Here is a 72,089-nt window from a genome sequence, read left to right on the forward strand (position 1 = left end):
GGGAGATCTTACCTAGGTACACTGACGAGATACATGAGACATGGGAGATCTTACCTAGGTACACTGGCGAGATACATGAGACATGGGAGATCTTAACTAGGTACACTGGTGAGATACATGAGACGTGGGAGATCTTACCTAGGTACACTGGCGAGATACATGAGACATGGGAGATCTTACCTAGGTACACTGGCGAGATACATGAGACATGGGAGATCTTACCTAGGTACACTGGCGAGATACGTCATGAGACGCCGGAGATCCTCATACTTCAACCTCTCTGGGTGAGTGTGTGAGGGGAACGTCAGAATGGGGCCACCTCTTTTGTCCCGCCCACCTGCAACAGGGCAACCAAGTCAATCATGGACTGCTAAATACAAAACTCAATCATTGGTTAAACACATCCACTATTCATCAGTATCAAACTTTGGCATTGTGGCATTCACTTAAAAAAAAACATTCCGTATCTGTTACACGTCTCCAGGCCTGACAAAAACAGTCTTATGGTTCCCACTACACATAATTTCAAAACGGGATAGACAGTTCAACGTTCTGTTTCTTGTTTCCTTTAATAAACTGCAACTATGATGGAGAATTACTGTTAACACATGTCTGTGTGTAGTATATATATTTTCTTTGTCAAGATTTGTCAAGAACAGTGAGTACCACTGACAGCACAAAAACAGCATGAAGTCAATTCTTATAAATAAATATGTCAACAATAATCACTTCACAGACTTCTTAATCACGAACAAAAAAAGACTTTGAAAGGCACTTAGAAGTGATACACATAAGGAAGAGAATTTATGGATAACTTCTTTATTATTATAAGATGACATCCATAAATTCTCTTCCTTAAAAAAGGACACAACACACAATAACACGGAATCCGACATCATTCAGCGCAATAATGAAACACAAACCCCATCCATTCATTCTATTATCAGACAATCAGCAAACAGTAGTTAGTTAGTGGCTATGGCCTAATTCTGTCCTAAATGCTTGGTTAGCCAATCAAATACCCTGGAAGTGATTAATTCAGTTGTACAAGGTTGGGGTGAAGTGATACAAATGTGCACCGGTGCATCGTGAGCTTTCAAGTGACGATACTATACACAATACTTGTTTCTTGCACTTGCTAAAATACATTATTTCCTACTCGTTTTAATGACCCCCCAGTGATTTTATCAGTCAAATATTGAAAAATTAGAGTTTCAAGTTCACTAATAAAAAATAGCCACAGCAAACATGTGTCTACAGTTACCTTTTCCGTTCTGCTCCAAAATGTTACAAGTAAAGAAGTTTCCAAGCTATTGGATATAATTATGCATATCGCAATAGGTGTCATATCATGATCTATGTATCGTGATACGTATCATATCATGACCTTGCTGTATTGTTTCACCCCTAGTACAAGGTTGCTCAGGCGACTATGCTTGTCGTAAGAGGCGATGAACGGGATCGGGTGGTCAGGCTCGCTGACTTGGTTGATGCATGTCATTGCATGATTGTATCCCAACTGCGTGGATTGATGCTCATGTCAATCACTGGATTGTCTGGTCCATAGTCAATTATTTACAGACTGCTGTCATATAACGGGAATATTGCTGAGTGAGGCGTTAAACAAACAAACAAGGTTGCTCATGCATGATGTCCAGATCTGCTGACCTTGACCTCGGATCTCTCTCAATCTTTGGTATTGTTGAGAACATCCCTTTTCAGGTTTTACCATGGTTGAAACAAACATCAATTCTAAAGTTTGATCAGCAGTTCTCATCTGACACACTAGCCAAAGCCATGGATATAAATCTTTTGCGAACAATATTCACATTTGATATCAGGAGAGATTCTGTCTTTGAAACACAGGGTCCTGTATCTGTGTGAGACACAGGGTTCAGTATCTGTCTGTGTGAGACACAGTGTCCAGTATCTGTCTTTGAAACACAGGGTCCTGTATCTGTGTGAGACACAGGGTCCAGTGACTGTCTGTGTGAGACACAGGGTCCAGTATCTGTCTGTGTGAGACACAGTGTCCAGTGTCTGTCTGAGTGAGACACAGGGTTCCATGTCTGTCTGTGTGAGACACAGGGTCCTGTATCTGTCTGAGTGAGACACAGGGTTCCATGTCTGTCTGTGTGAGACACAGGGTCCTGTATCTGTCTGAGTGAGACACAGGGTTCCATGTCTGTCTGTGTGAGACACAGGGTCCTGTATCTGTCTGAGTGAGACACAGGGTTCCATGTCTGTCTGTGTGAGACACAGGATCCAGTGTCTGTCTGAGTGAGACACAGTGTCCAGTGTCTGTCTGTGTGAGACACAGGGTCCATTATCTTTGTGTGTTTTGTTTATTTGTTGTTTAACCCCGCACTCAGCAATATTCCAGCTATATGATGGAGGTCTGTAAACAACTGAGTCTGGACCAGACAATCCTGTCAGGGTCCAGTGACTGTCTGTGTGAGACACAGGGTCCAGTGACTGTCTGTGTGAGACACAGTGTTCAGTATCTGTCTGTGTGAGACACAGGGTCCAGTATCTGTCTGTGTGAGACACAGGGTCCAGTGACTGTCTGTGTGAGACACAGGGTTCAATATCCGTGTGAGACACAGGGTCCAGTATCAGTCCTTTGATGAAAACACTCAGTCAGCCACTAGTGTGACACACTTGTTATATAATTGAAAACAGGTGATACAATCTTATCTGGAAACAAAATACGACTTCTCAATGACTTCCACCTGACTTGCCCACAAGAGAGTGTGGCTGTAACACAACTGAAAGTATTTACCCCATTTCAATTTGCCACTTGGTTAACATGGGAACAATGCAGCAGCCCGACAGCCTGTCCCAGCACGTGCTGCCACCGTGTGGGGCCCCACACACAAACTCTGGGACTGGAGCTCACCTGGGCCCACTTGCACAAAGATCTTAGCGCTACGACCATTGTAAGCCTATGTTAAAGTATGGGAGTTAAGATCATCTTAGCTCTAAGATCGCTTTGTGCAAGTGGGCTCTGGCCTACCAGGTCTTACAATTACGTCTCTCATTTGGATTTTCAAAACATCGCTTTGAAGCTTACCTTACCAAAATTTGTAGGTTCTCTTAGTAAGTCCTTAGCAATAACAAAAATAGTACGACGGCACTGTAGCTCACCTCGATATGTTGTCAGGAGTATAAATGTTACCAAAGACAGAAATCTTTCTCACTGAAGTAGCTGTCAGCATTGCTTTGAACAAAGTATGCTGTCATCATAACATAAAACATACATGCCAAAATTCAGCTTCCTAAGTCAAGTTCAGAGAAGGTGATTACAAAGCCAAAAATGCATTGTGCTTGAATTTAAGAATATTACATTTTGAGCAGAGGCCACAAAGAGGAATTTCAATAAAACTGCCATCAGATTCAAACCTCTTGTGCTAGTTCAGGTATCATGATTGGTGGGTGCAAGCACGTGAAACTCCAGCTACTTCGGTCACGTGCTTTCTGAGGAGATGATGTTTACAACTAAAGGCAATGCATTTTGAGAAAATTTAACAGCATGTTTCAAAGTGCAAAGGTCAAAATTTGAAATATCACATAAAAACAGAGCCCCACTACAAACTACACACACACCAAATTTTGAATAAATATGGCTGAATGATATCCAGAAATAGTTGTTTAACTATGGCTAAGTCGTGGCGATCATGTTAAAAAACCTGTTTCAAACCTGTGGAACAAAATGAGGTGTCATCATTGGTGAGAACAAGCATGTGGAGTTTCAGCTGCATTGGACCTGTGGTTTCTGAGGAGAAAAGGGGGTCATAAGCTCACTTGACTTTTAGTCAGGTGAGCTAGCTCAAATCTTCTCTAACAGGCCAGCTGGACGTCACTACTGTTTGACAGAAAGCAACGGGATGGGGGTGTAGCAAGTATGAGAACATCACTTACCTGACAGGTAGGCCACTCTCTCCCGTAGGATGGGTACGATGTCGGCTGCCTTCAAGCCATCGTTTCTTCTTCCTCCTGCAACACAGAGGCACACTGTTACCTCCCATCACTCGACATGCAGTTGGGATCATCTAAGGTTATATACAGACTGAGCACAGTCTAGTTACAGGGATCATCTATGGTAGATATGGGACAGTCTAGATACACGGAATATGTTTGTTGATTAATGCCGCACTTAGCAATATTCCTTCTAAATAATGGCAGCCAGTAAATGATCAAGTCTGGACCAGACAATCCAGAGATTGATGCTGTGACTTGTTATCAACAAGTCATCGAGCCTGACCAACCACTGCCAAACAAGACCAGCATTGGTTGTGGGGGACCAATTCTAACCCAGAATCCTAAAAAGGTACAAGAAAATGTGACATATAAACTGGGTACAGTTCTCCGGGGGGGGGGGTTGGGTGTGATATAAAGACTGAGAAGAGTCTACATGGTCTAGTCATAGGTATCAAAATGTAGAGACTGGGTACTCCAATGTGCTTTAATCATATCATCACCAACAATGGACATCTCGTTTGCCCTCTAGTTTAAATTAATGCCATAAATAGACTTGGTACAGTCTAGTCACAGGTATATTGATATATATATACAGACTGGGTAAAGGCTAGTCACCAGGATTGTGATATATATATACAGACTGGGTACAGTCTATAGTCACCTGCATTGTGATATATGCAGACTGGGTACAGTCTAGTCACCAGGATTGTGATATATATACAGACTGGATACAGGCTAGTCAGTCAGGTTCTATTACAGGAGACAAGATAAACGGGGTGTTATTTTCCACTAAAATATTGGTTCGCTCTTGATCATGTTGATGCTCTGCTGCTGCATGTCTACACTGGCGGCCTCGCTGCTCAGCCCGATTACAGCAAGCATCATTACAGGATATAATAGTGTTATCCACTGCTGTTATCATATGGTCATACTTCCCGGGAATCAATCTGCCCAGTGATTCCCCTCGGGAACCAGTCAGCTTCTGGCAATGTACATACTTCCAGTTCTAGATACGTCTGATGAGGGTACAACAAAATAGCACAAAGATGTTTATGGAACATAATGTAACAATAATCTCCCAAATTACAATAAGCAAAACATGCTGGATCAATTTGGACCATCATTTCCATCAGTATTAGAATGACGGCAACTTGACATTCATCCACACAGGGGATGAGGAATCTGACTATATCTACTTACATATACATGTACATGCAAATACCTGAACATACAGTGACAAACTCAAGTCATAAAAAATTAGTCTATTCAGTACAGGTAACACATCAGCGTACCCAATATGCTGAAGTTATTGTAGGGAAGTGTGATCAACTTTCAATGGTACATAAAGTGATATGGCTGTGATGGGTGTGATATGGCTGTGATGGGTGTGATATGGCTGTGATGGGTGTGATATGGCTGTGATATGGCTGTGATGGGTGTGATTTAGCTGTGATGGGTGTGATATGGCTGTGATGGGTGTGATATGGCTGTGATCGGTGTGATATGGCTGTGATGGGTGTGATTTAGCTGTGATGGGTGTGATATGGCTGTGATCGGTGTGATATGGCTGTGATGGGTGTGATATGGCTGTGATGGGTGTGATATGGCTGTGATCGGTGTGATATGGCTGTGATGGGTGTGATTTAGCTGTGATGGGTGTGATATGGCTGTGATGGGTGTGATATGGCTGTGATCGGTGTGATATGGCTGTGATGGGTGTGATTTGGCTGTGATTGGTGTGACATGGCTGTGGTCGGTGTGACTTGGCTGTGATGGGTGTGATGTGGCTGTGATCGGTGTTATATGACTGTGTTTGGTGTGACATGACTGTGATCGGTGTGACATGGCTGTGATCGGTGTGATATGGCTGTGATCGGTGTGATATGGCTGTGATCGGTGTGACATGGCTGAGATTGGTGTGATATGACTGTGATCGGTGTGATATGATTTTGATCTTTTTGATATGGCTGTGATGAGTGTGACACGGCTGTGATCGGTGTGATATGACTGTGATCGGTGTGACTTGGCTGTGATGAGTGTGATATGGATGTGATTGGTGTGACATGGCTGTTATCTGTGTGACATGGCTGTGATCTGTGTGATATGGCTGTGATCAGTGTGACATGGTTGCGATCGGTGTGATATGACTATGATTGGTGTGATATGACTGTGATGGGTGTGACTTGGCTGTGATGGGTGTGACTTGGCTGTGATAATATGGCTGTGATTGGTGTGATATGGCTGTGATTGATTTGACTTGGCTGTGATGGGTGTGACATGGCTGTGATTGGTGTGACATGGCTGTGAGTGGAGTGACAAGGCTGTGATCAGTGTGATATGGCTGTGATCGGTGTGATATGGCTGTGATCGTTGTTACATGGCTGAGATTGGTGTGATATGGCTGTGATCGGTGTGATATGGCTGTGATCGGTGTTACATGGCTGTGATCAGTGTGATATGACTGTAATCGGTGTGATATGATTTTGATCTTTGTGATATGGCTGTGATGAGTGTCACATGGCTGTGATCGGTGTGATATGACTGTGATCGGTGTGACTTGGCTGTGATGAGTGTGACTTGGCTGTGATGAGTGTGATATGGCTGTGATGAGTGTGATATGGCTGTGATCAGTGTGACATGGCTGTGATCTGTGTGACATGGCTGTGATCTGTGTGATATGGCTCTGATCAGTGTGACATGGTTGTGATCGGTGTGATATGACTATGATTGGTGTGATATGACTGTGATCGGTGTGACGTGGCTGTGATCGGTGTGATATGGCTGTGATTGATGTGACTTGGCTGTGATGAGTGTGACAAGGCTGCGATCGGTGTGATATGGCTGTGATCGGTGTGACATGGCCATGATTGGTGTGATATGGCTGTGATCAGTGTGATATGACTGTGATTGGTGTGATATGGCTGTGATTGGTTTGACGTGGCTGTAATTAGTGTGATATGGCTGTGATCAGTGTGATATGACTGTGATTGGTGTGATATGGCTGTGATCGGTGTGACATGGCCGTGATTGGTGTGATATGGCTGTGATCAGTGTGATATGACTGTGATTGGCGTGATATGGCTGTGATTGGCATGATATGGCTGTGATTGGTGTGACATGGCTGTAATTGGTGTGATATGGCTGTGATCAGTGTGATATCAGCTGTGATGAGTGTGATATGGTTGTGATTGGTGTGATATGGCTGTGATGGGTGTGACTTGGCTGTGATGGGTGTGACTTGGCTGTGATGGGTGTGATATGGCTGTGATTGGTGTGATATGGCTGTGATCGGTGTGACATGGCTGTGATTGGTGTGACATGGCTGTGGTGTGATATGGCTGTGATCGGTGTGACATGGCTGTGATTGGTGTGACATGGCTGTGATTGGTGTGACAAGGCTGTGATCAGTGTGATATGGCTGTGATCGGTGTGACATGGCTGTGATGGGCACCAAGTGGTGCTAGTGTATAGGCATCTGCTGATATGTAAGCGAATATGGCCCAGCCAGAAGTCAACAACAGATTGCAACAATTCATTGCAACATTGCAACAATACATTGCATCATTGCAACAACAAATTGCAACAATGCATTGCAACAATACATTGCACAAACACATTGCACCAACACATTGCAAACACACTTTGCAACAACACATTGCAACAATACATTGTAACACTGCAACAACACATTGCAAACACACTTTGCAACAACACATTGCAACATTGAAACAACACATTGCAACATTGCAACAATACATTGCAATAATACATTGCAACATTCCAACAACACATTGCAACATTTAAACAACACATTGCAGCAACACATTCAACAATACATTGCAACAACACATTGCAACAACACATTGCAACAATACAGAAGTGGACACGTCATCCCACATTGTCAGACGACCTACCAAACCACAATGTCTTCAGGTCATTCGCGCGACAGTGTTGGCACCTCAGGAGGAGAGATGGTGAATGTAGTATTGTTGGAACAGAAGGTGAATCACACTGACGGCTACTCCCACAACAAACAGGACACAAGACGACCTGCAATACCTGACCCTAATGTGTTACAAGTGTCAGCATGTTCCTGGAGATTATCCTACACTGAAGTCCCCAGCAGGTGAACATCCTGCCCACACCACACACACGTACCTCAGTGACTTTAGACATCAAACATATCAATACAAGTCAACACACACCACACACACTTACCTCAGTGACTTTAGACATCAAATATATCAATACAAGTCGACACACACCACACACACGTACCTCAGTGACTTTAGACATCAAATATATCAATACAAGTCCACACAAGTCTAAAACTAACTCGGAGGCTTGCTGAGGTCACTCAGCTTTCAAACTTTTATCAATCAGTCTTTATATAATTCATATCAAAACACACGAAGGTAAGTTTCTTTTTATCATCCAAATTAATTATTGCCACTTTTTGAGTTTGTATAAAAGAGTAATAAAGCCGTTAGATCCTAGAGGTTTGTTTACCACATTCAATGTAGGTGGTAGGAAGGAAACATAAACACTTTCACCTTCAAGATTACTACTGCTTCTTATGAATGAAAAACAAGTTTCAGTATTGATTTGATACCCATTGATTTGGATTATTGTTAAAATAAAGATTTTTGTATATATTATCCACCATTTCTTATCAACAGCTGTGATAAAATCGTGTTTATTTCACCTGAAAAAGAGTTGAACAAAAGAATTTTTTGTCTTTTTTTTCCTGCTTTCTACTTTCAGGGTTGTTTTGTCAGTTAGTCTTGAAAACCAATGTGCTGTACAGGTAGTTTTAGTTTCAATACATATTGTTACCATAGCAAGATGTAACAATATCATATACACGGTACAATAATAGTTTCAGGATTTTTCTACTGACTAAGATCAATATCAGCCGAGTTGTTGAGGATTGAATTAGAGCTGAGTATCGCCTGGTATCATGAAACAGACTGAGGAGACCACTGGCATCACTACAAATATTAAGAAAGGATGAAACCACTGAAAGACAACTTGAAACATCTTACTTCAAACATCTAACAAAACGGTTTGAAATGAAGGGATGGTCATTAAATGTAATAGTTAGTGGTTACATCCTCTACCACCACGCCTCGTGTTCTGCCATGCTTACATGTTGAACCTGCTACGTCTGCCATTACAGGAGGTAACTCTATCCCTTCCTGATGTTTTGAGTGTACCCCCATCTCACAAACTGATAATTCAAGTATCACCTGTACCTGTGTATCGATGATACCGCAGATATCGGTGAATCGTTACAGCCCTAGAATTATGATGTTCACTGGTACATCTAGGGAGTAAAACCGGTGATTGCTTATAATTTCCGGGCTATTTCATGAGAAAATCACAGATGATTATATAAATTAGTGCAAATAGAAAATGCCTGGTGTCATAGGAAGTATAAGTAAAATTGTCTGATGATCTTTTACCTCAATAATTTCATGTACAATTAACATTTTCACCAAATTTGTAATATCCTATTCACTCAAGATGTAACTTCGAGCAAAACAATCTCTTTTGATGAGCATAGTACACACTACACAAAATAGCATTGTTACCTGATCCCTGAGAATAGAGGTGCACAATATACTCGAATATGCATCATACACTGGAACATATAGTAATCAAGTGTGTCAATATAAGGTACTCAACCCCACAGCTAATACTCTACGTCATCCAATGGCACACCTGGACAGACTACTCCTTATGTTATACATCACCATTTAACCACCATATACGCCACATTTCAGTCCGTTGTTAAATAAACATACTCCATGCTCGGCACGTTTGATCCCCGAGTCCCCGACTCCCAGGGTGGAGCCAACTGCAGGGAGCCAACAGAACGGAGCCACAGACAGACTCCGCCAACACACCGACTAATGAATCTGTCTCACAAACTGAGAAAACCCCAAACCTGTAAATATTACTCTTGTTAATAAACCATATTAAATCTAGCAACAAAACAAAATATGTGTGAGCTGCTCTACACAAGGTGCGATACAAGGGATATATCCCCCTTCCCCGACCATCAGCTCCCTGTTCCCCCCTTCCTCTGTGGCGATGCTCCTCCTGCCACTAGCGCTCATATATCACCATGTGTGTGCTCTCAGTCAAAATACCCACAGGGACTTCACATGTTTTTCACCTGCATCCAGCTGTCCAAACTAATATGAGTTTGTCTGCCTCCCTCTTCCAGCAGAGAGAGAGAGAGATTGAGGGGTGGGGGGGTTGTACTGAAGGGGGAGTCCAGCCACAGCTATTGGGGTGACTCAGAGTCTACTCAAGCTGCAGGTAACTCTACCTCCATGTCACCAGCTATAGACACAATAACTTCAACAACTTCAATTGACTTCCTACATCCCAGGTTCTAACATAGTCCATTTGCTAGATCACATGAAGATTGAGGGTTCACGTCCATTCATTCTATCAAATGTGCTGCAATGTTCTACCAAATTTTAACAGTCAATTGCAGCATAACAAAAGATGCCAAATTAAGATGTTTTCTTAACTTAGCATATGTCACAAGATATGGGTTCTACAGCAATTATTAACATATTCATGAAATCTAAACCACTATAATACTAAAGAGCAGCTATTGCACCAAATCATCTCTCAATTCTCCAGAATACAGACAGCAGGGTGTTCCACCTGACTACAGACAGCAGGGTGTTCACCCAGACTACAGACAGTGGAGTGTTCACCCAGACTACAGACAGAAGGGTGTTCACCCAGACTACAGACAGCGGGGTGTTCACCCAGACTACAGACAGCAGGGTGTTCACCCAGACTACAGACAGCGGGGTGTTCACCCAGACTACAGACAGCAGGGTGTTCCACCTGAGTACAGACAGCAGGGTGTTCACCCGGACTACAGACAGCGGAGTGTTCACCCAGACTACAGACAGCAGGGTGTTTCACCTGACTACAGACAACAGGGTGTTCACCCAGACTACAGACAGCAGGGTGTTCCACCTGACTACAGACAGCAGAGTTTTCACCCAGACTACAGACAGCAGGGTGTTTCACCTGACTACAGACAGCAGGGTGTTCACCCAGACTACAGACATCAGGGTGTTCCACCTGACTACAGACAGCAGGGTGTTCACCCAGACTACAGACAGCAGGGAGCACCCCCAGACTAAAGACACCAGGGTGTTCACCAAGACTACAGACAGCAGGGAGCACCTCCAGACTACAGACAGCAGGGTGTTCACCCAGACTACAGACAGCGGGGTGTTCACCCAGACTACAGACAGCAGGGAGCACCTCCAGACTACAGACAGTGGGGTGTTCACCCTGACTACAGACAGCAGGTGTATTCACCCTGACTACAGACAGCAGGGAGCACCTCCAGACTACAGACAGCAGGGTGTTCACCCAGACTACAGACAGCGGGGTGTTCACCCAGACTACAGACAGCAGGGAGCACCTCCAGACTACAGACAGTGGGGTGTTCACCCTGACTACAGACAGCAGGTGTATTCACCCTGACTACAGACAGCAGGGAGCACCTCCAGACTACAGACAGCAGGGTGTTCCACATGACTACAGACAGCAGGGTGTTCACCCAGACTACAGACAACAGGGTGTTCCATACCTGACTATTAAAAATATGGAGCTTCATGGATGTATCGTGCTAGGTTACAAGCTATGACAAAGATTTTTCATGCATACATTTTTGCATCAAACATCGTGTCCGAGCCGAGAATTCGAGGCGACGAAAGCCAAGATGTCATTTGATTTTACCAAAAGATGGAAATAATAACTTAGCTGTAAGTTTGACAACTTTTATATATATATTTTTTTTATTTTACTTATTACTTTGCATAATATATATAAAGATTTGCTTGAAACATCTATATTTTGCTGTTTGACATGTTGATGTGGACCCTTTGTCGAGGTGTGTGTCCGAGAATTTTATTTTCAATAACATTGTGGGAAATAGTGAATAATATTTTAATCTATCGATAAAAATTTATAAATTGAAATGGAGTACGTATTTCAGACATTGTGAAATGTGATAGATTTAATAAATGAGTGATATGACTGGTAGGTTTATAAAATTATATACTATTTAGACGTGACTATGGATTAGCCGGTTAACTGGCCTTCGGTGTCTGGGGACTCGATGCTTCTTGGCTGGTCTAGCGGCCTACGGTGTTAAAAGAGTTAATATATTCATGACATCTAAACCACGATAATACTAATGAGCAGCTCCTGAACCAAATCATCTCTCAATTCTGAATTCAGCAGAATGTTCCTCCAGACTACAGACAGCAGGGTGTTCCTCCAGACTACAGGGTGTTCCTCCAGACTACAGACAGCTGGGTGTTCCTCCAGACTACAGACAGCAGGGTGTTCCTCCAGACTACAGACAGCAGGGTGTTCCTCCAGACTACAGACAGCAGGGTGTTCCTCCAGACTACAGACAGCTGGGTGTTCCTCCAGACTACAGACAGCTGGGTGTTTTCCTCAAGATTACAGACAGCAGGGTGTTCATTCAGACTACAGACAGCAGGGTGTTCCTCCAGACTACAGACATCAGGGTGTTTATTCAGGCTAGACAGAAGGGGGTTCACCCAGACTACAGACAGCAGGGTGTTCATTCAGACTACAGACAGCAGGGTGTTCATTCAGACTACAGACAGCAGGCTGTTCATTCAGACTACAGACAGCAGGCTGTACATTCAGACTACAGACAGCAGGCTGTACATTCAGACTACAGACAGCAGGGTGTTCATTCAGGCTAGACAGAAGGGGGTTCACCCAGACTACAGACAGCAGGGTGTTCATTCAGACTACAGACAGCAGGGTGTTCATTCAGACTACAGACAGCAGGCTGTTCATTCAGACTACAGACAGCAGGCTGTACATTCAGACTACAGACAGCAGGGTGTTTACCCAGACTACAGACAGCAGGGTTATCCTTCAGACAACAGACAGCAGGGTGTTCCACCAAACTACAGACAGCAGGGTGTTCCACCAAACTACAGACAGCAGGGTGTTCCACCAGAGTACAGACAGCAGGATGTTCACCAAGACTACAGACAGCAGGGTGTTCCACCAGATTATAGACGGCAGGGTGTTCTTTCAGACTACAGACAGCAGGGTGTTCTTTCAGACTACAGACAGCAGGTGTATTCACCCAGACTACAGACAGCAGGGTGTTCCACCAGAGTACAGACAGCAGGATGTTCACCAAGACTACAGACAGCAGGGTGTTCTTTCAGACTACAGACAGGGTGTTCCTGCAGGTTAGCAGCACTTCACAAGATGCATAGAACGCCCATATCCACGTAACCAAACCCCCATCTGTCCCATCATGCAACTCTCAGGTACTCGTGGGAAGGCTGGAATAGTCATCAGGCAGAGCTCCATGTGCAGGACAGGCTGTCAATACACACCACTCATCAACATCCAATAGCACTTAGTAGGAGGTGTACCAGAACTGCCCCTCGTAGACTCCAGTGCATATTCATATATCATTTTAGCAACATACACCATGTACACTAGTCCGGACTTACAAAATACACCCAATACATGGGATTAACGTTACCATCCACCTAGCCCCAATGTTGTGTATTTACATTATTTTGATAACAATGATATCCCTTATCATAAATGATGACATTACCCTAATAACAAAGATATTACCCCTGATAATAATGATATTTCCTTGTTGACAATGATATTCCCCTGATGACAATGATATTCCCCTGATGGCAATGATATTCCCCTGATGACAATGATATTCCCCTGATGACGATGATATTCCCCTGATGGCAATGATATTCCCCTGATGACAATGATATTCCCCTTATGACAATGATACTCCCGTGATAACAATGATATGCCCCTGATAACGACAAATGACAGACATGGAAACTGGCTTTAAGACATAGAAAACAAGATAGACTTGTAAGGCTGATAAGCAATTTTAACGAAATGGCAGTAATACAAATTTATCTGAAACTGAGATCTATGGAACCATGTGAACAGGCACCACCATGATGCATGGATGGAGTTGACAGTCAGATGTACTGGCTTCCAACAACACTTCTCACACACAAACTGGATCTGATACAGCCCAACTGTCTGACTAAAGCAGAGAATCACCAAGTTGTAGAACTCATCTGCCCCAGCTCAATATGTGCCTTTAACACAGCTTTCCTCTAACCTTAAAGATAAGTGATCCCAAAGACCGGCAGCATAGCTTTTAAGAAACGATGGATGAAAAAACAGGCAAATAAACTCAGTTTTCTCCTTTCAAAAGCTTGAGATAATTACATGAAGGTAGAAATCATAGCCAGCTCTCATTTTCAATGTCAATGGAACTCCATTCACTGAGAGCTTCCTTCTTTGTGCCGCCTCAGCATGCCGGCTACTGGACTACCTGGTCCACTTAGCTAGGCAAATATTATCAGCAAATGTCAGGTTTTAGGTCTTCAACTTTTCACCGGTATGTTGCATCTGGCCCACTATCTGCCTCTTTCCACTGGCCAACCTGGAGTACCTCCCGTAATTACAGGCAGCAAACTAGAAAATTAACTAATAAAATGCTTCCTTCCCTAGGTTAATCCCAGTTCCTTTTATATACAAGTGTGTGACTAGTACCAACTGATCATCCACTTACTCATCCTCCCCATCCTTATACTGCTAACTCAATCACTTACTCCTCTCTTCAGTGAACCAGCCCTGCACCTCTGTTGCACTATCGTGAATTACCCTCTACACACCTACCATGCCTACCGTGACAGTGGCCCTGACACACCTACCATGCCTACCGTAACAGTGGCCTGACACACCTACCGTAACAGTGGCCCTGACACACCCCTGGAACTCAGACCCTGACACACCTACCGTAACAGTGGCCCTGACACACCCCTGGAACTCAGACCCTGACACACCTACCGTAACAGTGGCCCTGACACACCCCTTGAACTCAGACCCTGACACACCTACCGTAACAGTGGCCCTGACACACCCCTGGAACTCAGACCCTGACACACCTACCGTAACAGTGGCCCTGACACACCCCTTGAACTCAGACCCTGACACACCTACCGTAACAGTGGCCCTGACACACCCCTTGAACTCAGACCCTGACACACCTACCGTAACAGTGGCCCTGACACACCCCTTGAACTCAGACCCTGACACACCTACCGTAACAGTGGCCCTGACACACCCCTTGAACTCAGACCCTGACACACCTACCGTAACAGTGGCCCTGACACACCCCTGGAACTCAGACCCTGACACACCTACCGTAACAGTGGCCCTGACACACCCCTTGAACTCAGACCCTGACACACTTCCCGTGAACACATCCTTGATACACCTCCTATAAAAACAGCCCTTGATACACCTCCCTTGAACACAGTTCTTGATACACCTCCCTTGAACACAGACCCTTACACACCTTGTGTGAACACAGACCATGATACACCTCCCGTGAACATGTCACCCCTTATACACCTCCCTTGAACACAGTCCTTGACACACTTCCCTTGAACACAGTTCTTGATACACCTCCCTTGAACACAGACCCTTACACACCTTGTGTGAACACAGACCATGATACACCTCCCGTGAACATGTCACCCCTTATACACCTCCCTTGAACACAGTCCTTGACACACTTCCCTTGAACACAGTTCTTGATACACCTCCCTTGAACACAGACCCTTACACACCTTGTGTGAACACAGACCATAATACACCTCCCGTGAATTGAACACAAGTCTTTACTTTACACACCTCCCTTGAACACAGACCTTGACACACCTCCCTTGAACACAGACCCTTACACACCTTGTGTGAACACAGACCTTGATACACCTCCCGTGAACATGTCACCCCTTATACACCTCCCTTGAACACAGACCTTGACACACCTCCCTTGAACACAGACCCTTACACACCTTGTGTGAACACAGACCTTGATACACCTCCCGTGAACATGTCACCCCTTATACACCTCCCTTGAACACAGACCTTGACACACCTCCCTTGAATACAGACCCTTACACACCTTGTGTGAACACAGACCTTGATACACCTCCCGTGAACATGTCACCCCTTATACACCTCCCTTGAACACAGACCTTGACACACCTCCCGTGAACATGTCACCCCTTATACACCTCCCATGAACACAAGCCTTTACTTTACACACCTCCCTTGAACACAGTTCTTGATACACCATCCTTGAACACAGACCCTTACACACCTTGTGTGAACACAGACCATAATACACCTCCCGTGAATTGAACACAAGCCTTTACTTTACACACCTCTCTTGAACACAGCCCCTGACAAACCTCCCTTGAACACAGCCCCTGATATATCCCCCTCAAACACAGCCCCTGACAAACCTCCCTTGAACACAGCCCCTGATATATCCCCCTCATACACAGCCCCTCATCCTATATCCCCTTTAACACAGCCCCTGATATATCCCCCTCAAACACAGCCCCTCATCATATATCCCCTTGAACACAGCCCCTGATATATCCCCCTCGAACACAGCCCCTCATCATATATCCCCTTGAACACAACCCCTGATATATCCCCCTCGAACACAGCCCCTCATCATATATCCCCTTGAACACAGCCCCGGGTCCCAGGCGAAATCTCCCTCCCTCACATCTCTCAGCACCAGCCCTACCAGCCTGAGGCAATAAACATGCAAATGAAAAGGACTTGAGAAAAATTAATCTTAGTGAATCAATAACCAGACCAAATTCCATCTTGTCCACTCATTGAGAAAATGAAAACAAAGCAGAGTTGGGTGAGTGGTGGTTCCATCACAATGTCTATCCATTAGTGCCCGTGTCTGACCATCAGTGCCTGTGTCTGACCATCAGTACCTGTGTCTGTTCATCAGTACCCATGTCTGTCCATCAGTGCCAGTGTCTGTCCATCAGTACCCATGTATGACCATCAATGCCTGTGTCTGACCATCAGTGCCTGTGTCTGACCATCAGTACCTGTGTCTGTTCATCAGTACCCATGTCTGTCCATCAGTGCCTGTGTCTGACCATCAGTACCCATGTATGACCACCAATGCCTGTGTCTGACCATCAGTACCCATGTATGACCATCAGTACCTGTGTCTGTTCATCAGTACCCATGTCTGTCCATCAGTGCCTGTGTCTGACCATCAGTACCCATGTATGACCATCAGTGCCTGTGTCTGACCATATGTGCCTGTGTCTATCCATCTGTGCCTGTGTCTATCCATCAGTGCCCATGTCTGTCCATCAGTGCCCGTGTCTGTCCATCAGTACCCATGTATGACCATCAATGCCTGTGTCTGACCATATGTGCCTGTGTCTGACCGTCAGTACCTGTGTCTATCCATCAGTGCCCATGTCTGTCCATCAGTACCTGTGTCTGTCCATCAGTACCCATGTCTGTCCATCAGTGCCTGTGTCTGTCCATCAGTACCCATGTCTGTCCATCAGTGCCTGTGTCTGTCCATCAGTGCCTGTGTCTGACCGTCAGTACCTGTGTCTGTCCATCAGTACCTGTGTCTGACCGTCAGTACCTGTGTCTATCCATCAGTGCCTGTGTCTGTCCATCAGTGCCTGTGTCTGACCGTCAGTACCTGTGTCTGTCCATCAGTACCCATGTCTGTCCATCAGTGCCTGTGTCTGTCCATCAGTGCCTGTGTCTGACCGTCAGTACCTGTGTCTATCCATCAGTGCCTGTGTCTGTCCATCAGTGCCTGTGTCTGACCGTCAGTACCCATGTCTGTCCATCAGTACCCATGTATGACCATCAGTGCCTGTGTCTGACCATCAGTGCCTGTGTCTGACCATCAGTGCCTGTGTCTGACCATCAGTGCCTATGTCTGACATCAATGCCTGTGTCTGTCCATCAGTGCCTGTGTCTGACCATCAGTGCCTATGTCTGACCATCAATGCCTGTGTCTGTCCATCAGTGCCTGTGTCTGACCATCAGTGCCTGTGTCTGACCATCAGTGCCTGTCTATCCATCAGTGCCTGTCTGTCCATCAGTGCCTGTGTCTGACCATCAGTGCCTGTGTCTGACCATCAGTGCCTGTGTCTTTCCATATGTGCCTGTGTCTCACTATCAATATCGAGTCTATCCATTAGTGTCTATGTCTATCCATCAGTGCCTGTGTCTATCAACATCTTTTCTATCCATTAGTGCCTGTGTCTATCCAACAGTATCTTGTCTAGCTAATAGTATTTATCAGGCATCACTTTCTGTACCAGCATATCAATCCATTTAGACAGAAAGCTGTGTTATAGGGGCTGTGTTTTAGGTAGCTGTGTTTTACAGTACTGTGATTCAGGTAGCTGTGTTTTAGGGAGCTGTGGTTTACAATACTGTGAATCAGGTAGCTGTGTTTTAGGGAGCTGTGGTTTACAGTACTGTGATTCAGGTAGCTGTGTTTTAGGGAGCTGTGTTTTACAGTACTGTGATTCAGGTAGCTGTGGTTTAGGGGGCTGTGATTCAGGTAGCTATGTTTTAGGGAGTTGTGGTTTACAGTACTGTGATTCAGGTAGCTGTGTTTTAGGGAGTTGTGGTTTACAGTGCTGTGATTCAGGTAGCTGTGTTTTACTGTACTGTGATTAAGGTAGCTGTGTTTTAGGGAGCTGTGGTTTACAGTACTGTGATTCAGGTAGCTGTGTTTTAGGGAGCTGTGGTTTACTGTACTGTGAATCAGGTAGCTGTGTTTTAGGGGCTGTGGTTTACAGTGCTGTGATTCAGGTAGCTGTGTTTTAGGGAGCTGTGGTTTACAGTACTGTGATTCAGGTAGCTGTGTTTTAGGGAGCTGTGGTTTACAGTACTGTGATTCAGGTAGCAGTGTTTTAGGGAGTTGTGGTTTACAGTACTGTGATTCAGGTAGCTGTGTTTTAGGGAGCTGTGGTTTACTGTACTGTGAATCAGGTAGCTGTGTTTTAGGGGGCTGTGGTTTACAGTACTGTGAATCAGGTAGCTGTGTTTTAGGGGCTGTGTTTTACAGTGCTGTGATTCGGGTAGCTGTGGTTTACAGTACTGTGATTCAGGTAGCTGTGTTTTAGGGGCTGTGGTTTACAGTGCTGTGATTCAGGTAGCTGTGGTTTACAGTACTGTGATTCAGGTAGCTGTGTTTTAGGGAGCTGTGGTTTACAGTACTGTGATTCAGGTAGCTGTGTTTTAGGGAGCTGTGGTTTACTGTACTGTGAATCAGGTAGCTGTGTTTTAGGGGGCTGTGGTTTACAGTACTGTGAATCAGGTAGCTGTGTTTTAGGGAGCTGTGGTTTACTGTACTGTGAATCAGGTAGCTGTGTTTTAGGGGGCTGTGGTTTACAGTACTGTGAATCAGGTAGCTGTGTTTTAGGGAGCTGTGTTTTACAGTGCTGTGATTCAGGTAGCAGTGTTTTAGGGAGCTGTGGTTAGGGGCATTGTGATTCAGGTAGCTGTGTTTTAGGGAGCTGTGGTTTACAGTACTGTGATTCAGGTAGCTGTGTTTTAGGGAGCTGTGGTTAGGGGCATTGTGATTCAGGTAGCTGCGTTTTAGGGAGCTGTGGTTTACAGTACTGTGAATCAGGTAGCTGTGTTTTAGGGGGCTGTGGTTTACAGTACTGTGATTCCAGGTAGCTGTGATTCAGGTAGCTGTGTTTTACAGTACTGTGATTCAGGTAGCTGTGTTTTAGGGAGTTGTGGTTTACAGTACTGTGATTCAGGTAGCAGTGTTTTAGGGAGTTGTGGCTTACAGTACTGTGATTCAGGTAGCAGTGTTTTAGGGAGTTGTGGTTTACAGTACTGTGATTCAGGTAGCAGTGTTTTAGGGAGTTGTGGTTTACAGTACTGTGATTCAGGTAGCTGTGTTTTAGGGGCTGTGGTTTACAGTACTGTGATTCAGGTAGCTGTGTTTTAGGGAGCTGTGGTTTACTGTACTCTGATTCAGGTAGCTGTGTTTTAGGGAGCTGTGGTTTACTGTACTGTGATTCAGGTAGCTGTGTTTTAGGGAGCTGTGGTTTACAGTACTGTGATTCAGGTAGCTGTGTTTTAGGGAGCTGTGGTTTACGGCATTGTGATTCAGGTAGCTGTGTTTTAGGGAGCTGTGGTTTACAGTACTGTGAATCAGGTAGCTGTGTTTTAGGGAGCTGTGGTTTACAGTACTGTGATTCCAGGTAGCTGTGTTTTAGGGAGCTGTGGTTTACTGTACTCTGATTCAGGTAGCTGTGTTTTAGGGAGCTGTGGTTTACTGTACTGTGATTCAGGTAGCTGTGTTTTAGGGAGCTGTGGTTTACAGTACTGTGATTCAGGTAGCTGTGTTTTAGGGAGCTGTGGTTTACAGTACTGTGATTCAGGTAGCTGTGTTTTAGGGAGTTGTGGTTTACGGCATTGTGATTCAGGTAGCTGTGTTTTAGGGAGCTGTGAGCCAGGGAGCTGTGTTTTAGACAGCTGTTTCTAAGGGAGCTGTGAGCCAGGGAGCTGTGTTTTAGACAGCTGTTTCTAAGGGAGCTGTGAGCCAGGGAGCTGTGTTTTAGACAGCTGTTTCTAAGGGAGCTGTGAGCCAGGGAGCTGTGTTTTAGACAGCTGTTTCTAAGGGAGCTGTGTTTTAGACAGCTGTTTCTAAGGGAGCTGTTATTCAGGAAGTTTGTATAAGTCAGGACCAGGCTGATCCCCTCAAGTCTGTTAAAAGATGAACATGTTAAATATCAATGAATGAAAACTATAATGAGGAGTATTTTGATAATGTCTTAGGCAAGATGTTGATCAGACAGCAGCTTATCATGCTTATGATGTGGGTTTAGTCCCCATAGATTTACAACAATCATGATGATATTGATAACATTTCATTAGGGGTGTGTAATGAAGGGAAAACACTGATACACAACTCAGACATGAAAATATTGCTGCAATGGCAGAACTATGTGTGCAACCTCCTTGGGCTGCTAATCTTCACCCCATATGCCAGGCACCATATCAGATATTAATCACGGCTGGTGGTTTACGCTGGACAAATAGGAGAGGTATTTTTAGTTGCATGGAAGGGGCTTGGTTAGTTTCAACATGTTAAACTTGACAGGATGAATTGTAAATTCTAAAGATATTAAATATTACAAGGGATAAGTAGCCACACCTGATACAGAACTGTGTTCTCTCAGAGAATAGTCTGAGTCAGCAGTTTCCATGATTGCCAGGTGAGCTATAGAATGGTGCGGAGACCAGTGATTATTATAAAAGCTTATTGATTACATTGTATGGTCAGTGATTGTCAAGTGATATTATGAACAGTATTGAGGCTCACATGTGAGATCATGAACACTTTAGGGTGGTACTTTCTGCCCGAGAGCAAATGAACTGAATCTAGGTTGGTTGATGCTGGTTACAGCCAGGTGAGCTAATTAATACTGTTGAGGCTGGTTACAGCCAGGTGAGCTAAGTAATACTGTTGAGGCTGGTTACAGCCAGGTGAGCTAAGTAATACTGTTGAGGCTGGTTACAGCCAAGTGAGCTTAGTTATACTGTTGAGGCTGGTTACAGCCAGGTGAGCTTAGTAATACTGTTGAGGCTGGTTACTGCCAGGTGAGCTAAATAATACTGTTGAGGCTGGTTACAGCCAGGTGAGCTAAGTAATACCGTTGAGGCTGGTACTGCCTGGTGATCTAAGTAATACTGTTGAGGCTGGTTACAGCCAGGTGAGCTAAGTAATACTTTTGAGGCTGGTTACAGCCAGGTGAGCTAAGTAATACTGTTGAGGCTGGTTACAGCCAGGTGAGCTAAGTGATACTGTTGAGGCTGGTTACTGCCAGGTGAGCTAAGTAATACTGTTGAGGCTGGTTACAGCCAGGTGAGCTAAGTAATACTGTTGAGGCTGGTTACTGCCAGGTGAGCTAAGTAATACTGTTGAGGCTGGTTACTGCCAGGTGAGCTAAGTAATATTGTTGAGGCTGGTTACTGCCAGGTGAGCTAAGTAATACTGTTGAGGCTGGTTACTGCCAGGTGAGCTAAGTAATACTGTTGAGGCTGGCTACTGCCAGGTGAGCTAAGTAATACTGTTGAGGCTGGTTACTGCCAGGTGAGCTAAGTAATACTGTTGAGGCTGGATACAGCCAGGTGAGCTAAGTTATACTGTTGAGGCTGGTTACTGCCAGGTGGGTTCATACTGGAACAGTTCTGTTGGTCTCTGTTGTAACATACCTATCTACAAGCTATGAGGCCAGTGTTTTGATGAGATCCAGACTGTTGATTATACAGTGAATCTGCCACACACGCCCCTGTCCACAAGAGCCTGTATGGGAGATCTGGCCAGATGTACACGCCCTGGGTCAAGGACCTCCTGCTGTTTCTCAACAGCTGGTGTTGGACCTGCCAGTACTGTTCAATACTTGGTGAGGGGCCGTACAGTACTGGTCAATCCAATACTTACTACCACACCATGTACCCATGGTATATTACCTCAAGGTTGTGACTGTGTACTAAGATAAGATGTGGCAGATGTGATGCTGAAACCAAATCCATTCAGGGATGATGTACAGGATAGTGACACAGTGGTCAGCTGATCCTTACACGCACCCACATGCACACACCACCATCGCAAAGTAGAAACCATTGTTAATATTCAATGACAACACATATGTGATATGAACATGTAAACAAACAGCCAGGCCATAAACATGATGAACTAAACATGCTCAATGTCTGTGTGCGTAAGTATCCCCGCTCGATTCCCCGCCAACTGTGTCTAGACAGTTATGAATAAGCCCCCATGCACCGCACCACGAGGAGCCCCCCCCTCACAGCTCTCTCCTGCACATACCCCTACAACAGGCCAGGTGGACCAGGTGCTTGCAGGGACTGGACACAGGTCACATGCTGACACACTGCAGTATTTGACCCTGTGAACCCACTGCATGGACAGTCCACATATCACAGTCCAGTAGAACTCAAATCATTAACAAAACACACATAGTTGGGACTCTGTTCTTACAATGCTAACTGGAGACAACAAACTGAAATCCTTATGTTCAACACTGATGTCAGATCTGTTCCTCAGTAGTGATGAGTATTACTTTTTGTCTCTCAACGGAATGACATTATTTGGGGCAAACACATGGAAGGTGACATTGATCAATAATCAAGACATATGCCCTTCCATACAGCATGCTCAGCAGCAATACAGCAACTTGTTCCTCAGCTGTGGCAGCATTGTGGAGCTGTGTGGAGCTGTGTGGAGCTGTGTGGACCCGCCATGCTCCACCAGGAGGAGGTACAGGCTATCAATGAGAGGGGTGCAGGTATTCTGGGAGTGTAACTTTATCCCATATAAGAGTGAGTTTGGTGCACAGGTTCCCCTCTGCTGGTTATCTCTGCTCTGATGCCATGATTCATCAAACCTTATCTTTTCCACTCCTGCCTGCTGCCCTCTATATTTGCAGCAGTCACAGAGTCAGGGAGGGGGGCTGCCTGTCCTCTACACAGTCACAGAGTCAGGGAGGGGGGCTGCCTGTCCTCTACACAGTCACAGAGTCAGGGAGGGGGACTGCCTGTCCTCTACACAGTCATGGAGACAGGGAGGGCGACTGCCTGTCCTCTACACAGTCACAGAGTCAGGGAGGGGGGCTGCCTGTCCTCCACACAGTCATGGAGTCAGGGAGGTAGGCTGCCAGCCTCTATATATGCAGCTGTCACAGAGTCAGGGAGGGGGGCTGCCTGTCCTCTACACAGTCACAGAGTCTGGGAGGGGGGCTGCCTGTCCTCTACACAGTCACAGAGTCAGGGAGGGGGGCTGCCTGTCCTCTATATATGCAGCAGTCACAGAGTCAGGGAGGGGGCTGCCTGTCCTTTACACAGTCATAGGGACAGGGAGGGGGGCTGCCTGTCCTCTATATATGCAGCAGTCACAGAGTCAGGGAGGGGGCTGCCTGTCCTTTACACAGTCATGGCGACAGGGAGGGGGGCTGCCTGTCCTCTATATATGCAGCAGTCACAGAGTCAGGGAGGGGGGCTGCCTGTCCTCTATATATGCAGCAGTCACAGAGTCAGGGAGGGGGACTGCCTGTCCTCTACACAGTCATGGCGACAGGGAGGGGGGCTGCCTGTCCTCTACACAGTCATAGGGGCAGGGAGGGGGGCTGCCTGTCCTCTATATATGCAGCAGTCACAGAGTCAGGGAGGGGGACTGCCTGTCCTCTATATATGCAGCAGTCACAGAGTCAGGGAGGGGGGCTGCCTGTCCTCTACACAGTCACAGAGTCAGGGAGGGGGGCTGCCTGTCCTCTATATATGCAGCTGTCACAGAGTCAGGGAGGGGGGCTGCCTGTCCTCTATATATGCAGCAGTCACAGAGTCAGGGAGGGGGGCTGCCTGTCCTCTATATATGCAGCAGTCACAGAGTCAGGGAGGGGGACTGCCTGTCCTCTACACAGTCATGGCGACAGGGAGGGGGGCTGCCTGTCCTCTACACAGTCATAGGGGCAGGGAGGGGGGCTGCCTGTCCTCTATATATGCAGCAGTCACAGAGTCAGGGAGGGGGACTGCCTGTCCTCTATATATGCAGCTGTCACAGAGTCAGGGAGGGGGGCTGCCTGTCCTCTATATATGCAGCAGTCACAGAGTCAGGGAGGGGGGCTGCCTGTCCTCTACACAGTCATGGCGACAGGGAGGGGGGCTGCCTGTCCTCTATATATGCAGCAGTCACAGAGTCAGGGAGGGGGACTGCCTGTCCTCTATATATGCAGCTGTCACAGAGTCAGGGAGGGGGGCTGCCTGTCCTCTACACAGTCACAGAGTCAGGGAGGGGGGCTGCCTGTCCTCTATATATGCAGCAGTCACAGAGTCAGGGAGGGGGGCTGCCTGTCCTCTACACAGTCACAGAGTCAGGGAGGGGGGCTGCCTGTCCTCTATATATGCAGCAGTCACAGAGTCAGGGAGGGGGGCTGCCTGTCCTTTACACAGTCATAGGGACAGGGAGGGGGGCTGCCTGTCCTCTATATATGCAGCAGTCACAGAGTCAGGGAGGGGGCTGCCTGTCCTTTACACAGTCATAGGGACAGGGAGGGGGGCTGCCTGTCCTCTATATATGCAGCAGTCACAGAGTCAGGGAGGGGGCTGCCTGTCCTCTATATATGCAGCAGTCACAGAGTCAGGGAGGGGGACTGCCTGTCCTCTATATATGCAGCTGTCACAGAGTCAGGGAGGGGGGCTGCCTGTCCTCTATATATGCAGCAGTCACAGAGTCAGGGAGGGGGGCTGCCTGTCCTCTACACAGTCATGGCGACAGGGAGGGGGGCTGCCTGTCCTCTATATATGCAGCAGTCACAGAGTCAGGGAGGGGGGCTGCCTGTCCTCTATATATGCAGCAGTCACAGAGTCAGGGAGGGGGACTGCCTGTCCTCTACACAGTCATGGAGACAGGGAGGGGGGCTGCCTGTCCTCTATATATGCAGCAGTCACAGAGTCAGGGAGGGCGACTGCCTGTCCTCTACACAGTCATGGAGACAGGGAGGGCGACTGCCTGTCCTCTACACAGTCACAGAGTCAGGGAGGGGGGCTGCCTGTCCTCTACACAGTCATGGAGTCAGGGAGGGCGACTGCCTGTCCTCTACACAGTCATGGAGACAGGGAGGGGGGCTGCCTGTCCTCTACACAGTCATGGAGTCAGGTAGGGGGGCTGCCTGTCTATATATGCAGCAGTCACGGTTGCCTGTGTAGATGAGGGTGTGTGGGTTGGAGTGTGGGTGGAGGTGAGGATGTGGTTGGGAGTGGGGGTGAGGGTAAGGGTGAGGGTGTGGGTGTGGGTGTGAGTGGGGGTGATGGTGTAGGTGGTGTGGGATGGGAGGACTTGTGCTGCCCTCTACTAGAGAATGATTTTCATCTACAGCATTCCTATACACAGCCCATTGGTTCTCTGGGGATGCCAGTCCCTTACAATTGTCTGGAGGAGGCTAGTTCCAGAGGGATACCCCAACCACACTCTGCCCTCCCTTTACTGACTGTTACTAGACCAGGGTGAGGGGGGCTGTGCAGCATAAGGGTTCTACCATGTTACTAACTCACTCACACTAAAGGCTGTGGCAGGGCAGTGACAAGGGCCTTCACAAGCTTAGATCCTGCTTCTGACAGACAATTCTCATTCCTTCAAAACCACCTCAAAACCTGGTCGCTGTTTCAGCAAAGATGCTCAGTGTTACTAAACAGTTGACAAGTCAATGTCGCCAGAGACGCAGCCTGCACATTCCCTCGCCTACACTGTGGCAGGGATCACCACACGGCCATGACAGTGTCACACAGCCTGCACATTCCCTCGCCTACACTGTGGCAGGGATCACCACACGGCCATGACAGTGTCACACAGCCTGCACATTCCCTCGCCTACACTGTGGCAGGGATCACCACACGGCCATGACAGTGTCACACAGCCTGCACATTCCCTCGCCTACACTGTGGCAGGGATCACCACAAGGCCATGACAGTGTCACACAGCCTGCACATTCCCTCGCCTACACTGTGGCAGGGATCACCACACGGCCGTGACAGTGTCACACAGCCTGCACATTCCCTCGCCTACACTGTGGCAGGGATCACCACACGGCCATGACACATTCCCTCGCCTACACTGTGGCAGGGATCACCACACGGCCATGACAGTGTCACACAGCCTGCACATTCCCTGGCCTACACTGTGGCAGGGATCACCACAAGGCCATGACAGTGTCACACAGCCTGTACATTCCCTCGCCTACACTGTGGCAGGGATCACCACACGGCCGTGACAGTGTCACACAGCCTGCACATTCCCTCGCCTACACTGTGGCAGGGATCACCACACGGCCGTGACAGTGTCACACAGCCTGCACATTCCCTCGCCTACATTGTGGCAGGGATCACCACACGGCCATGACAGTGTCACACAGCCTGCACATTCCGTCGCCTACACTGTGGCAGGGATCACCACACGGCCATGACAGTGTCACACAGCCTGCACATTCCCCCGCCTACACTGTGGCAGGGATCACCACACGGCCATGACAGTGTCACACAGCCTGCACATTCCCTCGCCTACACTGTGGCAGGGATCACCACACGGCCGTGACAGTGTCACACAGCCTGCACATTCCCTCGCCTACACTGTGGCAGGGATCACCACACGGCCATGACAGTGTCACACAGCCTGCACATTCCCTCGCCTACACTGTGGCAGGGATCACCACACGGCCATGACAGTGTCACACAGCCTGCACATTCCCTCGCCTACACTGTGGCAGGGATCACCACACGGCCATGACAGTGTCACACAGCCTGCACATTCCCCCGCCTACACTGTGGCAGGGATCACCACACGGCCGTGACAGTGTCACACAGCCTGCACATTCCCTCGCCTACACTGTGGCAGGGATCACCACACGGCCATGACAGTGTCACACAGCCTGCACATTCCCTCGCCTACACTGTGGCAGGGATCACCACACGTGATACATGCAGCATGGTCCATTAAGCCTAGCCATTTGTTAGAGGAAGCCTTGTTCCACACATGTTATTCTACCCGTCACCTGCAGCCAATCAGGTGTGAGACTTTAACAAGAACTGCTGGACACACCCTGTGATTGGTGGGTTATCTCTGACAGAAAGGTCAGGAGGTAACTGTGGTAGTGCAGTGCAGGCCAGTCTCGCCCAGTGTGAAGGAATCTAGCATAATACACATTGTCTACTAGCCAATACCAGAGCTCCAGATAAGCTTTCGGTGTTTTGGGTATTTTACCCATGCATTTTAAAATCATTGGGTATCAGTAATTCTATCTGGGTATTCAAATTTCTGTTACCCACTAGTTTTTACACATGTGGGTATTTAAGTTAAATATTTAAAAACACTATTCATCTAGTCCCTGCAAACTGGTGTCGTGTGAGTTCGAAAGCTTTATAGGACTCCAAAATACCACGATACTTCCACAAGAAAGTGTGATGGCAAATGATCATGATGTAACTGTCATCGTGGAGTTTGGCAAGGTTGACAGAATGCCCGTTTATAATTTCAAAATAAGTTGCTGATTCGCGTATCGAATACGCAGGGTTACTTCACAATATTTTGATGATAGACACAAGTTTTATTTTTGTAGCGTATCTGTAATGTTCGTTGCGTATTTGATACGTTTGGAATTTATTTTACTGCGTATTTCTGCATTTCTGATGCATATTTTACGCAGATACGCAGCTTATCTGGAGCTCTGCAATACACACTGCCTACTCTCCAATACACATTGCCTACTCCCCAATACACATTGTTTACTCCCCAATACACATTGTCTACTGGCCAATATACAGTGCCTACTCTCGAATACACATTGCCTACTCTCCAATACACATTGTCTACTGGCCAATACACATTGTTTACTTCCAAATATACATTATCTACACCGCAATACACACTGCCTACTCCCCAATACACATAGTCTACTCTTCAATACACATTGTGCACTCCTCAATACACATAGTCTACTCTCAGATACACATTGTCTACTCCCAAATACACATTGTTTACTCCTCAATACACATTGTCCACTCTTCAATACACATTGTCTACTCCCCAATACACATTGTCCACTCCTCAATACACATCGCCTACTGCCACATACACATTGCCTACTCCCCAATCCACATCGCCTACTCCTCAATACACATTGTCCACTCCTCAATACACATTGTCTCTCCAATACACATTGTCTACTCTTCAATACACATTGTCTACTCCCCAATACACATTGTCCACTCCTCAATACACATCGCCTACTGCCACATACACACTGCCTACTCCTCAATACACTTTGCCTACTGGCCAATACATATTCTCTACTCTCCAATACACAGTGTCTACACCCAATACACGTCGCCTACTCCCCAATACACATTGTCTACACCCCAAAACACATCGCCTACTCCCCAATACACATTGCCTACTCCTCAATACATATTGCCTACTCCTCAAAACACATTGTCTACACCCCAATACACATGGCCTACTCCTCAATACATATTCCCTACGCTCCAATACACATAGTCTACTATCAAATACATGTTGCCTACTCCTCAAAACACATTGTCTACTCGCAAATACACACTGCCTAATCCTCGATACATATTGCCTACTCCTCAATACATATTGCCTACTCCTCAAAACACATTGCCTACTCCCCAATACACATTGTCTCCTGGCAAATACACATTGTCTACTCCCCCAATACACATTGTCTACTCCTCAATACACATAGCCTACTCTTCAATACACATAGTCTACTCCCCAATACACATTGTCTACTCCTCAATACACATAGTCTACTCCCCAATACACATTATCTACTCCCCCAATACACATTGTCTACTCCTCAATACGCATAGCTACTCTTCAATACACATAATCTACTCCCCAATACACATTGTCTATTCCCCCAATACACATTGTCTACTCCTCAATACACATAGCCTACTCCTCAATACACATAGCCTACTGCCACATACACATGGGTACACCAGTCACCACTAGGGTACACCAGTCACCACTTGGGTACACCGGTCACCACTCAGGGTACACCAGTCACCACTTGGGTACACCAGTCACCACTTGGGTACACCAGTCAACACTTGGGTACACCAGTCAACACTTGGGTACACCAGTCAACACTCAGGGTACACCAGTCACCACTTGGGTACACCAGTCACCACTTGGGTACACTAGTCAACACTTGGGTACACCAGTCACCACTTGGGTACACCAGTCACCACTTGGGTACACCAGTCACCACTTTGGTACACCAGTCAACACTCAGGGTACACCAGTCAACACTTGGGTACACCAGTCAACACTCAGGGTACACCAGTCACCACTTGGGTACACCAGTCACCACCAGGGTACAGTAGTCAACACTTTGGTATACCAGTCACCACTTGGGTACGCCAGTCACCACCAGGGTACGCTAGTCAACACTTGGGTATACCAGTCACCACTTGGGTACACCAGTCAACACTCAGGGTACACCAGTCAACACTTGGGTACACCAGTCAACACTTGGGTACACCAGTCAACACTTGGGTACACCAGTCACCACTCAGGGTATACCAGTCACCACTTGGGTACACCAGTCAACACTTGGGTACACCAGTCACCACCAGGGTACACCAGTCAACACTCAGGGTAAACCAGTCAACACTTGGGTACACCAGTCAACACTCAGGGTACACCAGTCACAAGAGAAAGCTTGGTAACCAAAGACAAATAAAGGCAACCTTTTGACCAAAGCATGCCAGGACAAACAATGTGACATGTGCTGCTTAATCATTGTTAATATTTGTTGTCAAGGAATGTATTAAATGTTCCAGAACACAAAGTTATCGTAACATTCAACACAACAGAAGTAATCTAGGTACACGTATTGATTTTGTTTCCTATTCAAATAAAAAAATTCTCTATCAATCCAGAACGGAACATCATCCACAACTACAAGGTGGCATTTGACAACCCTTAGTAAGCTCTGTGCTGGTCAGCAGATACTATCCCATACATGCCATATCTTGACTGACTCCAGAGGACCAGTGTAAGGGAGATGTGATAGTTTCAGTGATACACAATAACCATGACAACCCTTAGTAAGCTCTGTGCTGGTCAGCAGATACTATCCCATACATGCCATATCTTGACTGACTCCAGAGGACCAGTGTAAGGGAGATGTGATAGTTTCAGTGATACACAATAACCATGACAACCCTTAGTAAGCTCTGTGCTGGTCAGCAGATACTATCCCATACATGCCATATCTTGACTGACTCCAGAGGACCAGTGTAAGGGAGATGTGATAGTTTCAGTGATACACAATAACCATGACAACCCTTAGTAAGCTCTGTGCTGGTCAGCAGATACTATCCCATACATGCCATATCTTGACTGACTCCAGAGGACCAGTGTAAGGGAGATGTGATAGTTTCAGTGATACACAATAACCATGACAACCCTTAGTAAGCTCTGTGCTGGTCAGCAGATACTATCCCATACATGCCATATCTTGACTGACTCCAGAGGACCAGTGTAAGGGAGATGTGATAGTTTCAGTGATACACAATAACCATGACAACCCTTAGTAAGCTCTGTGCTGGTCAGCAGATACTATCCCATACATGCCATATCTTGACTGACTCCAGAGGACCAGTGTAAGGGAGATGTGATAGTTTCAGTGATACACAATAACCATGACAGCAATGCAGTAAGCAAGATGGGCCTTGTCATCACATAATGCTTTAATGATAGACACTGAGGAGGACCCTAGATTCAAGTATTAAATACATATATCCTGAAATACAAATAACACAGTGGACATGTGAATACAATACAATACAATGGCTGTACCACTACCAGTGGAAATATGGATGTACCACACCTCGTTCTACATGTACACAATGGATGTACCTTGTTCTACATATATACAATGGCTGTACCAGTGGGAATATAGATGTATCACACCTCGTTCTACATGCATACAATGGATGTACCAGTGGGAATATAGATGTATCACACCTCGTTCTACATGTACACAATGGCTGTACCAGTGGGAATATAGATGTATCACGCCTTGTTCTACATGTATACAATGGATGTACCAGTGGGAATATAGATGTATCACACCTTGTTCTACATGTATACAATGGATGTACCAGTGGGAATATAGATGTATCACGCCTTGTTCTACATGTATACAATGGATGTACCAGTGGGAATATAGATGTATCACACCTTGTTCTACATGTATACAATGGATGTACCAGTGGGAATATAGATGTATCACGCCTTGTTCTACATGTATACAATGGCTGTACCAGTGGGAATATAGATGTATCACGCCTTGTTCTACATGTATACAATGGATGTACCAGTGGGAATATAGATGTATCACACCTCGTTCTACATGTATACAATTGATGTACTGGTGGAAATATAGATGTATCACACCTTGTTCTACATGTATATGAGGGCTGTACCTTGTTCTACATGTATACAATGGCTGTACCTTGTTCTACATGTATACAATTGATGTACCTAATCTACCTATATACAATGGCTGTACCTTGATCTAGGTGTATACAATGGCTGTACCTTGTTCTAGGTGTATACAATGGCTGTACCTTGTTCTACATGTATACAATGGCTGTACCTTGTTCTAGGTGTATAAAATGGCTGTTCCAGTGGGAATATAGATGTATCACACCTTGTTCTACCTATATACAATGGCTGTACCTTGTTCTACATGTATACAATGGCTGTACCTTGTTCTACCTATATACAATTGCTGCATCTTGTTCTACCTATATACAATGGCTGTACCTTGTTCTAGGTGTATACAATGGCTGTACCAGTGGAAATATGGATATATGACACCGTGATCTACATGTACACAATGGCTGTACCAGTGGGAATATAGATCTATCACACCTTGTTCTACATGTATACAATTGATGTACTGGTGGAAATATAGATGTATCACACCATGTTCTACATGTATATGAGGGCTGTACCTTGTTCTGCATGTATACAATGGCTGTACCAGTGGAAATATAGATATATGACACTGTGATCTACATGTATACAATGGCTGTACCAGTAGGAATATAGATGTATCACACCTTGTTCTACATGTATACAATTGATGTACTGGTGGAAATATAGATGTATCACACCATGTTCTACATGTTTTTGAGGGCTGTACCTTGTTCTGCATGTATACAATGGCTGTACCAGTAGGAATATAGATGTATCACACCTTGTTCTACATGTATACAATGGATTTACTGGTGGAAATATAGATGTATCACACCATGTTCTACATGTATATGAGGGCTGTACCTTGTTCTGCATGTATACAATGGCTGTACCAGTGGATATATAGATATATGACACTGTGATCTACATGTATACAATGGCTGTACCAGTAGGAATATAGATGTATCACACCTTGTTCTACATGTATACAATTGATGTACTGGTGGAAATATAGATGTATCACACCATGTTCTACATGTATATGAGGGCTGTACCTTGTTCTGCATGTATATAATGGCTGTACCAGTGGAAATATAGATATATGACACTGTGATCTACATGTATACAATGGCTGTACCAGTAGGAATATAGATGTATCACACCTTGTTCTACATGTATACAATTGATGTACTGGTGGAAATATAGATGTATCACACCATGTTCTACATGTTTTTGAGGGCTGTACCTTGTTCTGCATGTATACAATGGCTGTACCAGTAGGAATATAGATGTATCACACCTTGTTCTACATGTATACAATGGATTTACTGGTGGAAATATAGATGTATCACACCATGTTCTACATGTTTTTGAGGGCTGTACCTTGTTCTGCATGTATACAATGGCTGTACCAGTGGAAATATAGATATATGACACTGTGATCTACATGTATACAATGGCTGTACCTTGTTCTACCTATATACAATGGCTGTACCTTGTTCTAGGTGTATACAATGGCTGTACCTTGTTCTAGGTGTATACAATGGATGTACCTTGTTCTAGGTGTATACAATGGTTGTACCAGTGGAAATATGGATATATGACACCGTGATCTACATGTACACAATGGCTGTACCAGTGGGAATATAGATCTATCACACCTTGTTCTACATGTACACAAGGGCTGTACCTTGTTCTACCTAGAATAGAGATGTATCACACCTTGTTCTACATGTACACAAGGGCTGTACCTTGTTCTACCTAGAATATAGAAGTATCACACCTTGTTCTACATGTACACAAGGGCTGACTGGCATGGAGAGGAAACTGTAGGTCACTCTGACCCAGAGGGGAATATCACATCCTTAGGCCTCATCAATAGATCTTTTGTCAGCATCATTATCAAGCAGAACCAAACATCCTGTTAGTTCAATCCTGTTTGTAGTTTAGCAATATTTTTAAATTATAATTTAGAAGATGAACTCATGAATATGTTAAATACAAAGTAAGAGTTACTGTAGCTAGATAGCAGGGGATCACAAACACTATCATAGTCTGAGTCTTAGGTTCAAGTTATGCTTGTCCACATGCTGTTTGTTTGTTACTTAACGCTGCACTCAGCAATATTCGAGCTATATGACGGCGGTCTGTAAATAATCGAGTCTGGGACAGACAATCCAGTGATTGACGTCATGAGCATCAGTCCACATAATTGCGATCAATGACATGCAATGCATCAACCAAGTCAGCGAGCCTGACCACCTGCCTTTTACGACAAGCATTGGTTCCTGAAGACCTATTCTACCCGGACCACAGGGCCACATTCCAAAACTAAATACAATCGGATCATCAAGAACAGGATGGATCTGAAAATGTTAAATATTCAAAATATTCAGTGAAACTGTCAGTATCTGTTTATTTGTCTCAAGTTATTAATCCATATAATCAGGACAAATAACTTGTGCAGGTCAATCACCATAATAAAAACAAAATCTGATTTTGATTCAGTGATAGGACATATTACTTGTCAATGTTGTTGTTTGTTGTTGTACTCTACAACATTCCAGCTATATGACAGTGATCCAGACAATCAAGTGATTGATAGTGTCATTAACAATCCACACAATTGTGATACAACGTCCAAATCACCGTGTCTGACTTCCTGATTCATTTCGTGTGACTAGTCCAAGTCACTGTGTCTGACTTCCTGATTCATTTCGTGTGACTAGTCCAAGTCACTGTGTCTGACTTCCTGATTCATTTCGTGTGACTAGTCCAAGTCACTGTGTCTGACTTCCTGATTCATTTCGTGTGACTAGTCCAAGTCACCGTGTCTGACTTCCTGATTCATTTCGTGTGACTAGTCCAAGTCACCGTGTCTGACTTCCTGATTCATTTCGTGTGACTAGTCCAAGTCACTGTGTCTGACTCCCTGATTCATTTCGTGTGACTAGTCCAAGTCACTGTGTCTGACTCCCTGATTCATTTCGTGTGACTAGTCCAAGTCACCGTGTCTGACTTCCTGATTCATTTCGTGTGACCAGCAGAAGTTGCTTGGGACCTGTTCTTACACGGAATCCCCAAACGCCAGATTATGTATACTTATGTATCACACTACATACACAGCCTAACAGAGGAAGCCTGATCTTTATTTACGTCTAATCTGAGCAGACACTGATGGGCATGTTGGAGGGTGCTTGAACATCACATTATTTGCCAGGAGAAGATTATCCTGCTAAGAAGTCACGTGCCTAGTGGACTGCATTCAAACTTTTTAAATATGAAACATGTTTTACTCCAGCTTATCCATGACAATAAACTTCAAATTGTAGATGTCTTATAGTAGGGATGGGATCCGTGGATCTACTGTTTCATATTGACAGAAACTAACATTTTTCGTCCATTAGTCCTTATTATCATGATTATATCATACAGCAAAACCCATAAAATGGCAAATGTCTACTTGTCCAAATGATACCTTAACTATTGGGCAGTTTGGCTAGGACTATAAGACTTGTACAATTTTCTATCGCTGTGTTTTGAATTCAGGCGATATGAGTGTAATCACTCGGACCCCGCTAACACTGTGATTGCCTCACAATCCAAGTAGAACCAGAAAGACAGTGTTTTCACACCTGGGCTGAACTGTTAACACTGATTATAACACGCCACATGACAATAAACTATCAAAGTAACTTCAGAGCATGGCCACAGACCCTATCACATACAGTCGAACACAGTTGTGACCAACTTGAAGGGACCGAGTTATGCTTTGAGTTATCCAAGGTTCGTCATAACGGAAAATGGTGAATAAAGAAGGAATACAGAGGGACCAAGCTTTTACTTCGAGAAAACAGTAAGTTGACACATCAAAGCTCGACACAGCAGTGTTTGACTGCCCATGTATACCCCAGAGTATCCATCAGCCATGTGTTCCATGATACAACACTGCTAGAAATTATGAATTTTATCATACAGATGCCAATTTCACTGATTACATCTGTAATTATTTATCTAAATTTTGTTGAAATAATTTATTTAGTGATATTATTTGATCCATTGTGAGTATGCTGATTTAATGATGAACAGTTCAGATAAGTCCTATGTCATCACTCTAAATTCCATAATGTCATGCTCATGTTATTCTGCAGACGAGACAATTGAAATCATCAAAACAAACATTTATCCGATGAAATTATTTTCAAAAAGGAAAAAAGAAAATTCCAAACACATATACACATAAAATAAGTAACACTCAATTCTATCAGGTCGTATTTTGACTTCACCGTTAAATAAATACCGCTCTCACCATTATTTCTTATTCCTGGAGAAAATGGCATCAGTTACTCCGACTGATTCCAATGTTGGATAACCCGAGTTAGAGGAGCAGCTTCACTCACTTGCTACTCCTTGTGTCCACATCATTGTTAAACAAAGGATTTACACAAGCTTCACCTTAATCCTACACTGAAACAAATCATAACAACCCAGCCGATGCATAGGTGTCAACACCGCTGCTTCCATTCCCTTATCATTTCGGCGGCTCGCCCAGCAGCCTCCGTACCAAAACCATTCCATGCCTAATTTTATACCACACATTATTATCATTATACCTGGCCGATAGTAATATTCCACTTCTTTGTCATTGCCGGCTTCTGCTGCAATTTCTCCTGCACTCATGCTTCATATATCCATGATTTTACACAATAAATCCATTGAATTTTGCAAAAACATCTTCATCTAGCCTATTCTGTCGGCCATTGTAATAACAGAACTTCGGCGCGATTCGGTCTTTTCCGACCGGTCAACATCGGTAGTCTACGGTAGCCTTCGTTCAGACGCCTGACAGGTGCCCGTCGTCTGCTATCAGTATTTTTGTCTTTTGATAGTGATGGCGTGCTACGTTTGATACATATAACGTGTCTAGGCACTGCACTGCTCATCCAACAAAGGTTTAAAATAAATAACCGAATCACATAGACATAATTTCCACATTTATCACAAAATGATTAATATCGATTAACTCAACATATGCTATATAACATTTTCCCAACAACTATATACATGTTTAATTTGAGAAATCGATGTCAGACGTAACAAGTGTTGAATCCATATCGTTGCTCTTTAGAATGTCAATGTACCGTTTATAAACTTACCATCAGATGAGTTGACAGCATGCAGCTGATGCAAAGCTCCTATTCCAGCAACACGCCAAGCACTAGCCTGCTTGAGGTCTGACGGTGGTATTTATATCGTACACGATTTTACCAGAATTATTTTGCAGAAATGGCGTTTATTGTGCGTTGTGGGGGTTAAACCTGACAATGGGGTGCTGGGACACCATCAGATACCCGATAGTTTATTCTTTAGTAACTGGAGATGTCCTGTGCATGTATCACGTACGCAGTCGTCCTGACCAGATGAGTGTGTCACACGGACCCCCACCAGATGAGTGTGTCACACGGACCCTACTAGATGAGTGTGTCACACGGACCCCCACCAGATGAGTGTGTCACAGGGACCCCCACCAGATGAGTGTGTCACACGGACCCCCACCAGATGAGTGTGTCACACGGACCCCCACCAGATAAGTGTGTCACACGGACCCCCACCAGATGAGTGTGTCACACGGACCCCCACCAGATGAGTGGATCACACGGACCCCCACCAGATGAGTGGATCACACGGACCCCCACCAGATGAGTGTGTCACACGGACCCCCACCAGATGAGTGTGTCACACAGACACCCACCAGATGAGTGTGTCACACGGACACCCAGCAGATTAGTGTGTCACACAGACCCCCACCAGATTAGTGTGTCACACAGACACCCACCAGATGAGTGTGTCACACAGACACCCACCAGATGAGTGTGTCACACGGACCCCCACCAGATTAGTGTGTCACACAGACACCCACCAGATGAGTGTGTCACACAGACAGCCACCAGATGAGTGTGTCACACGGACCCCCACCAGATTAGTGTGTCACACAGACCCCCACCAGATGAGTGTGTCACACGGACCCCCACCAGATGAGTGTGTCACACGGGCCCCCACCAGATTAGTGTGTCACACGGACACCCAGCAGATGAGCGTGTCACACGGACCCCCACCAGATTAGTGTGTCACTCGGACCCCACCAGATGAGTGTGTCACACGGACCCCCCACCAGATGAGTGTGTCACACGGACCCCCACCAGATGAGTGTGTCACAGGGACCCCCCACCAGATGAGTGTGTCACACGGACCCCCACCAGATGAGTGTGTCACAGGGACCCCCCACCAGATGAGTGTGTCACACAGACCCCCACCAGATTAGTGTGTCACACGGACCCCCACCAGATTAGTGTGTCACACAGACCCCCACCAGATTAGTGTGTCACACAGACCCCCACCAGATGAGTGTGTCACACGGACCCCCACCAGATGAGTGTGTCACACGGACCCCCACCAGATTAGTGTGTCACACGGACACCCACATGTCGAACGGCAAGGACAAATCATAACTACTACTACTACTACTACTACTACTACTACTACTACTACTACTACTACTGGGGCGGTGGAATAGCCTAGTGGTTAAAGCGTTGTCTCGTCACGTCGCGAAGATCCCGGTTGTGAGTGAGGCGAGACGAAAAGGGGTTTAACACAGCGTTAACGCACGTGTGTGTGTGTGTGTGTGTGTGTGTGTGTGTGTGTGTGTGTGTGTGTGTGTGTGTGTGTGTGTGTGTGTGTGTGTGTGTGTGTGTGTGTGTGTGTGTGTGTGTGTGCAGTTTGACATGAACACCGCACTCAGACACAGTATACTGACTCCGAGCCGACCAGTCCTTGTTTTAGCCCCTTAATGCCGAGCGCCAGGCAGGGTAACAACAAGTAACGTCTCAGTTGAGTTGAATCCTCACCTGCATGGTTACAATGTGTGAAGCTCATTTCTGGTGTCCTCCGCCGTGATGTTGCTGGAATATTGCTAAATGTGTAAGCGGTGTAAAACTATACTCATTCTCTCACTCAAGACTCACTAACTATGACTACCACTACTACTACTACTACTGATATCGCCATGTTTACATGTTACGTGTCAAGTGCTATCTTATAGCTGTCACATGACATGTCACAAACAAGACGACATCAGCGAGTGATGATGCACGGAGGAAGTCGTATTACAAGTGTTCGAGCGCGTGTACTCGGATGGGTGTCTGAAGCCAGGAGGAAAGCGTTTAAGTGTGTCTGTGGTCTAGTGGTGGAGCGTCGATACCCGGCCGCGTCATACAAAAAGACGTCAAAAGATGGTACTTGTTGTTACCCTGTCTAACGCTCGGCATTAAAGGGCTAACACAAGGACTGGTCGACTCGGAGTCAGTTATTCTACAGAGAAATTGCAGATACCACACTCTTTCTGTCACCAGTAGCAAGGGAACTCATTACTCAGGCCCTTTTGGCACGCCAGAAACCTATGATTGTGGGTTTGAATCCTGGTTTGACCCAATAGGTTTGTCAGCACCATACCTATGCCTTGCTGGAATAGAATCTGTATTCTATTTAGAATTTATTAGAAACCATTTCATTCTCAGTGTTCACCTCTAATTCATATAGTCTGCCCGGAGAGCGGAAGGTCCGGGGTCGATCACCGGCCGCGTCATACCAAAAGACGTTAAAAGATGGTACTTGTTGTTATCCTGTCTGGCAGTCGCCATTTAGGGGTTAAAACAAGGACTGGTCGGCTCGGAGTCAGTATGCTGTGGCTGGGTGGGGTAATCATGTTAAACTGCGGCATGGTTTCTCAGTGGGCTAGCACTATAAATCAGCATCAGTCCGGACTAGTACAAGCAGCCACACACACACGTGCATGCACGTCGCTCTATAAGAACAATAATCTTTGACGCGACGTTAAACCCCATTTCACCTCACGTCACCTAGTATGTGATATTTACCTTCTATTAGAAAGCATAAACTCACTCACTCACTCTATTGTTCATTATTTACCTTCTTCGACTATTTGTTAATTTACTATGCCTGTACAAGATATAACATTCATTCCATTCATTTACGAGGGCTAGTCAAAGAGTTCTCAGCCTGACAGTCTTTTAACTATTGGCCATAACAAAGTGAACTAGTCAATATAGCACATTGTTTGAGTACTTCATTGCAAGTGTATTTGGGCTGTTGAAGCCGTTTGTATATTAGTGACAGCCAACTGAACGTGACAGGGGTCCAAATGGACACAGAAGGGAAAAGAACGATTACCGAGCAGTCATCACGTTTGTATGGGAATAAGCGCCCTAGATATTCCACTGTTAAACGTTGGGCAGCTATGTGGAAGGTTGGGAAAACAAGCCTTGATGATGACCCTAGGTCTGGACCTCCCTCAACTTCCATCAACGAAGATTCAATTGAGGAGATAGAAAAATGTATACTGTCAGATAGACGTATTACCATTGCTAAATCTTGAGGAAGACAAGCCGGGTCTTAGCCACGGATCCATTGAAACTATTAACATTTACAGATGAGTAAGATATCTGCACGTTGGCTGCCAAAGTTTCTTAATTTTTATCTGAAGGAAAAAAGAACTGATATTGCCAGAAAACATTTAGAGCTAATTGAGGAGGATTTCGTCAAATTCAAAAAGAGATTAGTAACGGGTGATGAAACATGGGTCTACCACTATGATCCCGAGTCAAAACGTCAATCCATGGAATGCCACCATTCCACTTCTCCGGCAACAAAGAAATTCAAGTCTTCAAGATCAGTGAAGAACGTTATGGCCTCTGTATTCTGGGATGCAAAGGGTGTAAAAAACCCATTACCGGTGCCTACTGTGCCGATTTGCTGAGAGATTCTATCAAAGAAAGGCGGCGAGGAATGCTGACTGCTGGAGTTCTTCTCCTTCATGACAATGCCTCTTCTCACATCTCTTGACTTGCAAAGACTGCTGTGCGACAATGTGGGTTCGAAGAACTTCCTCACCCTCCATACTCGCCAGACCTGGCACCAAGTGATTCCCACCTGTTTCCCAAACTGATAGAACACCTGCGTGGAAAGCGCAATAACGACAACGACGACCTCAAAGCTGACGTAAATGGGTTTTTCAGTGTGGCTTCGGAAAACCTCTTCCTGGCCGGAATTGAAAAACTTGGCTATCGATATGAGAAGTGTATTGAAAAGCAGGGAGATTATTTTGAAAAATAAAATCACTTTCACTGCAGTTGTTAGTTTTGTTTGTTAAGCTTAGATGTTTTTGACCAGCTCACTTAGAATGTGCCATTAACAAAGGACACAGTCGGACTAGTTGACGGTATTTGTAGGGCGCTTCTTACACTTTCTGCGTCTCGGAAACTGATAACAATGTTCTGTGTTAACGGAATACTACATACATGTATATATTTACGTTGTTGCCACGTGTAGGTGCTAGTACCTTTATCATACATGCGAAGTGTGAACAACACATATATACATGGCTGTGAAAACACACAGGTGACAAGGCGTGGAGAGACTTACTACCAGTTAACATGGGCATGAAACGACAGTGCGGGTGTTTTCTCACTCCGAGTCTGTTAAAACCTTTCCTCAACGACTAGTTATGGTTAGCTTGGATACAGTTCGACCTCTGCTTGTAATTAAGTGTCTTGTCTAAAACCAACACCGTTATCCCAAACCTATATATACATAATCCACGAATGGAGTTATACATAATTAAGGACGTTCTATATATGCACCACAGAAGGGAAAGATGTTTTTTAAATACGGTTCACAGTCTTCCCGGGTACACTGTAATGGAAGGATAGCTTACGAAGTATAAAATGGACGTCACACATGTTATATTTGGAATAACACTTTCTTAGTAAAGTACAAAGTCTAGCACTTTGGGGATTGAGTCCCATCTGGGAAACGAAGGCACACCCACACCTGATCGCCAGCACATAAAGTCAGTTGTGAGGTCGCTTCAGGAACGTATCAATCAATCAATCCTCGTACCTTGCTACGATCCACTTTTAAACAAATAGTAATTTAACAATGATGTTGCTGTATTAGCATATTAATGTTTGGATCTGTGTGGGTGGATTCTAAGTATAAAAATTCAGACAGTGATAAGTAAAATATATTTTATATTACATCAATAAGAGATGACTGAACAAAGAAATACAAGTAAGAGATGACTGAACAAAGAAATACAAGTTGTTTTGACAAAAAAACCCTCAATAAACAATCACAACTATCTGTTGGTATACCACAAATCATACATGCAAAAATATAGGAGATTCAAATGAATTATTTCGAAATTTGTAAAAGAACTTTCTCGCTCTGACATTCGGTACAATGAATGGAAGCTATGAAATACTTTAAGTTTTGTAAATGGAAAATGAAGGTTATACACATTAGGGGATTTAAACATCCTACATAGGTCACGCACATATCTTCTGACCTATTAAACCTGTAAGGGGCTATGCTATTCCCTCAATGTATTCAGTCAAATACTAATAAAGAATGTTGTGTTCTATATCCAACATATATTTGTATTCTGCTCCATGTCTTTACTTGAGTACATAATCAACCTGACCAGGCCGACGAGTAATTGATACTGTGAGCCACGCTCCACGCTGTCGGGGTACGAATGCACGCTATCAGCCAGCTCGCCGAGCCCGGCCACCTCATACGTTACAAGCAAGGGCTACTGGGGAATCCCCTGAGGTTTTTAAATTTAACATGTCCATACTATACTGTATATATGTTGTTTGTACGTCTCTAGACATGGTGGATAGCACATTCCTCCATACAGTTATTGTCATGAACACATATACAGTGTATACAGTAAACTACGGTTATAACGAACTCAAAGGGACTACTACTTTTAGTTCGTTATAACCGTAGTTCGTTATAAGTACATATACAGCATGACTACAGCAAGTAGTCGGGACCAAAAAGTAAGTTCGTTATATCCGTCAGTTCGTTATAAGCGTGTTCGTTATAACCGTAGTTTACTGTATACTGTTTATTAACGTTGACCATGAAAGGACACATTCAGTCAGGAAACACATGAGCTGTAGCGTGCCGTTTCACGTAAAGAAAAGGCAAAATTCAAAATAACCGCGCTTAACTGAATGTGTCTGAGAAATTCATTGTTGAAATTATTAAAAACTAAAAACGATCTTAGTAGTGTCAATTATCTTCATCTAATTTTAAAATCTTATTGATAAAATATTAAATTGCTAATAAAGGTTGAACGAGTGAGAATGAATGAGTGGAATTGCTTACCAAATATATTTTGTTTTCAAAATAATAGAATATATATTAATTTTATATCAGAGAGGTTCAATACTTTGACTTTTGTCGTATAACGCCTACATTTTACTATAACAATCAGGTAGCGTTATCATCCTCGTGTTCATACGGATACAGTGAACCAGCACTGAACCGATATAACTAGGAAACAACTCACTCCAACCAACAAAGCCCTAAAGTGTCAAATTAGTAAAGTCAAAGAGAACCATCCACGGGTATCAAACAGTACATATGCCAGCGTGAAAGAACCTCATATTTCTAGGTATGGTTCGTTATGGCATCCAAAACAAAAATGTGATTAATAACAAATCTGGTCATGTGGTAGACTAACATATAGTCTCTGAAATGAACATATCGTACAGAAAAAACAGTTGCTCAGTTATCTTAATAAAAATATAATAAAAAGGGAGCCCAGTGATTCTCTTCATTTTCAGATACTGCAGTAATCTAGACTTGCCAAACATTATAGACTTGCATGGGCTGTAGTTGATATATTTGTATCAGGGTCTGTAAGACAGACTAGTCATGTGGATACGTTTACTCTGCTGTTGTGGTTTATTGTAGTGATTGTTGCTTTAATGTGTGTGTGCGCGTGCGTGCGTGCGTGCGTGCGTGCGTGCGTGCGTACCCGTGCGTACCCGTGCGTGTGGTGCGTGCGTTTTGTTGTGTTGTTTAACGCCACTCTCAGCAATATTCCAACTATATGACGGCGGTTTGTAAATAATCGAGTCTGGACCAGACAATCCAGGGACTGATATCATGAGCATCGATCCACGCAATTGCATGGGATACGATGACATGCATCAACCAAGTCAGCGAGATTGGTTTGCTGAAAATCTACTCTAACCCGCATCTTCGCGGGTCGTGTGGTATAGTTCTTTTGGGGATAGATCTCTTTGGCATTTTAGTTGAAATCATTATTAAATTTACATAACAGGAGCCATACTAAACTAAACTTTTATAATATAGAAAACAGGTGTTAAAAAAATCCTCTTTCTTGCAATACAGAATATGTAATCAGTTTGTTGCCAGGAATGTGCCCAGATACGTTTGAAAGTAACTTCATCCGGACATCAAAGTTTAACTAATTACGAGGCCGATATCTCAAAATGATGTTGTTGTGGTTGGGTTCTATATGACTTCGTGGTATCTATATGCCAACATGGAAACTTCAAAAGCGGCACGTCTTGCCTCGGAATAACACGAATTGGTCACGAGTGAGTAAAGAGAGCTGTGGTGTGTGTCGGAAACAGACGAAACCCTATAGAACACGATCCACGGTCATAAAAGGGTGCAATTTGAAGTTAAATTAATGAAGAATCGATCAAAGACATAAAATATGTAAATATTTTTTTACGTAAACCATTATTTTTTTTAAATGTTGAATCTGCGTGCCAAATACGATTTTTTTGCGTCCCGGGTACCACTCTGTCGAGTCCCGAATACACTTTAAATAGTACCCCGAATCCCGCGTACCAAAGCCTCAGTTATCCCAAGTATAATATTTGTTACATTTGACCACTTTCTATAAAAATGGACGACAAGAAAGAGTTGATATAATATAATTATATCCTTACAGCGTCAGTTACATGAATGACCTAACAATGAATCAATTGAATTGTCTCTGATTAGTGGAAGTCGAGTTTCAAGACGTAACGAAGATCTATTTGTCCGGTAGAGGTTTTCATAAATGTTGCTGAAAGTTGTACAGAAAATGTAATATCGACCAAAGTATGACTAATTCCGCCAGGTGGCGTTCTATTTCAACATGGCTGCGCCTTTTTCGAACCCGTCTCAGTTGTTGCCATTAGGTAAAAACATTAAGAGCACTTCACTTTGTGTCGTTTCCTGACGACAGGTCCATTGCACTTATTAATAGTGTATGCACTCTTATGATGTCATATTTTATGACAACCTCTGTGGTATTACAAATGGCCACCAGGCCCAACACTATCCACGACTATCACCACATGGTGCTCTAAATTCGCGCTTGTACTTCTAGACTTGTGATTAAACATTCATTCTCACAAATTAAGTGCTGTATTGAAGATTGAGGTGTCCATGGAAAAACTCAACAGGCAACACTTGTAAAACATTGTGAACGTTCCTCATATACCAGTAAACGTTGCGTCCTATTTACTGTCTAATTAGTTTCAAGTATTATTTTGAATATCACAAAATGTTTAGATTACTGCTGTAAGTAAGAGCTCCATTGTAATTTTTCGATATGAATTAAAATTATTTTTTTTATCAAAAACTATGAAAGGGAATGTAAAAACAATTAGGCTATGGCTTACAGTGAAAAAAAAGCAAAGCAAATGTGTCTGACATGTTTCTTGTAGGGCTGGGATGAGTCCAAATTTACTACCTGGGTACCCAACCCACTATTACCTGGGTACCTGCTGTTGGTCTCAAGGGATTTGATTTAAACATATTTTATTGCGGAAAATCAAATGGATTAGGCACAAGTGACACACTTACGAGGCCTTCTCCTGTATACATTTCATTACATTGTGGTATATGAATAATGATAGTGCAGAATAAATTTACAGTGCATAGGAATTACAAGTAATGAAAAAATATAATAACACACATATATTCATATATATACAGTATTACACACAAACACATATACCTACATACACTCACACATACATATACATATATGATGAATTTACCTTTTTTGTATACAATGGTACTTGATATATTTATAAAATAACACAGTAGTTAATAAACTAATAGACATTTTAAATTTATGGTAAGGGCGGGAAATATAGAATGTAACTAAGCTGTGATAATAACATGGAATACTATTGTTTTACATCAAAATCAAAGTTATAACGAATACCCAAACTAATAGAAAAAAAATAATATAACTAAGACTTTTTGTGTTGAAATAACTGTGGATTATATGTGCAAGTCACATGTAAAATCAAGATAATTTGAAAGTAGCTCATGAAATATAATTCTTGTTATATTAAGATACAATTGAAAATCTGTTTTAAAATCTATTTGTTTCTGCAATAAATTGATAGACATATTTAAAAATTAAGTTATTTTGTTCTTCGGATAGATTTTTGTTACCACTAAGAATTGTTTCTAAATTTGGCTGAGTCCCTATATTCCTAATGTTGATGAACAAAGATTGTCTTATTAAAGAATATTTTTTACATTCAAGAAAATAGTGAAAAGCATTTTGGCATGGGGAACCGCAAGGGCAAGAAATAGTGTCTGACAAATTAACCCTAAATACATCATCATTTAGATTGCTACATCTATGTCTAAGTCTTGTGTGGATAATATTAATTTGACGCTTTCCATAACTGAAATAATATGGAGATTTAATAACATTTGGATACATTTTTGTTTATAATTCAGCTGCAGAGATACTATTTTAATATTTTCATTTTGTGAATTCCACTGTTTTAAAGAGTCTGTTATAAATGATTTCTGAAATGTACTTGTTCTGGCAAAAGGTCATGTTCTGTTTTGTACCTAGGTTATAATTTGAAGCAGCTGATCTGTTGTGGGGTAACAAATCATTTAGATATGAGGGACATTCTTTATTATTATTTTGTGCACTGTTGTAAGATTTTTAATTTTTCGTCTCTCTTTTACTGGGAGCCAGCCGTTTTCGAAATATAAACTTTCTCTCGAGGCAAATTTGGTCAAGCCTGTCACAATTCTGGCAGCGTCAAGTTGTGTTAATTCAAGTTTATTTTCGTTATAAGCAGAACAGTTGTCCCATACCTCCGATGAGTATTCCAGAATAGGTCTTATAAATGTCAGATAGATTTTTGAAAGATTATATCTATTTAATTTATATTTAAGTTTACGCATAGCTGAAACCATTTTCGCTGTTGACCTAGCAATAATTAAAATGTGCAGTCCATTTCGTATCTTGAGATAACGTGACCCCAAAATGTTTGTGGGTTTCTACATGTTCAATGGCACTGTTAGCATAGCAAGAGAGAGAGAAGGTCTTGATTTAGTCTGTCTTCAATTACGACCATATCAGTAGATGAAGTTCCTATAAATGTATCGTCGGCAAATAACCTAGTAATATTTTGAAGCTGATCAGTAATATCATTTATGTAAACTATAAAATAGGAACGGCCCAAGTACAGAGCCCTGTGGGATCCCTGCTTTAGTGAATGTTTTACTTGATTAACTACCATTAAAAAATACTCTTTGGCAACGGGCTGACAGAAAACTGCGACACCAAGCTAATAATTTACCAGTTATACCATATTGTTGGAAGTTTTTGCAATGTACCTTTGGGCCATACCCTGTTGAATGCCTTAGAAATATCACAGAATATCATACAAAAATATTTATGATCATCAAGCGAATTACAAATGTGATGGTAAATTTCAATTCTTCTACTGGTCACGCAAGATGTATTAATATTACCACAATATTCCTTAACTTACGGTTGGACAGAGAAATAGATGATATGCTCGGCAGAAAAGTCTGTCAGGTCCTCAGAGTTCCAGATAAGCTGCGTATCTGCGTAAAATACGCATCAGAAATGCAGAAATATGCAGTAAAATAAAATCCAAGCGTATCAAATACGCAATGAACATTACAGATAAGCTACAAAAATATAACATGTGCGTATCATCAAAATATTGTGAAGTAACCCTGCGTATTCGATTAGCAAATCAGCAACTTATTTTGAAATTATTATCAGGCTCTCCGTCAACCTTGCCAAACTCCACGATGACAGTTACATCACCATCATTTGCCATCAAACTTTCTTGTGGAAGTATCGTGGTATTTTTGAGTCCTATAAAGCTCTTGAACCCACACAACACTAGTTTGCAGGGATTTGATGAAAAGTGTTTTTAAATATTTAACTTAAATACCCACATGTGTAAAAACTAGTGGGTAACACCAAAAGCTTATCTGGAGCTCTGGGTCCTGCAGTTCCAGTCCGTTGATGTTTGTTGTTCTCCTGTCATTGTGATCGTGTTTATCTGTTCCACAGAGTTGGTTGACAAATGTATTGGGTCCAGGATTCACATCATCATGAAGAATGACAAGGAGATAGTCGGAGTGTTGCTGGGCTTTGATGACTATGTCAGTATCCTTTCACACCAGCCAACTCAGGATGAAAACAGCAGCAGGCAGCAGAGTTGGGTAGATTTGTACTCAGTTACACCTGTCTCCCAGAGGCTGCTTGATCATGTGTTCTCGTTGACCTCACTGTAGTGCTTGATCATGTGTTCTCGTTGAACTCACTGAAGTGCTTGATCATGTGTTCTCATTGACCTCACGGGGCTGTCGGGTAGCCTAGTGGTTAAAGCGTTAGCTCGTCACGCCGAAGACCCGGGTTTGATTCCCGACATGGGTACAATGTGTGAAGCCCATTTCTGGTGTCCCCCGCCGTGATATTGCTGGAATATTGCTAAAAGCGGCGTAAAACCATACTCACTCACTCACTCATTGACCTCACTGTAGTGCTTGATCATGTGTTCTCATTGACCTCACTGTAGTGCTTGATCATGTGTTCTCGTTGACCTCACTGTAGTGCTTGATCATGTGTTCTCGTTGACCTCACTAGTGCTTGATCATGTGTTCTCATTGACCTCACTGTAGTGCTTGATCATGTGTTCAATGTCCCTTCTAGTTGATAATAAACAATGAGCAAAGCTATCACTCATGTTGCTAAGTAGGCTATTGGTCTGCATGAGGTCTAAGACAAAACCAGTAGTGCTGTGGACTCTTAAGTCATAGTCATGATATTGTGTCCACTGTTTTTGCACTAATTCTACAGAGAAATTGCAGATACCAGAGTGACATGATCTCACTCTTTCTGTCACCAGTAGCAAGGGAACTCATTACTCATGCCAGAGTTTGGTTTGACCCAATAGGTTTGCCAGCACCATACCTATGCCTTGATGGAATAGAATCTGTATTCTATTTAGAATTTATTAGAAACCATTTCATTCTCAGTGTTTTCACCTCTAATTCATATAGTCTGCCCGGAGAGTGAAAGGTCGTTAGTATACAGCAAAAGACGTTAAAAGATGGTACTTGTTGTTACCCTATCTGGCGCTCGCCATTTAGGGGTTAAAACAAGGACTGGTCGGCTCGGAGTCAGTATGCTGTGTCTGAGTGGGGTAATCATGTTAAACTGCGGCATGGTATCTCAGTGGGTTAGCACTATAATTCAACATCAGTCCGGGCTAGTACAAGCATGCACGCAGACACACTTGTGCTGCTATATAAGTGCAATAATCTTGGACGCGATGTTAAACCCCATTTAACCTCACCTCTAATTCATATAGTGTAATGTTACATACTTGTATTGGTGTCAGCTTTCCTTAGTTTTCAACAGACATGGTTCTTGAGGATGTGACAGAATTGTGAGTATGTTTCTTAACTATAGCCTGTAGAGACAATGATGCTGGTTGTTATAGTGGGGTAGCCTGTAAGGATAACCATGCTTGTTGTTATAATGGGGTAGTACTGTAGCCAGTTGACACAACCATGCACGTTTTTATAATAGGGTTTCCCCAAATAATTATTCATCTTGTCGTTTGCTAAATAATCTTTCTATGCTATGAAATAGTTGTCAAAGTTTTATCAAGATTTCCAATCTACATAATCCTCTCATGCTTGTTAACAATATTTCCCCAGCCGTGTTATGGTCATCAACATGGATAACTATTATTCTCCCCGTCCTTCCGTCAGACCGTCCGCTTCTCAATGTGGACACATTTTCTAAAAAAAATATTTAAGTCAGAGAAATGAAATTTTACACACTTAGGTTACTGGTCATGAGTTTGAAAATTGGTGTCGTAAATTCATTTTTATACAGAATTATGGCCCTTGCTCCATGCTTTTCAACTCAATGCATACTTCGTGAAATGGGGACAAGGTTTCCCAGTTACATGAATGAAAGATTGCATGCTTGTCTAAGACATACTTCTCAAGACTGAGTTGGAAAATTGGTCCATTCAATTATTTTTTTACCGAGTTGCGGGCCTTGATCCATGTTATTCTACTTGGTGCATAGTGTCTGTAATGGGGACACATTTTCTCAGAAACTACTGAAGTTAGCTTATCTAAGAGATACTAAGCAAGAGTGAGTTTTTGTCCCAGAGAAGGGGCCTTTTGAACGTATTATTTGTAACATTTAATCAATTTTTTCTGATGTCATCAAGCAGCCCAAGTGCCTGTCTGTTGTGCAGCTTTATAGGACTATTTTATATAGTTTATATTCACTACAATATGAACAAACAAAACTTGTAAGTGCCCCATGACGGGGATAGTGATAATGCTGTTTTCTTGTTATTCATTCTTTGGAGGACAAAATGTTGCTTTTCCAGTGAGAATATTTAAGTTTTTTCATGTATTTTATATGTAAGGCTTTAGGGCATCTAGTATTTATTTCTAATGTATACTACTCAAAACAAGATAAAGAACACCCACAATTGGAAGGCTGTGTGTTGCAATACCCACCAGCCGTGACACATTGACTATAGTCACGGGAAAAACTCTGGTGTCCTTTAACTTGATTGTTTAACCTGATTCTGTTGCAATGTGGATGTTTTCCATGTCATGATGGGGGCACGGGTGGCCCAGTCGTCTAAGGCGCCGCGATTCGCTGTGCAGAGTTGCGTCCCTTGGGCACGCCAGAAACCTAGGATTGTGGGTTCGAATCCTGGTTCGCCCCAGTTATGTTTCTAGGTTTGTCAGCACCATACCCGTGCTCGTTGGTTTTACCGAAGTGGTAAACGTCAGAGACCTGCATCACTTCGGGCTTTCCTCCCACATTAAGCTGACACGCCGTGATATAACTTGAATACTGTTAAAAGCGGCGTTAAACACAACTCACTCACTCACTCCATGTCATGATGGTGGTGTGTTGCAGTGAGAGTACTCCTGAGGGACGTCGGGTCACGCGGCTTGACAAGCTGCTCCTGAATGGGAACAACATCACCATGGTAAGTTGAGAATAACACTAGAGCCTAATGTTGAACATACTTGATGTCCATGTTTCCTCTGGTATCATCAGATTGATAAGTATTATGTAAAACCTGCCCCCTACTCCCTCCACACGACAGGCAGGAGGAGGTCATCTAGATGTTCATTCACTAGTTGTGGACAGTCACTGTGATCAGTTTTATACACAGACATGACAATCTGGCGCTGCCCGGTGAAAGCTATGTTTTACTGATGTAGACCAAGTCTTCTGACTCTTCAGTAGCTGGATTATGTAATGCATGTATCCCGTCCTGCCGACTGGCTTTGGGGCAGAGGAATGGGTACAAAAGTGATGATTGCGGAGAGCAGAATGTAAAATTGTATGAGCTTACAGATTCAAGGAAGTAAATCCATTCAAGTAAAAGTAAACTGAGTGGGCCAAGTAGTCAGGACCAGTGTCTCGGACTACGACAAGATGTGGATAATTGCCAAATGGTGTAGCAGTCATTTCCAGATTGACTGATTTGTAATGAAATCATTTCAAAACACACAAGCTTTAGCCACATCTTCTTGAAGTTTGTTTGTGTTTTCAGCTTGTGCCTGGAGGTGAGGGACCGGAGATGACCTAGGTAGCTGACACATGAACAGTTTGGACACACTTCAGAGCAGTTGTCAGTCTCATAGTATCTGTAACATGCTGACTTTATGTCAAGGAGTGATTCGGGGGGAAGCGATACAGCGAGGTCACGATACATAGGTAACGATACGACACATATCTCGATACACATGTTTACTTCATATTGCATGGAAACTTCTTGAATATAAATATTTTGGAGCTTGTTCTAAAGGTAAAGCTAGCTGAAGACACATGTTCATAGCTGCTATTCTTAGTACTTGGAAGGCTAAGTACAACACATTTTGCTATGGTCATCTCACAAGAATCCTGGGGCCATTAAACAAGTAGTAAGTTACATAGTTTAGCAAGTGTATCGATATAGAAGAAAACATATCGTGTGTCGTATCGTTGTATGAAAACTTGCGGTTCACCGATGTATCGTTTTACCCCAAAGAGTGATTGACACTGACGAGGAAGACTGCATCACGGTGTTCATACTGTCCACAGTCTGAAGGTGCTCTGTGGGCACACATTTCATGCGACCTATGTTCTGAGAAATATCAATCTACTTTACAATGTCACACTTTGAATTATCGTATTTACTTTTAAGAAGAGGTACTTTTTGTTTGATATTATTCTAATGTCTATGTAATGTATTGATACAGTGAAACATCATTAGATAAAAGATATGACTCCACGTTTGACTTGAATGGCAGACAGCAGCCTTGCCTGCGCTGTGTCTAACATCAGGACTTCAGGGACCTCCGTGTGTGTCACAGGTCCCCAGCTTCACTTGTCCCTGGTTTTCTGTCCTGTACACTGTGTACTGTGTTTGTCCTGTCATTTGTAAATACTTCATGAAACATCACAATAAAATGTCCTGTGTATACATCGTTTGTCTGTCGTTGGCAACTTCCTGCAGAATGTTCACTTGAGTATCCAGCAAATACATTTGGCATCTGCCCTGTGAAAAGGTCTTCAGCAACCTATGCTTGCAATAAGAGGTGTCTGTGCTTGTCCTAAGAGACGGACCTGTGCACATCCGGGTTAGAAAAGGTCTTCAGAAACCTATGCTTGCAATAAGAGGTGTCTGTGATTGTCGTAAGAGATGGACCTGTGAACATCCGGGTTAGAAAAGGTCTTCAGCAACCTATGCTTGCAATAAGAGGTGTCTGTGATTGTCCTAAGAGACGGACCTGTGAACATCCGGGTTAGAAAAGGTCTTCAGAAACCTATGCTTGCAATAAGAGGTGTCTGTGCTTGTCCTAAGAGACGGATCTGTGAACATCCGGGTTAGAAAAGGTCTTCAGAAACCTATGCTTGCAATAAGAGGTGTCTATGCTTGTCGTAAGAGACGGACCTGTGAACATCCGGGTTAGAAAAGGTCTTCAGCAACCTATGCTTGCAATAAGTGGTGTCTATGCTTGTCGTAAGAGACAGACCTTGGAACATCGGGTTTAGAAAAGGTCTTCAGCAACCTATGCTTGCGATAAGAGGTGTCTATGCTTGTCGTAAGAGACGAACCCATAAACATCCACGCTAGAAGGTTCCCTTGATTATCACAGCATCCAGCTTCAACGACGGAGTCGCCATTACCCTGTGTATGTAAGGGCTGAGTGACGGACAATGTGTGACTTGGCTCACGTGGCGTCATCATACCGTGATGTGTATATTTTTTCTGAACCTTTGTTACAAACAAATCCACCCAGGATAGGAATATAGCATTTATTCCCAGTTCTGTCACATTTGCCACAACACAGTGAATGGTAGGCGGATATAAATCCATCAATGTTCAGCAAACCAAATGCACCAACCAGTTGTGACATCGCAGAGGTGAAGTTCTGTGATGTAATAATCTTGTGTCGGTGTGTGTGTAATACTATTGATATAAGATAGCAATCTCATTAAAATCAGATCTTAGTTCTCGCTGTGCTTAACAACTTTGTTTAGCGGTAGTGAAAACTAAGATCTGATTGTAATGAGATTGTATAAGATAGCTACGCGATAATTCGCAGGGAACAATGAAGAACGAAGAATGGTTTATTTCATGATAAAACATTGTTCTATCATCACATCATTTCTGGAGATTCGAATATGATCGCAGCTTGATAACATGATACATATAGGACTCCATTATTTTTGAGAGGGAGTTTGTCGAGTAAGTTGTTCCCCATAGATGTAGCTGGGCAACACAGATAAACGCAGTGGTCGAACAATAGCATCCAAATGTGAGAGAGATATGACAATCGGTGTTAGGAGAAAAGGTACAGATTTAAAAAAAATAAATTAAAAATTGTATGCCAGTATGTTGTGATTTAACAGAATATTAGAGTTGTACCCAAGTAACACAGCATTTTGTAAATGTAAATTGTTTGCGAAACCGCGTTATCTGTGGTTCGAGAAGGGAGCTAACTCCGTTTGCCTAATCGAAAGTTCGTGGTGGGCCCACATTCGAAACTAAACGCACTTGTTGTTGAGAATATGTACTACGTAAACACACCTGCATAACTGTTATTTTGTCTATTTAAAATAAGTATTATGACTTATAATTAGATTAGAATGTACAAATGCGATGACAATACAGCAGAACTAGGTCATGAGTTATTCCTTTTATGGAACAAGTTCTCTGAAAAGTTTGAGGTAAAAGGCTTGTTTCATGTCCGAGTTCAATTCAAGTGTAGACATATTTTCAGGCTTATATCGCCACCAACACTTATGATTAGATTGATGTGTTATACTGGAAAAAGTAGAATGAGTGGTATTGCCTCTGTAACTTTCATTTGAAGTAGATCTAAGTTTCTTGCTTTGTAACTATTTTTGCAAAACTGCTATGGAACGACTGTGGTCAGCTATGATGACGTTATTCAAATTTCAAAGACTTTCGAGGAATTAACGTCACACTAAATAATTAAACTTTCATAAGTCCCATCTAGAAATATTTATGTATCATCAGCATATTGTTCGAGTTTATGTTCCACATTATTATCCCCCGCCACGAAGTGGAAGGGGGATATAGGAATGGGTGCCTTCCGTCCGCCCTTCCGTCCTTCCGTCCTTCCATCTGTCCGTCCCTCCATCACATTTCGTTTCCGGAGCAGAACACAAAACCCCATGAGAGATATCTCAACTAAACTTGGCACAAAGATAGGTCTAGTGGTGAACTGGTGCCTTTTGATAGTTTGGGATTTTTAAACAAAATATTTTTCGAGTTTCCATGGAAACGACTTTGACTTAGAATGAAAATGGCGGTAGTGCTCGTTTCCAGAGCAGATATTGAAAACCGTACAATATTTCTTCACTAAACTTGGCACATAAATAGCTCCAGTGGTAAACTGTTGCCTTTCGTTAGTTTGATAGTTTGGGATCTGAGTAAAAAACTGAAACTTTCATGTGCGGAAAATGACTCAACTCATTCACTCTCCAACTCACTGTCTTGGAGCTGTACTGGACTGATGTTTACTGATCTTGCCTGTGCTGTAGCAGTCCAGACTCCAGTCTACTACTCAGATCATCAGATGATTGGTGCTGTACTTCTCAGTACACCTCATGGTGACCCCTGCTCGCATTGATCTCTGAGTAAAGTAAGAACTCCCTTACTTCTCTGATTATTGTTTAAGTAATAACACAACTCATTACAAATACAACAGTGTAACTGATCTTAAACCTACTCAACTGTATAAACACTGCCTCCTTTCCTGTATATATTCTTGTCAACCATACTCTGTACTTCACTTGCTTGATAATGGTGTTAGAACCCACACCGAAACGTCGCTCCTAATTGTAATAAAGAAGTTGTTCGTTCATTTGTCTCATCCTTACTCATTACAAATACAGTTACGTATTCTATCATAAACTGCAGATGTCAAAACAACACCAGTAATAACTTTTTTAGTGCTGCAATTAGGCCATTTATAAAAAGGTCCAGTGAACATAGTTCACAGGAGCTAATACATTGCACACAACCGGACATGTCATTTTGGCGGGGGATATGAGCTTTTCATGCATGTTCAGTTTGATACCTTTTATTGCATTATTACCACGAATCATTATTCCCAAATTTTTCTGCAACGTATACCCTTTCGTTATAGAAGAATGAAGATAGGTGTCCATTTTGTATGATGCAAGATGAAGCATTATGTACAGATGATTGACGTGAAAATTGTGAGATTATGCGGGCAATACCAAACTTAACACACCTGTTCCTATAATGGACTTGTCCGACATTTCCGAGGTCGGATTCTATTGAGGAGTCATCATTATTACAATTTGGGTAAATATTTTTAAACATCCTTAAAGAGGCTGTACATGATGTTAATGTGTCATAAGTAATAAACGACTCGTGGCCATAGTTTATCGTACAATGAAACACTGCAGGGAGAATATACCATGAGGGGCGCAGCGTTTTATTGTACAATAAACAACGACCACGAGTCGTTTATTTCTTAGTTATGCCATCAAAGGCTGGTTTGTTTTTACCTAAACATTCAGTGCGTCGTAATGCAGCTGTACCCCTGGTGACTGCGGCATGAACAACACGCCCTCCATGAGCTTACACGACCCGTTGTACAGACACCTACGAGAACACGTCTATCACTGAGATTAACCATGTACTTTCTGACGTTGTTGGTTGTAAGCGGTGATGTTGAAACAAATCCTGCTCCCAGGACCCCGACACAACCACACAGCTCAATTGATAGAATGCAGACGCGATGATCTGCAACTAACGTGACCGGACAAGGTTTACAAACTCTCCCCAGCCAGACCTCGCCATAACACTAACATCCGCCTGAGAGGCGCTGACTAGCCTGAATGACAAGTTCGGTCGTTTTGCGAGTGACTGCAATGAACAGTTACGAGTGCTTCAATCTAACATCGATGTATTAAGAGTGCAATTCCTGGAGTCTAAGACTGAAAACTTAGAGGCACAGTCTCGACGTGAAGACGTCATTATTCACTGTCTCCACGTAATAACGTCACTATTCACAGTCTCGACGTGATGACGTCATTATTCACAGTCTCGACGTTATAACGTCATTATTCACAGTCTCGACGTAATAACGTCATTATTCAGTCTCGACGTGATGACGTCATTATTCACGGCCTGAGTGTGGAGAAGGGTGAAACGTCGGACAAAAACGGAAGAAAAAGTAGGAATGTTTTTAATTCGGAAACTATTTTGAAAATATGGAAACTGTTCCCATTGATAGAGCACATCTTTTGCAATCGAAATACAGGAGTAGGCGAGTAATAGTGCGTTTCTCATTCTATAAGGATAAACTTTTCTTGTCGACACGGCTAAACGCCTCTTTGACAATTGTCACAGAATATCTGAGGACTTTACTGAGAGAGTGAGGTGGAGTCGTCAGCAGTTGTTCCCATTAACGAAACAGGCGAGGGACGAAAATGAGACCGCCTACATGAGCTATAACAAACTTGTAATTAACGACGGGGACGTTTTCGTCTTTGAAGAGGAGGCTAAGGGCATACGTCAAGTTGGCAGACGTCGCCACTGGTCGAACAGAAATCTACCCTCTGGTGGTGAGCTGCCAGATGTCGGTACGCTACACCTCATGTTGGCACGTCTAACTCTAACTCGGATTAGCAAGATGGCAGTGGCCCCAATGTATCAGTTTCTCCTCAGGATGATATCAAGTTAAGCAAATCAAATAAAATACAATGTACGTAACACAAGTATATGCTCATGGAATGTGTGTGGGCTCATGGAATGTGTCCAAATTAACAGATGCTGGTTTTATTAAATTGTGTAGGTCACATGATATAACATATTTTATTGAACTAATGCTCCCAAATCCTGGACACTACCTTGGACACTACCTTCGCTCATTGTGATTACTGTATCTGCCAAGAGGCGGCGAGTTGGTGGATACTCGGAGGCTTATCAGTCTCCTTTCCGAGGAATATATCTTCTTGCTTTCAAAGAATCTACAGCCACTGGGTAACTTTGAAGTTACCAGTGGCTGCGCCCTTCAACAAGTATTTGTGTGTTTTGTATACATCCACCCTGAGAGGTCACGTGAACACTCCGCCAAAGATGACAACGGGATAGCTGTTGTTGAAAATAAACTCTTGCAGATAATTTACGGTAATGGACGAGTTCGAGTTGGACCCGACCGCCCCTACGATAATGGAGAACCAAGCAAGTTTCTGTTATTTGGTGACTTTAATGCCAGAACGGCGAGTGAACCTGACTTTGTGCTTAATGACGAATCTGATTATCTTCCTGTTGTCATGATTACAGGTCTGATGAATGCTCTTGTCCGCGGCAATCTAATGACACAATACACAACAGTGATGGCAGACATTTACTGGATCTGTGCAAGGTTCTGGGTACTCACATTGTCAGACGAACAGCTTTTGACAAACCCCGTGACCTTACTTTTATTTCATCCACAGGATGTAGTACAGTGGATTATTTATAGCATCTACTGATATGTTTTCCAGTATAATCAGTTTTGAGGTAAAGTCCCGAACGGAGTCAGATAATTTGCCTATAGTCAGTGTCTTGAAAACTATTATATACACTGAGTCTAATGCCCCTCACAAGTCTGAAATGCCACTATATACAACAATTTCTCATAAATTAGGCGAGGAACAGAGAGACCGTTTATATATATGATGATGATAATACTTCAGCTGATAATTTTGATTCATTGTCTCAGACTATTCTCGATGCCCCTATTCAACAAGAAGAGATCATTGACGCTATTGCTGGTTTGATATTGGGTAAGTCTCCCGGTAATGATGGTCTGATGTCTGAAATGTTTAAAAGTGCACAGGATATCCTGACACCATTTATGACTCTATTGTTTAATGTTATGTTTGATTCAGCTTACTTTCCTTCTACAGTAAACTGCGGTTATAACGAACTCAAAGGGACTACTAATTTTAGTTCGTTATAACCGTTGTTCGTTATAGGCATATATACAGCATAACTACAGCATATAGTCGGGACTAAAAAGTTAGTTCGTTATATCCGTTAGTTCGTTATAAGCGTGTTCGTTATAACCGTAGTTTACTGTAGTTGGTCTCAAGGTGTGACAGTTCCCTTGCATAAGAAAGGTGATATGGACACGCCATCCAACTATAGAGGCATAACGATTTTGAGTATTTGTAAGCTTACATTTCCATTCTAAATACAAGATAACGGTTTTGGACCGAGGCGTATGATAAATTAGTTGAATCACAGGCAGGGTTTCGCACTGGTTACTCTACAACAGATAATATGTTTATCCTTCAGTCAGTTGTTCAACGGTACTTGGGTAAGAAAAGGGTAAGATCTATGTTTTATTTGTAGACTTCGCCGAAGCATTTGATAGTATTAACAGATCTAAACTATGGAATGTTCTAAGTCAAAATGGAGTTTCACCTAAAATGTTTAACAGTATTCGGTCTATCTATAAATGTGTTTTTTCTTGTGTTAAATATGATAACAATTTATCAGAATGTTTTGAATGTAAGCGTGGTGTCCGCCAGGGAAGTGTCCTCAGTCCCTTTCTATTTAATTTATTCATAAATGACTTAGCAAAAGAAATTGAGTCAGGTTGTTCACCAGGAGTTCAGTTCCATCCAGGGTTGTTTCAGTTGTTTCTCTTGTTGTTTGCTGATGACATCACTCTTATTGCTGATACTGTCTCCGGTTTACAGAAAGGTATTAATTTTCTCAAAGATTATTGTAATAGGTATTCATTAACTGTAAATCTTGATAAAACACAAATTGTGTTTAAAAAGGGTGGAGTTTTGTCTAAACATAAACAATGGTATTATGGAGATAGTCCTATAGAATGTCTAAATATTTAGGTGTTACGTTTACGAAGAACTTAAATTGGACTAAACATGTACCTAATGCATCATTACAGGCTAAAAAAGTTTTGTTTTGTGTGTTAAAATCACTAAGGAATGTGAAACCTTATGATTATAATGTATTTTTTAGGATTTTTGATGCTAAAGTGGCCCCGATTCTATTATATGGATCGGAAATTTGGGGAGTAGATAATTACAAGGTAATTGAATCTGTCCAGTTGTTAGCCTGTAAGCAGTTTTTAGGTGTTAAAGCTTGCACATCAGACCATACTGTCCGGGGTGAATGTGGACGATATCCTTTATATATCTCAATTTATCAAGGCTGCATTTCATATTGGTGTAAGATTTTAAATATACCCGATTCCCGTTACCCTAAAAAGAGCTACAATATGTTGTTTCTTGAAGCCTCTAATGGTAAATGTAATTGGGTGTCTAAAATCAAGTTACTCTTGTATAGATTTGGGTTTGGCTATGTTTAGGAAAATCAGGGTGTTGATTCCCCAAACTTGTTTATTACTGAATTTGTATCACGTCTAAAATGTATTTATGAACAGGATTGGCATTCAGCATTTTTCGGAAGCTCTAAAATGTATTATTATTCATTATTTAAAGTGTCATTTTGTGTTGAATCATATATATCTGCTGTAACTATTGGTAAATTGAGATCGGCAATAGCTCGTTTTCGTTGCAGTTCGCATTCCTTATATATTGAAACGGGAAGATATAACAATGTACCTAGAAACTTGAGGATTTGTAAATATTGCAATATTTGTTATGTGGAAACTGAATACCACATTTTGTTAATTTGCAAAGCCTATGATAATTTAAGACAACAATATATCCATGAAAAGTTTTATGTTCATCATACCCTTCGGGCTTTCCTTATTGAGTTAAAATGGAACAAGGCAGCGGATGAAGACGATATTCCTCCTGGATGTTTTCAATCGGGTGCTTTCCCAGCTCCCTATTTGAGAGACCTATTTAATAAGGTAATAGATTTGGGTAGGCCTCTACAAGGTTTCTCAACACACTTAGCCTCGATGCAGTGATCGTTTAGATAGCCTTTCACTAAGTCACTTCGCTTGACTGACACTCATTTCTGTACCATCCAGGAGTAGAGAACCATCACCAAAATTAACACTGACATTGAGATTATGTCCCAAATCCTTGGCTCTTATAAGAAAACCTTAAAAGTGTATGTCATTTGTGTTTGAATCCATTGCTGCCTCTACTACTACTACTACTACTACTACTACTACTACTACTACCACTACTACTACTACTACTACTACTGCTTCTGCAGAATCCTTTGTCACAACATCAAGACTCACAGCAATGGATGACGTAAACGTCGACACCATTGATCTCGTTTCAAAAGTAATCCTTTTTTTGAGCTAAGTAGAAGTTACATTAAGACACAGTTCATCATAAGTTCTAATTTAAAGTCTTTTGATTTTGTTTGTATACCTACGTTGCTATTGATTTCTATATTCTTCTGAGCAAACAAAACTATAAATTATTCTGCATCAATCCTTTAAGCATGTGTGTATGTTCTTCCTGCGTGTGTAGTTGATCTGTACACTGTTGTCACTACAGGAGGACAATGCAACTTTCACTGTTCAGCATCACCACTTGCCAGGAAGTGTTCGAGATCACAGTGGGATGGCTTTGATCGACACCTTGCTTGCACTACATCGACATCCTTGTACAATCGTTTCACGGTATGTCACCTTTCATGTTTAAGAAAAGCCACAAGACCCTTTTCCTTATTATGAAAATGAGTCGATTGTACGATTCCGGGTACAAGTATATCATAAGCATAAGGCTACAAGTCACTGTCAAATAGCTGGTGACCATGTGATCGCGAAACGATGAAGAGCCTCAACGGTGACATCCATCACAAACACATGCAAAAGCAAGTGAAATGGTTGGAGCTGCTGGAATTTTGTTCGACATGAAGGAAAAATTGACGATTGGAAGGTTAAAGTCATCTTCTTTCATACAATCATGTAAATGGGGTTTTGTCACTCTGAATGTTCATGTATAGATGCAAACATAGATGTTAAGCGATGAGGCAGTTTCACTGTGTCTTTTATTCCTAGTTTTTCCAGAGAATCGTTTATTTGACTTAAACGTCGTGGCGAAATTCTCATGTCTTTTAATTTAACTCATCCGATCAGATATTCCAATTCATGTTCATAACAACACAGATCAGCAAGGATAGGAGCACACCTGGTGCCCATGGGGACCCCTACATTTTGCATAAACATTCGTTTTTGCTTTCGCTTTTGACAAATTGTCCTGAACCTTTGAAAATGGAGATGTAACCACATCTTTGGTCACCATGTTGGGCAATAAATGTCCTACGGGCCAATGAAGGAAGTGTTTCCGTAAATAGACGTTTTACTTCTCCCTCTATTGACTGACTGACTGAGTATGGTTTTACGCCGCTTTTAGCAATATTCCAGCGATATCACGGCGGGGGACACCAGAAATGAGCTTCACACATTGTACCCATGTCGGGAAACGAACCCGGGTCTTCGGCGTGACGAGCGAACGCTTTAACCACTAGGCTACCCGACCGCCCCTCCCTCTATTGTCCCTATTACATCATAGGCATTATGACGCCACAAGTACTACTGTCATGCGTTGCAAAGGACTACAATGTAAATTAAAGTTTTCATTACACCTAAAGAGCCTTTCAACGGCGAAAGATCTTGTGTGGATAAAGGAGTTTTGACAAGCACGAATATCTGGATTTTCTATATTTAATACTCATACACGTTTAATAGAGGAAATCCGGTAGTTGTGATTTCGGACGATTTTGACTTTCTAGGCGGTAGCGGTGACCCCGACCTCGATGTTGAGATTCAGATATAGCAACTAACAGTTCATTCATGACAACATGTTTACAAACATTTTTGTGATCGATATTTATTGCCATCACCGTCAACCACCAACGTTAGGAACTGGCATGAGGGAGTTTGAAAGTCCTTCAGTAGACACTCATCCCTTCGAGAGGCCACGAAAACAAATAACATATGTCCCGACATCACTGTCATCAAGTCACAGCACAGGGACTTGATCACCACCTTGTCAAACATGATGAAATTCTTTTCTGAACATGCACAATAAGCGAAACATACACGAACCACTGTCTCGGGGCCTTTGACATGCTGGCGTCAAATTACCGTGAAATCTTGAAACTGACAGGTCCCAAAACATGCAATCCCTCGTATCGTACAATGCCGGCTCGTCAGCAGCCTCAAAAGCGGCTGTTCAGTCATACTTCAGTTCAATTGGCAATCATATTGTACCAGCAGGCTCAATCCCAGTAAATCTACAGGTTAATGTTGAACCACATCATAGATCGGGGTTGTCATCCTGCTTCTTGTAATTTGTCTGAAGCACGGAAAATATAAACAACAACATTGGCAGCCATTGACAGTTGTGAGGTGTGAGTAACCATAATGTAATAAGTCAAGTTCTGGAACATTCAAATTCGTGGTGGAGAGGCACATATTTTGATTATTTTGGTTTGGGGGTAATTGCTAACTAACTAATACGACTTGTCACACATGTAACACGTTTAAAATATATAGTAGAATGCTCATTCATAAAGTCTGTTGGAGAATTATTTTAGTTCAGCATTTTTAAAACTATTTCTACAGCCTGTAAAACAATGGGAAATGGCATATTCGATTTCCAAGAAATGACTTTGAGAGTCCAAACAGTGCACAGCAGCTTGAATCTGTCTTCGGACTATATTTGGGAGGTTATTTGTCAACTTCTTTTTAAAAAACCATGTGTTTCGAACTCTTATTTTGAACTAGTCATGATTATGAGTCTTTTAATGTTCAACTTTAGTAATATTTGTTACATATATAACTACCTGTGATCCCTTTTCAGAATGTTTTAAAACTTTGTACCCTGTTTAGTTTTTCATTGCAAGAGAGCCCCGTTTTCAAAGCGCTCTTGCCGTCATGGTAGAATGGAGATAAACCTACTTTAGCTCTCGGTTCCAGATTAAAATAAGAAGTATCTACTCTGCAGTGGGACTACATCAAATTTCAAAACACAGTAGGTTTATCTCCTAAATGCACAAAAGGCCAAGCATTTGCATTACTTGTTTGACACGTACAATGTACATGTTTAGAAGTTTAACTAGAAATACTAAATGTTGTTCAAGATTAGCCATGTTGTTATACAATTTTCTGTATTATTTATTTACACATAATTGACAAGTTCAGTTATGCTTCGTAATGATCAGTGAATAAAAAACCTTTAAGTTCAAAGTGATTTATTTGTTATATGTTGTCATAAAATGAAAGTATGTGTCGTCAGTCATGACTGAAAAGTCTATCTTGAAAAGAGTAACAATGACACCCTAATAGCGAAAAATGTGTACAGCTGTTTTTCATAGCGGCTTCCTCGTATTGTTCACTGTAACAGCATGTACACATATTGCTAATGCATATGGGATGTACTCCAGTGTAGCAGTAGCTGGAAGAAGGATGTTCGTTTTGTTTGATTGAATAATTCAAATGGAAGCGACGAAACCTTTTCAATATTCATAAGAAATCGCCACTAAAAGCAGAGTCGACTGTACCATGTGTTTATGAATCACTAATAAATGGTAATGATACCAGGTTTGTTCGCGAAAAGGTGAGCGTACCCTGCACCATCAGTGGCACTCGCCACACAAAAAGTCAAGTCAATAGTTCATTGATATACATCGATATACGAGAAGTTTAAATAAAACTTTTTGGCCAACTGTTTTGATTTTGCCAATCCGACTCCGTTAACATGAACAGATCAGCAAGTGGGTTGGAAGAGCGGGCAATATTGGTGCTCTCGGACATGCCTACCTATTGCCGATACATGCATTTCACTTAAATGTTATCTATAAAAGGTTTCTGCCTTTCAAATATTGTTTTCTCAGTAAACTTCATGACATTTGTTCTTTTTTTTACATTTTATCCTGAGCCTTTAAAAATTGGATCAGGGTTGAAGTTTTCCCTTGAGTTTCCCGTGTGCGTAGCGTGTACTAAGATGAGAACTCAAATGTTCAGAACAAAAAATGTAAGCAAATCCTTTCAGAGTTTTAGAATCCACATGTAGGCTAATAGTATTAATTCCACTTGTCCCAAATGAGTTCCGTGAATATCCCTATGATAGTTGGAAACCCAGATTCCTCCTGTTAATGCTTCTTGGTTTGATCAGGGTTACAACATTCGTGGCCTCGTTAAAGCTTTCAAAGAGCTTTATGCTAGACATGTTGAGGTCATTTCCAAATTTGAGGTAGAAATGATGTACTTGCACCTATGTTCCCTTGTTGTTCCAGAAGTGCGATTGACTTGCCTTTGCATGTGCTTGTGACAGGCCGTCGGCTAGCGACGCCGCATTCCTCCTACATGTTCTTCAGCCATTCATTCCATTGTTTCTTGATCTGGTTCCGTAGAAATGTCATTTATGACGAGGAAAAAATGTGAGTTTTACACTGTGAATGGTTGGATTAAAGGATGAATTTTCACCATACGAACCACATATATCTCGGCCTTCTATACACGTAATGTATAGAAAGAGAAGCAAATGAAAGGTCAACTAATTTAGAGCTATTTAAATTTAGCTTTGTTTCCTTTTGCGTCCTCTCAGTTAATCGTACACAACATAGACACAGGTACAATACATACCATGCACATTTTACAGAAGATCTACAGTGTATAAATCTCACTTATAATTAACCTAATTTTTACATATTTGTTGATTTCCTTATCTTGGCATGGAACATACTATTATATTTCTTGATGAAGAAAGTAAATTGAAACTCATTCGCAAACAGCGCGTGTGATGTACGTATATATGCCCCTGTATAGCGCGAGGTACGAGTAGCCTCTAACTGTCATTGCAGAAGGGATGTGACATAATTCGCGAAAAATTATCTGACTGATCGTTTCCCGAATCAGGTGAAAAAGGAAGGAAAAAAGCACAAAATTTTACGTAGTTGTTAGAGTGAGTGAGTATTGTTTTACCTCGTTTTTAGCAATATTCCAGCAATATCACAGCGGGGGACAACAGAAAGGAGCTTCACATGATGAGCGAACGCTTTCACAACTAAGTTTCCCAGCCTCCCCATGATCATTAGAAATTTCTATTGAACGATTCCGACTGTTTCGTCAGCATGGTGTGTGTAAATAACGGTCAAACAGTGTTCGGCCAGTGAAGATCCTGGGTAGAATAGGTCTTCAGCAACCCATGCTTGCTATAAAAGGCGACTATGCTTGTCGTAAGAGGCGACTGAAGGGATCGGGTGGTCAGGCTTGCTGGGTTGGTTGAAGCATGTCATCCATCGGATTGTCTGGGCCAGACCGCCGTCACTTAGCTGAAATATTGCTGAGTGCGGCGTTAAACAACAAACAAACAAACAATACTAAAGCCCGGATCGACAGTAAAAGATGCTAGTAGTCAGAAACATTCGAGTGTAGACTTTGATATCGTTGCGATAACCCGTGTAGTACATGCCTATTGAACGATTCCGACTGTTTCGTCAGCATGGTGTGTGTAAATAACGGTCAAACAGTGTTCGGCCAGTGAAGATCCTGGGTAGAATAGGTCTTCAGCAACCCATGCTTGCTATAAAAGGCGACTATGCTTGTCGTAAGAGGCGACTGAAGGGATCGGGTGGTCAGGCTTGCTGGGTTGGTTGAAGCATGTCATCCATCGGATTGTCTGGGCCAGACTCGATTATTTACAGACCCCCGTCATATAGCTGGATTATTGCTGAGTGCAGCGTAAAACAACAAGCCAACCAATCAACCAAACTGTGTTCGCATAAAGTTCAGAGTATCCTACCCCACCAATGGCACCCATGGCAAACACACGTAACTGTCAAGCGACTTATACTCTCTGTTGACAGGGAATATAGGTATAATCCTTTCTGTGCATTTACCTGAATATTAACTGAATATTGGAATTGTTTTGTGTAGACATCCATGTTTCTTGTACTGCTAGTGCTGATTTCGACACAGTGCTTCCATGCACTACAAGATGAACACTTACATCACTCGTTTGCACATGTAAATGTTTTGAAGTTTTACTACAAACATCGCACATATTGATCATGATTAGCCACTTGATTATAATATTATTATGTATTAACTATCTGCACACACTTATTCCGTATGCGTCATTATGCTTAGTTAATAAAAAGTTCAGATGAAAAAACGTGTAAAGATGATTTTTTAAGCCGCTTCCTCGTATACATGTCCATTGTAATAGTGTGTACATAGTTTGTAAATGCGCTCAAGATAAAAGGATTTGATTTTGTATTCCGGGCTCAGCAGGTTTGCTCAATGTGAATAAGGAAGATGGTGTTACTGAATTGACCTGCCTTATTATCAAGTTCACTTTAGCGGCTTTCCATGCGTTCGAGTGAGTGATTATTCTTTTACGGCGCATCCCACAATCGTGCAGCTTGACCACACCTGCCTGAAAATATACCCGCCTGGCCAGTTGACAGCGTGATTAAGAATGTGTTTAATGTGGCATACTCGAAACCATACCATAGAAAATGTAATGCTGGACATTTTCATGTTGACACACTTGTCAACTATGGGAGCAGGACGTGAAGGCAAGGAGTTCTGATATCAAAAACAGGAAGCACAGTGTGTGGAGTCTATACACAACAGCTGAGGCATGTACTACACGGGTTATCGCAACGATATCAAAGTCTACACTCGAATGTTTCTGACTACTAGCATCTTTTACTGTCGATCCGGGCTTTGGTATTGTTTGTTTGTTTGTCGTTTAACGCCGCACTCAGCAATATTTCAGCTAAATGACGGCGGTCTGTAAATAATCGAGTCTGGACCAGACAATCCAGTGATTGACATCACGAGCATCGATCTACACAATGGGATACGATGACAACCAACAAAGTCAGTGCGCCTGACCACCCGATATATTTCGTCGCCTCTTACGACAAGCATGGGTTGCAGGGGGCCGATATCCGAAATCCCTACGGGTGAAAGTCTGCAAATGACTGCAGCGTAGCAAATGAGTGACCCACGTGGGGATCTTTCACACTGAACTCCAACCATGGAGTTTTTGTGGGGGCGAATCCGCGACATATTTGACCGTAAGTCAGATTGTAGCATAGGTATTTCACAATCTTCACATCATAAGGGTGAAAACACACACAAGATTCCGTACTGGCCGACATCGAAGTTATTCACATGTATATGTAAATCGGTGAAATGGTCAGTTAACAATTAAACATTCGCTCTTAGTGGTCAGACCACTATTGGCCAACATTCAAATAACCATTGCATCTAAAATGTTTAAAAACAACATAGTTTTGATAATCGTATTTAAATAGACATTTCCTGAGCCATTCGCATGTGCACCGCGCTCAACAGTCTGGAGAATAATTATGTTTTTCAAGAATTTTCGGGGACAATAATGTTTTTCGAACAACTCCCAGGCTCCCTCAGAATATCAAATGTTGTATCTTCAATAAAGACTCATTGTCTATCTAGAGCTATCAGTTTTTTATTCAGCTCGGCATTGAGGTTTAATCAATGTCAATTCTAGTTTTCAATCTGTTTCAGTGAACACATGGTAATAGATTTCTACTACCCACTATGGAGTATTGTTAAATGTGCTGGTTATCAGCTAAGCCACATATCATTACATTATGTTTTATAAATGTCCAATCCAGTGACAAAGCTACATCATATTTCAAATACACATATGTTTGTTTGACACACAGAAATACATGAGGAAAAGAGTCGGTTGATTTACTTCCTCTTTAATCCAACATGGCGGCCTCCTGTGGGTTGTGTTTTGCAGTACTGGGATTAGCTTGCTGTATATGTCTTGCACTGAGTGAGTATGTTTAACAACGTAACTAGCAGACTAGCTGCTCAATACCACATGCTTCTCCGGCTTATGGCGATGGGGTGGTTGTGTACCATTGTACCCGACAGTGTGGATGCTGTGTAAGAGCCCACAGTATCGACTAGTATAGAGTATAGCCAAACCAGAAACAGACTCCACTGAGTCAGACAAAGGCCGCAAATTTCTTGAATTCGAAATTTGCAAACAAGGGAATTGATCCTTTAAATTTAAGTAACATGCTCAGACAAAGATCAGTTTCCGAAAATGTCCCCCAATACAGTCAGGTCCCGTTAATCCGACATGGTTGGTTGCATGTGATTATGTCGGATTAACGAGTATGTCGGATAAACTAAATTAAGTAGTATCAACTTTCGTGATCGAAAGTCGGACAATTACACGATAGATAACGTTACAAACACGTAATAAAAAATGAAAAATGAAATATTCATATTGTTATGTTACATTGTAAGCGGAATATGTTTTCTAATCATTCAACCTCTAAAGCTTAACACAAAACAACTGTTAAGGAATGTATGACTTATTCAAAATAATTTAAGAAGCATAGTCTGGAATGGAAGTCGCCAGTTTGAAACTGGAACGCAAAGCTTAAGAAAGCTGCTTTCTTAGTGGCTAACGTTGACTTCCTGTTAGTCATTTCATTGGTCGGTCATAGTTCGGGAATGGATGTTCTGACGTAACCTGTAACGGGATTTAAAATTTCAGGAACCACCAACAATTTCATTTTCCTTTACGAACACAATTTCATCCAGGTTGTTCAATTATAGGAAATTGGACTTGGCGGCTCATGATGTAAATTCCACTGATTGTGGCTGCCAAGACTCATCATCCTGCTATCAACCTGCAGGTCATATACTCACAGGGGACTTCTCTATAGCTGACAATAACAACCTGTCGAAGAATATGCCAAAAAATGGGCCAAAAGAGAAGAGGAACCTGTTAAATGTCTTTCAGAGTGGATTAAGTCAATGCGTGATGTTGGCATTGGTAGAATGCATAAACTTAAAAAGAGGAAACGGAGTTTGAATAAACCCATTATGGCCCAGCCAGCTATTATCCAAAGTCTGGCTGTCCTACAGTAAAAGTTTGTAGTTTCCCACCGACAAGGCCTCAAATAACATAACCATTTTATGTAAGAATCACTACATTACTTGCTTGATCAAAGAACTTGGTATAAATGACATATCAAATAAGGCCACATATAAGGTCAGTATGTTAACTGAGGAAGAAATCTGCTATAACCATAAATTAGTACTGTCAGCTTCAGACTTGACTCTAAAACCTGAAGACATCTCCATTCCTCTTTTGTACTGGACCCCAAAGCTCCATAAAGAGATATATGGCTGGGTCCAGGATTCCCTGTCTCAAAGAGTAACCATAATCCTTAAAATGATCGAGGGAGGACTTTCACAGAACGTATTTGAGACACGTGGAATTAATACAAAGCAGATTCACAAAAACTCAAAGTATTTGCTTGACTTTTTCCAATCTTAGAAAAGAACCAAGTTCCATTCTGTCAAAACATTATATTTTTCAACTTTGTACACCACTATCCCACATGACAAACTAAAGGAAAAACTTCATTCTTTGATCCCCAGACTTTTGTTACAAAACGCGGTGTACACAGATACAGTAACGTACCAATATTCAGAGGTTCGGGACAAATTTTGAGAAATGAAAGCAAATGCCATCTGAAGTTTACTGAGAAAACAATATGTGAAATGCTGGACTTCCTCACTGATAACATCTACGTAAATGTAGGGGTAAGACATTAAGGCAAGGAGTAGGCATCCCCATTGGCACTTATTTTGCTCCCCTTCTTACGGATCTGTTTCTTTATGCTTATGCCTTGGAATTTCTTCTCGGATTGGCAAAGTCAAAACAAGATAATTTGGCCAAGAAGTGTAACTTGAGCTTCAGGTATAGCGATGATCTGATATCGTTCGATTACAATCAAATAACCAATCTGAGAATCGAGCATGCTCTTTCTTCCAAGATTTCAACTCTTGCTCAGAAGTTGTTTGATCACGGTTATAAAAATCAAGGCCTCAGTAAAGTTTTATAACGTTTTATGGTAGACATGAGGAGGACATTTCAAAATTTGACGTATCATTGACAAAAGTTATGTCCAATGCAATCCCTATTTTGACCATATGTTCCCGTGTTTTTTCAGGTGAACAATTGACTTGTCTTTGCATGTGTTTGTGACGGGTGACACCTCTTCGCTAACGCCTGGTACTATCACTATTTGATAGTGATTCATAAACACATGCCCATTACATACATAGTCGGAATCGTACAATCGAATCTGCTTATTGCAGAGATTTCTTTTGGATATGGAAAGGGTTTTTGGCGCTTTATCTACAGTTGTGTGAAGTTATCAATCACTATTGTGTTTATTGTAGATTACTTAGTTAACCAACCTTCTACTGAACAGGTCGAATTGTCAAAGTATTACAAATTGACATCAAATCTAGTATGCATAAGGCCGATGTCAAGAAATGTTTTGATAACTTACCTCGCTGAGAAAGCAATATTGTCTGATGATGCTTTGGCTTTGAAGAAAACACTAATATTTTTGCTTGAAAGAAATTCGTATTTGAATGAAAAATTCGACATAAAGAGAAGCGAGGTTTCCAGAGGCTATTGCTTTAACAAAATTATGACTCAAGTTACAAAGGTTTTGGTAAAGTTCTTCATTATGGTGGATTTGCCTTGGACTGAGATTTTGTGTTTGATATATTTTCAGCTACAGCTACAAAAACAGATTTTATTTTATCTAAAACTTTGAGCCTGAGTTTCAAAGAAAAACACCTTGCGACAATGTTTTTTGTGACAGACAATTTCTTTTTCCTCCACAGTTTGAAGCATAATAACTTTTTTAGGGATAAAATCCAAGAGCGTTCCCAGAGCATCAAATTGTAGGACCTTAGTGAAATTAACGATGATGTGCTTCAAAGGAAATAAACACTTTTTATACAAACAACCGTGAAATGATGTTGATAAACCGAGGATCGTCTTAGTACCTAATCTGGAATTCATAGCTAATTACAATAATTACAGCAAAGACACGAATTCAGGGATGAGTAATCTAAAGTTATTAATAATGAAAGCGACAAAACCCTTTCCATGTTCAATAGAAATTTAAGATAGGCTAAAGAATAACAAGCTATTGAATGTTATGAACATTCAGTTGTAACAATACCCGTATTACTAGATTATTTATGAAATTGGTGTGTTACGTTTATTTGGGTGGGAACCTTACAAATTCAATTTGTTCCAGGCACCTGCCCTCCGGGACAGTTCGGAGACTCCTGTAGCTATTCCTGTCACTGTGAAGGAGGGGCCGTGTGTAACTCCACCACAGGAGAATGTCCTGGGGCCTGTGCACTACAGTGGAGGGATGGGAGGAACGGCACTTGTCAAAGAGGTTTACATCATTGATAATTAATTCAACGAAACCTCCATAATAACATGTATAAAAGAAAAAAGACAAGTTGAATTGAGTTGCACATG

General features: G+C 42.6%; 3 protein-coding genes and 1 long non-coding RNA gene across 4 annotated transcripts in view; 2 read left to right on the forward strand and 2 right to left on the reverse strand.

Annotated features, from left to right (window-relative positions):
- Positions 1 to 53: 53 nt before the first annotated feature.
- LOC125372244 (triple functional domain protein-like) lies at positions 54 to 36,878 on the reverse strand. The gene is made up of 3 exons (XM_048381530.1): positions 36,619 to 36,878; positions 3,922 to 3,996; positions 54 to 337 (listed from the first exon to the last, which is right to left on the reverse strand). Exons 1-3 carry the CDS (start codon positions 36,683 to 36,685, stop codon positions 219 to 221), a joined length of 261 nt encoding a protein of 86 aa, XP_048237487.1. The 5' UTR covers positions 36,686 to 36,878; the 3' UTR covers positions 54 to 218.
- An 8,113-nt stretch (positions 36,879 to 44,991) lies between these two features.
- On the forward strand, positions 44,992 to 52,725 carry LOC124150337 (U6 snRNA-associated Sm-like protein LSm5). The gene is made up of 5 exons (XM_046522325.2): positions 44,992 to 45,096; positions 48,276 to 48,371; positions 49,629 to 49,656; positions 51,168 to 51,240; positions 51,814 to 52,725. The coding sequence occupies exons 1-5, from the start codon at positions 45,054 to 45,056 to the stop codon at positions 51,847 to 51,849; spliced, it is 276 nt and encodes a 91-aa protein (XP_046378281.1). The 5' UTR covers positions 44,992 to 45,053; the 3' UTR covers positions 51,850 to 52,725.
- Positions 48,428 to 48,945, reverse strand: LOC125372376. The gene is made up of 3 exons (XR_007218104.1): positions 48,877 to 48,945; positions 48,739 to 48,843; positions 48,428 to 48,559 (listed from the first exon to the last, which is right to left on the reverse strand). It is a non-coding gene; the product is annotated as an uncharacterized LOC125372376 (long non-coding RNA).
- Positions 52,726 to 68,476: 15,751 nt separating the features above from the next.
- The window catches only part of LOC124150363, a 19,602-nt gene continuing 15,989 nt past the window's right edge, over positions 68,477 to 72,089 (forward strand). Inside the window, exons 1-2 of the mRNA XM_048382373.1 lie at positions 68,477 to 68,543; positions 71,857 to 72,003. Coding sequence (XP_048238330.1) covers positions 68,477 to 68,543; positions 71,857 to 72,003 — 214 coding nt within the window. The remainder of the gene's footprint in view (positions 68,544 to 71,856; positions 72,004 to 72,089) is intronic.

Source organism: Haliotis rufescens, unplaced genomic scaffold (genome assembly GCF_023055435.1).
Source record: "Haliotis rufescens isolate VD_foot unplaced genomic scaffold, xgHalRufe1.0.p SCAF_4, whole genome shotgun sequence".
Lineage (NCBI taxonomy): Eukaryota > Metazoa > Mollusca > Gastropoda > Lepetellida > Haliotidae > Haliotis > Haliotis rufescens.

Coding starts and splice junctions, on each gene's coding strand:
- LOC125372244 (XM_048381530.1), bottom strand. CDS start 36,685: ATGAGTGCAGGAGAAATTGCAGCAGAAGCCGGCAATGACAAAGAAGTG. Junction 3,997..36,618: donor GGAATATTACTATCGGCCAG/GTATAATGATAA, acceptor TCTGTGTTGCAG/GAGGAAGAAGAAACGATGGC. Junction 338..3,921: donor GAGAGTGGCCTACCTGTCAG/GTAAGTGATGTT, acceptor GCCCTGTTGCAG/GTGGGCGGGACAAAAGAGGT.
- LOC124150337 (XM_046522325.2), top strand. CDS start 45,054: ATGGCTGCGCCTTTTTCGAACCCGTCTCAGTTGTTGCCATTAG. Junction 49,657..51,167: donor CTTGAGGATGTGACAGAATT/GTGAGTATGTTT, acceptor GGTGTGTTGCAG/TGAGAGTACTCCTGAGGGAC. Junction 51,241..51,813: donor ATGGGAACAACATCACCATG/GTAAGTTGAGAA, acceptor TTGTGTTTTCAG/CTTGTGCCTGGAGGTGAGGG.